This window comes from Engraulis encrasicolus, chromosome 14, assembly GCF_034702125.1.
Source record: "Engraulis encrasicolus isolate BLACKSEA-1 chromosome 14, IST_EnEncr_1.0, whole genome shotgun sequence".
Lineage (NCBI taxonomy): Eukaryota > Metazoa > Chordata > Actinopteri > Clupeiformes > Engraulidae > Engraulis > Engraulis encrasicolus.
Window position 1 is genome coordinate 33,384,427 of NC_085870.1, and position 72,089 is coordinate 33,456,515.

At 41.8% G+C, this 72,089-nt stretch overlaps 3 protein-coding genes across 3 annotated transcripts; all 3 read right to left on the minus strand.

Moving 5' to 3' along the window:
* Nucleotides 1–19,191: 19,191 nt before the first annotated feature.
* Nucleotides 19,192–24,052, minus strand: LOC134462443 (green-sensitive opsin-like). The gene is made up of 5 exons (XM_063215477.1): nucleotides 23,692–24,052; nucleotides 23,343–23,511; nucleotides 21,575–21,740; nucleotides 19,466–19,705; nucleotides 19,192–19,335 (listed from the first exon to the last, which is right to left on the minus strand). The coding sequence occupies exons 1-5, from the start codon at nucleotides 24,050–24,052 to the stop codon at nucleotides 19,234–19,236; spliced, it is 1,038 nt and encodes a 345-aa protein (XP_063071547.1). The 3' UTR covers nucleotides 19,192–19,233.
* A 2,808-nt stretch (nucleotides 24,053–26,860) lies between these two features.
* LOC134462444 (green-sensitive opsin-3-like) lies at nucleotides 26,861–31,894 on the minus strand. Its single transcript, XM_063215479.1, has 6 exons — nucleotides 31,883–31,894; nucleotides 30,389–30,749; nucleotides 29,858–30,026; nucleotides 29,026–29,191; nucleotides 27,288–27,527; nucleotides 26,861–26,962 (listed from the first exon to the last, which is right to left on the minus strand). The coding sequence occupies exons 1-6, from the start codon at nucleotides 31,892–31,894 to the stop codon at nucleotides 26,861–26,863; spliced, it is 1,050 nt and encodes a 349-aa protein (XP_063071549.1).
* Nucleotides 31,895–33,710: 1,816 nt separating this feature from the next.
* LOC134462445 (green-sensitive opsin-3-like) lies at nucleotides 33,711–39,450 on the minus strand. The gene is made up of 5 exons (XM_063215480.1): nucleotides 39,090–39,450; nucleotides 38,737–38,905; nucleotides 35,699–35,864; nucleotides 34,129–34,368; nucleotides 33,711–33,818 (listed from the first exon to the last, which is right to left on the minus strand). The coding sequence occupies exons 1-5, from the start codon at nucleotides 39,448–39,450 to the stop codon at nucleotides 33,711–33,713; spliced, it is 1,044 nt and encodes a 347-aa protein (XP_063071550.1).
* Between the last annotated feature and the right edge of the window lie 32,639 nt (nucleotides 39,451–72,089).

A 72,089-nucleotide genomic window follows, 5' to 3' on the forward strand; every position in this document is an offset into this window, starting at 1 on the left:
GCAGGATTAGGACCCTGTACACCCCCCCCCCCCCCCCCCAAAACACACACACACACAAACACCCTCCTCCCTCTCTCACTCTCCCCCCTCGCATGCACACGCACACGCACACGCACACGCACACACACACACACACACACAAACACACACACACACACACACACACACACACACACTGTGGAACTGCACCTTCACCTGCACAAGAACTGTCTGGGGCCCTGCAACACACACACACACACACACACACACACACACACACACACACACACACACACACACACACACACACACACACACACACACACACACACACACACACACACACACACACACACACACACACACACACAACACAACACAGCACAGCACAAAACACACAGTGTTACTTGTCCTGTCTTGCACTTTGATGTCAGTCTGTAAATGTCAGTCCTGCGAATGTCTGTCCTTCATGGTAGAGAGAGAGACGTCATTTCAATTTCCTTGTATGACCTGTAAATGAAGAAACTGGCAAAAAAAGCTGACTTGACTTGACTTGTATATTGACTGCAACAGCCAAAATGCTTCATTTACATCTCACAGTAAAAACACTGAAAAAACATGCACTGCCAAAACCGCCTCCGGAGCCATTGATTTGAGGGGTCCAAAAAAGGCAAGTTCGCGGAGGGGTTTCCTCTCATTTTCACGAGCGAGCTTTTCTGAAAATTCTTGACCCTGGATCTCTTCCTTGGACTCTGCACAGTGACTTTAGCATCTAGACACTTCTTCTGTATTTATGTATGCATGTATGGTACTCGACACCTTAATTTCCCTCGGGATCAATAAATGATACTCTACTCTACTTTTCGGTACGAAAAAAATTCTCTCTGTGGATGCCACGCTCCTACCGAGTATAATGTATGACATGGCCGATCAAGAGGACACTTTTTCGGCCTGCCGGTCCGCGGAGGTCCGGTCCTCATCCTGGAGGTCAGTAGAACTGGAGGTTTTGAGGTTTTCACCGAGCTGTTGTGGTGGGCAAGCCCGGGGAAAGTGGCTCTCGGTCGGGCAGGCGCCCTTACTTAGTGACTCCCCCTGGAGGTCCGAAAATTGTCTGTTCCTATATATCTGGATGTCCACCGCTTTCACCGACGTGTTCCTAAGACTACTCGGGTTTGAGGTCTCCTAGGCCGGGGGCCCCCAACGGGTGTTTCTCCTGCCGGCGGGTGCCAGTGTGTACACTGATACCTGCAGCGGCAAACCCCAGCTGCACCTGGCAATTAGCTGGAACTGCAAACTCATTGGGTTGGGCAGGGCAGCCTGCATCTATTTATTTCATATATATATATTATTATATATATATTTTTTTTCTTTTAAAACATTATTATAGTTATTGTGCCAAGTGCCACAACTATGTGTGGGCCTGGTAGTATGGGGTGTCTATTGAGGTCTAGTGCCCCAGGGCTAGTGACCCTTGGGCGGGCTGGGTTGTGTCAGCTCAGCCCTGGTGTCTGGAAGTGTAGCCCCTGGTGGAGAGAGGGGGGCCTCGGGTGCCCCAGGCCAACCCAGGCAGGGGCGCCCCGGGCCAGCTAGCCTGGCGTCGAGGTTGCCAGGTGGTGCCCTGCGGCCTGGTAGTGGAGCTCAAGGCGGAGAGAGCTCACTGGGTTGGGACAAACCCCCGCCGGCGGGGGTTGAACGTTGACTGGTTAAAGTAGGCCGATGGTTGTCCTTCATACGGAAGTGGCCATATGTCAGGATTAGCTGCCGGTAAGTAAGTGTGTCAACACCCTCAAGTAGGATTTGCTTGCTCAAGTAGCTTATGGCCATCCTATTAGGCGTTCCAATAGGCACTGCCCAAGCTGTTAAAGAGTTTGTAGAGGGTTTTGTACCCCTGTAATGCGTCACCGCATCTTCATTGGATTCACACCTCGTATATAATGTGGTCACACCTTCAGCTCCACCCTCTCCCCTTTTTCATTTCATGTTTAGGTATGCCTCGATAACACTTCAAATTGTAATAGTATTTCTCTGTTTCTATAACACTGATAAGAACATACTCGTGTGTGTTAATAATTAAAGAAACACTGAAAGAGAAATATCGTTTGACAGAAGAGGGTAAATCTTACTGTAGATATGGACAACAAGGAATATCTGTCAATATCTGCTGCAAATAAAAAGCTGTTGTTTTATTGGTCTCTGGTCTGGATGTGCCTGATGGGTTTGATTTCAATGCTGAACGTTGATATCTAATTTTGGTATACTGTACATTGTACATAGGTGTGTGTGCCCTATGAAGTCGTTTGACTTGATGGAAATGGCTTGAAAGATTGACGTCAGCCGTGGCTAGAGCCAAGGACAGAGCATTGAGTGGTAAGTCAGAAGCGCGGTGCCAAAGAACAGGGTAAAGAGAACGTGAGCATGCGCCTTCTCACACCTCGGAGAATCAGAATTAGAACATGTAACAGTGTACTTAGCGCACACAGACCTCTCAGCAACAAAGACAAAAACGTGTGGTAGGTAAAGGTTGGGATTTTATTACTGTGCGACTTTACACACGCTTACAACTATGCGCAAATCGAATGTTCATATACGTGCTCATACACACATACTGTGTATACACTATGCAGCAAACTGATTTCAGCCTTAAAGGAACAGTCCACTTCTTTTAAAAACATTTCTCATATGTAGTGAAGTCCAGGTAAAATATGAGAATACATATCCACATGCACATGCAACCAAAATGCAGAGTCACACAAATGTACAGTCAAAACTGCACCACTCGTCAAGAAGCTTAGTCAGTACAGCAGGAAGCTTAGTGAGTGTGTAGTGAGGCTGCATGGGCCCTATAGTCTCTCACCATACTTGTTCCATTGGCTTAGTCAGTGGTTCCCAAACGTTTTTAGCAGGGACACCTGAAAAGGTGATATTTGAACCTGCAACACACTTAAACCCATATCCTTAACCATCACTGCCCCACAGTAGTTTTGGTTCCTTAAAATTGCTAAATTTCAATGTGAAATTCATGGTAAGTAAACACCTATTAACTGTTCAACTGTTACTGCTACTCATCAAATTATGGAATGGTTTGTATTATATGAAAGCATATTTTCAAGGTGTTTTTTTTTTTAAAAATGCAAATAGTTCCTTCTGTCTGCAAACCCCCCGCAGTACCTCTGTGCCCACTAGGGGTGCTGGACCATTGCTGTAAAGTGGCATGTTAAAGAAAGGTTATATACACCCCTCTAGTGGAGCAAAGAGACACTGTAGTGGATGCAGTTGCGAAACGACCTTACAGTACAGGCCATCTACACAAGCCTGACTTAGCTTTACTCAGTGCTTAATTTGAGGGGGAGCAAGGGGGAGCTAGCTCCGGAACCTCAGACGAGAGCTCCGGAACCTTGGACAGAGAGGGAAAGACATCACAGATCTCCCCTCCTGGGGGAGCCACCCATCCTCTGCGCTCCAGGACCTCCCACTTGACAAATTAAGCACTGGCTTTACTCTAGCTTTAGCTTGAACTGCTCTCTACCCCAGTTTGGATTATGGTAGCCTGGGAAATCCCATGCTGCTTTGCACAATTGTTACGATCTGAAAGACAGCATGGATTCTACACAAAAGGAAACTGGGTCGAAACTGGGTCACCTTAATGAGATTAACAGAGCATCTTAGTGCACTTGAGGACAGCTCACCTTTGCCAAAAGTCAAAAAGATACATCATATCAGAGATGAGTAAGATGAGTGGAACACAGAAAAAGTGGCATTGAGAACTAGAATGCACTAAGAGAGTGCAGACCTCTGCCAAGGAAGCTGTTTAATTTTTTTTAATTCCAGGATCCGGATCGTGAAATGTGACCACTTCTTCCTTTTGTTTTGTCCAACAACTCCACAAAATGTCATCATAATCCGTTCCTAACTTTTCGAGTTATTCTGCTGACAGTCAGACAGACAGACAAACCAACACGACCAAAACATAACTCCCCTTGGTGGGAGCCCAGTCTTGCGAAAAAAGCAACTATATGCTTCGTGGTGCCGTCACGATATAGCCTCGTTTTTCGTGGCAACGCTCGCTGTCGTCTGTAGGCTACGAGAGTGAGAGAGAGGGCGAGAGAGAAAGCGAGTGAGAGAGAGAGCACCCAAGCAGCGTGCATTCCGGGAGGGGAGCCCTGTCGTCGTGTCAGCTTCATGTCATCTCTCCCTTCCTCCAACGTTGTCCCTAACCTTAACCCTAAACCAGCGCTAACACTAACCCTAAATCTAAACCTAAATCGCTTGTTTGAAATGTTTGATTACCGTATGAAACTAGTGAGTCCCGTTTCCAGTTACCCTTCACTCACGGTTGATTGCTGACATCCGACCCCATTATTCTTCCCCCCAGAACCAAACTACCCCAATTGTCAATTCCCCCTTTCGTCACCCAACCACGACAAACGAGGCTATATAGTGACGGCACTATGAAGCTTATAGTTGATTTGTTCTGTTTTTTTCGTAAGGATTCACGAATGGCACGAGATGTGGTTGTTGGTGGAGGCAAAACCAAAAAAAGAACATAAAAGATTAAATCATGCTAACTTCTCATGTCATTGAGTTAAGGAGGAGGACTGGGCGCATCCCTAGTCAAGGGTGCTCATCCCAAGAGAAAGGCTGATTCAGGGTTTTTTGAGTGAGAGGTCCACACACATTTCACCCAAATCCTTTTTTTCATTTGTCCATGGCTATTGATGGCCGAAATGTAGTTCTGCCATGGAGTAAAAGAAAAGAAAACAAAACAAAAACAAAACAAAGGCAAGTGTGTAGGCCTCTCACTCGAAACACTTCTCATGTTGCCTAATCCATTTAGAATTTGCATTAACCTTTAAACGGTCTAAACGACTGCATGCTAAAGCTGTGTTCAAGTGTTTCTAAGAAGCTTAAAGGGCCCTTGATCTCATTTATCTCGACACTTCAATTGGGCTTAATGCCAAACAAGGTTTGACCTGATAATCGTGTTTGTGGAGAGCAGAGCAATCCTTTTTCTTGCTGGCATACAGTAGCAATAATCACATTGTGTTAATACTTGTTAAATAAACTAACAGGGTTTTCCCTAACATCGCCGGGTTAATCATTTAGTGGATTGCACTGATAGGTTTAAAGCAGCACCATTCTCCTATAGGCAATGGCTGTTTCTCAGTGTGCAGTGTGCTTGCCCTGGTAGTGCTTCAGCCTTGAAATCGCACACTCGCAAGACGAGGCTCAAAGCTTCACAAGCATCTCAAACGATTATGAATGGGAACATGCTAAGAAGCGTGGAAGTAAACGTCACAGCAGTTCTGTTTTGGCCACTAAACACTTGTTTTCAACTGATTTTAAACTGTAAGCATGATTGATTGGCTGTATTTATGTAGTGGGGATATTCGAAAAGTACAACAGAACTCAGAGAATGTTGATATCAATTCATAACAGTGCACAAATTGGCCGTAGCCAAAAGCTGTGAACCGCAAAACAAACGCAATGGGCACAAACACTTACCAAGTTGTGGTGTTACTTGAAGCTATTCACATCTCGGAAACAACATACCAATATATTCTGCTTAAACATGCATGGCTTTCCCACACATATAATAGAAAAAAGCCTAGCGCAGGCTTGGAGACGTGAAGTATTCTGGGTATTTTAACACAGCAAGGATGCATCAAGTGTAGCCTTGGAAATGCTCTGAATCAATTGTGTGGTACTTTGTAGATTTTGAAGCATGCTTCACTTTGGGAAAGTATTTGACGAGTCGCAATGTCGATGCAAAAATGTCAAAAATCTGCAAGGTTTGTCTGTAAACATCGTCCTCACAGCTTTAAGGCAGTCATGGGTAAGCGGTTAAAGGGCGTCTCAGACTTGTAGCCGAAAGGTTGTCGGTTTGACTCCCAACCCGCCAGGTTGGTGGGACTAGTAATCAACCAGTGCTCTCCCCCATTCTCCTCCATGACTGAGGTACCCCGAGCATGGTACCGTCCCGCCGCACTGCTCCCTAGGGGTGCCATTGAGGGCTGCCCCCTTACACGGGTGAGGCATAAATGCAATTTTGTTGTGTGCAGTGTGCACTTGCATGCTGTGGAGTGCTGTGTCACAATGACAATGGGAGTTGGAGTTTCCCAATGGGCTTTCACTTCACTTTCACTATTTGTGTCATCTAACACAATTTATAACCATCTTGTTCAAACCTACAAATGGCGGGAAATGTCATATCAGTCACATCTGGAGGCTGGATAGTTTGATACTGTAAGAAAAGCATCAGACTTTTAGGGGCATGTCATAGGCAAGTGGTTAGCGCAGTGATTTGTGTGTACTTTGTTGTGGCGAGATGTATCACTAAGGCAGTGGAACTTTCACTTTCACAGACAAACCTTTAATGACAGGCTAGACAGAGAGCGGTGACAGTTTTATAACCCTATTGTGATACAAATTAACGCAAATATATGTCAAATCATGTCTGTGGGGGGTCTCATTCATCCATTATATAGTATTCAACACTGTGAAGTTGTAAGCAGGGCTTTGCATTAACACCAGACAACCGGCCAAATGCTGGTGAAATTTGAGTCTGGCTGGTAGAAAACACCAATTGCTAGCTACTTTGACCCATTAGGGAGTGTTTGTTTGGCTATTAAGATTAATATCTAGTAGCGATTTTGGCTGGTGATGATAAAAGTTCATTTACAGGTAGAGCCCAGGTTGTAAGCAACTGGACTTATTCAAGCTGATGGTCAAAAGCATCCAGGTGTAGCATATGGGGCACCTAAGTCACACCCTTCTACTTCCAATCCATGGGACTGTAGCTCGCAAAATTTTGAATAGGAGTGAATGAAGTGACTCAAGGTAAATCCTGATTCCGTTTGGCATTTGCTCTGGATTTCACATATGATAGCAATGAATTTTAAAGGTTCGGGTTGGTGTTGTAAGACCACTCATTTTCGGCAGGCAAGAAAGGTTATTTTAGTTTTTGTGCCAAACTGGGTAAGAGACTACAATGTGTGCCTCACGTATTTGACGTGAACCGAGGCTGATGGTGCACAGCGAGCCTACCGCTGCATTGCGACTTCTGTTGTATTGTCCAGATAATTGCATATTTTTGAAGGCATACAACTCACAAATTGCTTGACAAGTGACAGCCCAGTCATTTTTTTTACTTTCTCAGCCCCATGAGCTGCCCAGAAGGGGTGGAGACTTAAGGGCTCTGCATACTTCACGTGCGCACTTTGGCGCGAGAACCATTAATGACGTCATCACTTGCGCCAGACTATTCATACTTCAAAAGCGCTTTCGCTCGCATTGTCGGAAGTGCCCTCTGCTGTTCATGAGAGAAACGGCAGTATCTTTCGCAACTCGCAGCGTGAGTTCTATGGATGTATAAAATAGAAAGCCAAACACGGCTGCTGTAGGGCTACTGAACGTCTGACTTGTGACTTACCACATTGAAACATATATTTTTTGTTGTAGCCTACATTGCCAGATCATTCCAAGACCATGTGAGAGCATTGTTCTGGCGGCAGAATTTATAAATAGATCGCCGAACACAACGTGCTTCTGAACAAAGTAAACAATTGTTTCACTGAACAACATTTAAGAGAGAAGATAAAATAACTCTCTAGGACATTTTATTATCCTCAAAATGATGCAGGATCCATTCTGTAGTAGCCTACAGTAGTTGTAGCCTTTCTTCGCAACTCCTGCTTTGTCTGCCTACCTGCATGGTCGCTGGTGGCGCACAACAAGTTACAAAAAATGTGGGGTGCACGACGTCGCGCCACGGCAGCTCGCGCCACGGCGTGTGACGTCATTTTGGGTCACGTGAGGTCGCGAGTGAAGTATGAAGGAGGGTAACGCCAGTCACGACAAGTATGAATCCCCCTTAAGGTACCCCATTGTGCGCCTGTCCCTTAAAGCCACAGTAGCAATCTACTGGGACTACGTAGCTGCGGACTGTTGTGCTAATGATATCTAACTTTTCCATGTCCATATCTGCCATTTTCACTTCAAAATCGGCAGCCATTAATTGTGACATTAGATGAACCTCGCTATGCAAAAATGCATTGAAGTTTATCTGGTAGTTCAGTAGATACTTAAAGGACAATTACGGGCATTTTACAAACATATTCCATCTGTTGGAGGCCAAGGAAAGTTGGCCGAAGGGAAAACCTCAAGACTTTTCTTTTTGTCCACCAAATATGACTCACGAACCAAATTGAGCACTGTCATATTTGTTATTGTATCACAACACACATACCAGCTGAACACCCATTCCCAAACAAGGTGCTAGCTCAAATAATTGTCTCGTAAAAGCTCATGGGAGAGAAAGTTGGCAGCAGGCAAGAGGCTTTATGTTGAGATACAATTAGTATGACAGCGGCAGGTGGCAAGTGTCAATAGCAGGAAAAGGACATTTAAGGCTGCGGGAGGTGTGTAACTGAGGGTCAGCTGCGTGAGAGAGAGCCTTGATGAGATTAACAGGTCACATACTTAGCCCCAACTTGCTCCTGTACGGTTTTCAGGCTGACCAGAATGGAGCCGGTGCCCGCACCAGTTACGTTTGGCACTAAAGTGCTTACCTACGGACCACCCATGTTCATACCGGATTCTGAAGTTTTTCCATACATGATTGTTACCTAGATGAATCAGCTGACTATTCACATTGCTAACCAACTTTCTGGTTTGCGAACGCTAAGATCTTTGGCGTGAGCATGACGACCGGTTCGCGATTAGGTGTTGGAACGGGCACCGGCATGTTTCTCAGTTGGCCTGAAAGCGCCCCTGGTGGCAGGCACTGCCACTGGTGTGTGAATATGAGTGTGAATGGGTGAATGTGAGGCATACAGTGTAAAGCACTTTTAGTGCTGGGCGGAATGGAAAGGCGCTACATAAATGCAGTCCATTTACATAAATCCCTCTTTCTGTGCAGTGTGTAGCCCAACCACAAAACTTAAAGTAAACTCAAGAGTATTTGATTGCTGACCACAGAGATTCAAACCACCTCTTGAGTTATGAATGTCTCTGAAAATCTATCATGTGGCATCTGAAATACCAGAATCATATAACAAGCCTACAATCATCTAGAACACATTTACTGGCATGTGTCACAGGCGGGGGCGCCTTTTCGACCTTTTGTGTACTCGAGGGAGACCCAGGGAGATCACTGCACACTTCGAACATGCTCAGACAACAAGTTGAGTCAAAGAAGGATTTATTTGTACTCTTATAGAGAAAGGAAACAAGAGGATTAAAAGAGTTCACTCCAGCTCACAGAGTTCACTCCAGTCTCTACTTATTTGGTAATGTAATTCCATGTTCCGAGGTCAAGGTTCCGAGCTTCGTATTCCAGGTTCTAGGTTCTGGATTCCGGGTTCTAGGTTCTAGGTTCTGGATTCCGGGTTCTAGGTTCAAGGTCCCAGTAGCGTGTGTGTGTGTGTGTGTGTGTGTGTGTTGACAGCTACCACGCCCGCTCCAGCTGGGGTGTCTCTGTATATCACCCCGATGGTATGGGCTCAGGACACGAGGAACAGATGGCCAGGGTTAAATAGAGTACCCAATAGCCTACCAAATCTTAGTGTAGCAGGTTACATGCAATACACACAGTACAGCACTATATAACAGCATGACATATAGCACAGCAATGCAGAGTTCTCAGTCCGGGAAAAGGGGGGCCACACAGTCCTATTTTGTATACACAAACACTAGTTAGAGCAACTATGAGAAAGGCTAGGTCATTGGTGGGCTTGCACCACCTTAGAGGATGAGGAGCAGGACGGCGGCCAGGGCCTGGAGGGCAGGGGGCCTGTGGTGACCTGGTAGCAGTGGGAGGAATGGGCACAGGACAATACAGTTGTTAATAACTTTGTGATACAGGAAAAAAAGATCGCCAGCCTGGCAACTAAAAGTGCCCATGTTACGATTGCTAGAGTCCAGGGGCCTAGCAAATCTTAGATTAGCAGGATTATATGTGGGACACAGCAGAAAAACACAGAAGAGCACACACTGCACAGCAATACAGTTTCCAGTCTGCCTCTAGTGGGGTCACAGTACACAGACACAATCTTTTGCACAAAATGTGATTAATGCTGCTACAAGTGGGGTTTACTGCTACACCGTTTGGGCTAGGGAAAGTTAGGAAATGTGGGCCTTGGATCAATACTGTTAGGTTAGTCCAGGAGCAATGTCAAAAATGTACTGTACTTGCAGCGTCAACATTTTGTTCAGGTCAGTTAGAAAATGAGGGTACTGGCCAACATAGTTAGTCCAGGACTCTCCTCAACAAGAGTAGGAGAAGGATAATAGCCCCAGCCGAACTGGCGCTTGTGGCAGGAAGCGTGTATGCCACCGAGCTGCCGCTTGTGGCAACCCGGCACGCTTAACGGCTGATGGGCGACTAGCCCATAGAGGTAGAAAATAACACTAGAGGTGACCCCGCCCCCCTTTTTACGGCAATCTGTAGCGGCCATTATCTGTAGGTAGATCAGAGAAATGGAAATTAACGGAGAAGGCTCACCTCTGTCAAAAATGGCTTAATCATGTGAAAATGTCCATCAACACACTATACAAGGACAATAGTTGAAGTGTGTTGCTAACTATGTTCATAAAATATCTAATTTGATTTATCGACTCGTATGATTTAAGTAGATATGTAGCCTTGACATTTCAAATATGGTCTTGATTAATGTGTTACTTCATATTCACACAGTTTTAGTCAATTTTTTGACAGGGGTGGGCGTGTTCTCCATTGACTTGCATTGACTGAAGGTGCCTACACTACCTACGGAAGTTGGGAAGCTCCATGTGCCATTTCCCAGTGCTGTCACAAATTGCAGTGTCTGTAAAAATATATAGTGCTGTGTGCACCCGAAAAAGGACTGTATGATAGGGGAGCTGGATCAGGTATACAACAAACACCACAGGCTGTCCGGCCAGAACAGTATGAAGATGTCCAATGAAGTCAGACACACACAGATGGGAAGTGAAACCGTGAAACCGTGAACCGTGGTAAACCGTGGTTTTACTAGAAAAGTAGAACATACAAAACAAGACATAAGATACATATACATAATAATAATAATGCAACAAGCAAAATACATATACAGATTATATACAATATAATATACAATATATACAATGAGGAGATGAGGATAGCTGCCTACAGCTGCTATCTTACCAAGGGGGAGGGGGAACATGAAGGTGACTGCCTACAAGCAGCCACTTAAGCAGGGGGGAATGAGAAGGGGAACATGACACAGCTACCTACAATAGCTGTGCAGACTGGGGCATGGATATGTGCCTGCCTAAAGCAGACACACAGAGCATGCATTAAACAAACATAGAGATGTAATCGCTACTCCACCACAGTAGCACATCACTGAGCCAATGTACTCTCTGGCAGAACCACGACATGGAAAATGAGCAAAATACTATGCAGCTACAAGACAATGCAAACTGTACAGTAAACACAATACAATTAGACAGACATAACATAGTAACAACACAGTAGCAACTCACTCTCAAAGACGCACGGAATGCACAGAATACACGAGTGGACGCTGGGATCCTGAAACATGCATGGAGTTCCCGTCCGATGAGTGGTCTGTGGTGACCTCTTGTCCTGGCCCTATATGCTCCCAGCAGCACAGCAGGGTGCCGAGCCAGGGGTGTTACCAGCAAGCCAGGACCCACCTCTGGAGCCGGAAGGTCTGCTTACTGGGCCAATCACTGCCTACCCACACACTCGGTGCATGACGGAAAAGTACAAGGTCTGTAGGTCAGTGAAAGGGGTCTGTATGTCAGTAGCAGGGGGAGCGTCTGTTGCCGAGGGCCCCTAGCAACCCACTATAGGGCCACGAACGGAAAATCACCGAGTGCACAGGTCAGGCAGAGGAGAGCAGTAGAAGGAGGGGGGACACAGGTAGCCCACCAGCAACGGGGGATGGGCAACCTGCTAAGAGCAGTGAGGAGATGCCTGGCTGTTGAGGGCTCAGGGGACTCAGGGCTCACAATTCTTAACAGTGTCATTTTCTAGTGTTATTTTCTACCTCTATGGACTAGCCATATTTAAGAAATGTTCCCAGTTGCATGACGCGAGAGCATGGTGATGTGAGCCATGGTGTCACATGGCAACAACGACCCATAAAGAAGCCAGCAATCCACTACAGATGCCTAGGTTGGTGTGGAGGACTGCGGTGGTGTTGGTATGGGAGGCTGCAGTGGTGATTGTGTGTCCTCATCACTCCAAAGGATACGCAAAACATCAGTGGGCAAGTCCACAATATCGACTAGGTTGCAACGAGCATTTGCGAAATCTGGGTCTTCGTATTGGATACAGAATTCACCCTTAATGTTGAGTTTTAGCCGCAGTTCATTATAAAGCTCATCCAAACTTTCAGGTGCTTTGTTCATGCAAACCTTTCTGATGAGTTTGGTGCTTACATGATCTAGCAAAAGTAGAGCCTGTAAACACAAAATAAGAAAATAAAGTTGCATGTCTGGTCTTTGAACTGTGGTCATAAGTCCAGAAAAATGTGGCAAGTCAAAACACATAGAGAAAAATAATGAAATAACAAAAACATACATACCATTTAATTTACAGCAGCCAAGCTCTGGGTGTCACCATCACTGTTACAGCGACCTGGTATGCAGCTAATGGATGCTAGTCATTCAAAGTCTCTGGATCCAGAATCTCCAAAACTGGGTAATGATTGTCAATAATTTGCCATGTTCCATGCACCAAGATGATAGCCTTGTAGTTACAAAACACACTAGATCAAAGTCCACCAATATGTGCAGGATTCTAAAGAACTCTGGAAATCCACTGCATTCACCTGCAGACACTATCATGCCTTCCATAGTGAGTCCCATACAAATGTATTTGGCAAGAGACACATAATCTTCAATGTGGTACCTCTTTTCAACGTCTATTCTCAATTTTTCATCCAAAGATGATATTTTCACTTCGTCAATACAATTAACATGCAATTGTGGTTTGAGCAGCTGCTGTTTGTAAAGAAGGTATGCCATAAACTCTTGATGTTTGGTGGAAACGGTAAGCAGCAGATTTTTAAAACAGCGAGCATCATTGATTGCACGTTTGAAAAAAAGTGTGCTTTGACTCAAACCAAAATGTCCACAGGTCCACTAACGGTCCGGAGCAGCGTATGAGATGAACATAGTGGTCAATATAATGATGCTTAGGAAATGCTTGAAATCTGGAAATGTGTCAGAGAGCAACTGTCTATGCTCAGAGAGCTCATTTGCCAAGTAGGACAAGGGTTTCCTCTGATATAATTTAGAGCAGTGGTCGGCAAATAGGCCCGCCATCTATTCTGCCTGGCCTTTTTTTTAAGGGAATGCATACAGCAATTCCATACATTCATACATTTCGAAACATTTATTGAGGTATAGATGATAGTCCTAAAGTGACAAAATGTCCGGTGGAACATCCCTGCACTTATCCATGACGCACAGGTCAGAACGGTATTGGCACGCCAGTGCGTAATCTCGTGCAAAAAAAAGTCCTCCCTCCCCCAGTGGGCAAGGTAAAAAAAATAGTCTAGGTTTCGTTAAATTAACAATATAACAATGTCTGCTCAAATGTGAAATGGACCAATTAAAATAAATCATAAAGAAAGAAGTGAAATCCCAAATAGGCTAACCCACACTGCGGCGAGACACTTTCGATTCTGTTAATTCCACGAAGCGTCAGAAAGTCAAAAGGCCGTTCGTTACAATGTCCTCTCTGACAGCTCAAATTTTGCGTGGCAGCTCTTGACTTGCGCTTTGTAATGAATCTGCTGTTCATAAATTCAACACGCTTTTCTATACATGTGGAAACACAGCGCGGGAACAACAGAAATTCCAGAGCCGGACAGAACTTTCCAGTATCACGCAAAATTTGTGAAAGGACTGTCATGTTGGGGACACTTGGACAAGTACAAGGGATAGAGATTCAGTAACCAGAACTATTTTGAGTAGCCCAACAGCTGAACACCTATTTCTAACTACTAAAACGTGATGATATTAGGACACAGAAGACGTCGCCAAATCAGCTGGGAACCGTAACCGGTTGGTAATTTCTCTCTTTTCAAATAGCCCACTGCAAAGGGTGTTACCATCACAGGCTGTGTTACTGTCTTGTTCTTAATGAATCTCCCCCCTACAACAAAAACACGAGGTGTGATCATTGCGTTATGACAGAGTTGCGTTTGAGGGAAAAGACGCACACTAGTACCGGTAGTCTATTTGATAACTAGCGGTTCCGCCCAATGGTGCGAAACTGAAAGTTGAGAGCAGCATTTGTTTCACTGAGGCTATCTATCACTCCATCCATTGACTTATCGACCAGCTCCTCCAAAACAGCCATCACTTCCTTAAATACCTCTGCGTCCGAAAATGTTTTTTTGTGACGGATAAGAACCCTTGCTGCTGTAGCCCCTTAATGCACGCCGTACCTCCAGTGGCATGCTGTAATAGACATTGAAATGTAACTACCATAGCACTACAATACTATGACAAAACACAGGCCCCTTAGCAATGCACCACGACTTGGTCATTACCATACTGGTAACAACAAATTTATATAGCCGTGTCTTAAGGGGTTAAGGGACAGGACACACTCGTAACCCTCTGATGCTCAGTGACGAGTGTTGCTGTGTGCATACCCAGCCTCCCGTGCTTTGATTTTATTTGTTCGCACCTCTGTCCCAGGAGGATACGCGTTTTTGAACTGGCCATTTTTGTCTCATGGTGTCTTCTGATGTTATATTCTTTGCAAACGGCAACAGCCCCCCTCTCCTCCCCTCAAAAAAAAGAGCTATGGCCCGCGATGCCTTTGTCTGAAAAAAAAATTGCCCGCGTCCAAACTTAATTGCCGACCCCTGATTTAGAGGATACCACAATCTCAACACGCTCTTTCAGACACATTAATATCTCCGGCTATTGTTCGAGTATGTTATATCTGATCAAAAGAGGTAGTAAATGCAATGACGTCCACTTTTCGTCTCCATTTCCTCTTACTGTATTCAGCCTGACACAAAGTTTGTCTTTGTAATTTGCTGGTTCCTACTGACCAAATCTGAGAATTTGTAGGGAAATGTTTTGATGCAGTTATTAAGCCCATCAAATGTGATATAGCCTTTTCTACTAAGTTCTTTCAAGCACAAACACAGTTCCACTGGGACAACACCCTCAAATAAATCGTGCAATAGATCTGGGAGAAATCCAGTCACTGGGTGGAAGTATGACAATGTACAGGGTGATTTAACCCCATTTATAGATCTATCATCACTGAATTTGAGCTCTTCCACAAGTACAGTAAGTCATGCTGAGGTATAGTTTCAGTGCCTGAAAGTCCCTTGGCTCAACATTTGCAATTTCAGTTTGGCTAATGCAGCAGTACAGTATCTGTACAACTTATCAACATGAAACGATTCCTGAAACCCTGCTAAATTATGAGTGCCAAGATTGTCTGCACACACGCAGAACACGGTTCCCCTCAGAAAGGAATCCGGAGCATGTACATACTGTATACCCCTTCCCTTTCAATAGATCCAAGATCCCTAATCAAAGGGTGAAGAAAGGCATCATATTCAAATTGTTTGACATCATTAGTTTTTTCCAAGGCAAGCTACTTGAATGAATGATAGGCTTGAAAGAAACTTCCTTGATATATCCAATAAACTGTGATTTTATGTTTTTTTCTTGAGGTTCCCAAAGGATTTCATAGTTCAAAGTCATCTATATACAGTCCTATAGATACAGTCCCATAGATATAGTTGGGTGTCATGAGCGAAGTTAGTTAAACTGATGCTTTTGACACAGTGTAGGATGCAACTGTGCACTTGTATTTATACTGGACACAAAAATGCAAGTAAATTGAACAATTTTGATTTGTAGTTTTTACAGTGTGCAGGATTGGAAATGTATAATATAAACATTGGATAAAGAATAAAGTGCATGTCTGAAGAGCAGGCAAACATTAAATGCAGGCAAACATCCACAATCAGCAATGGTGTGAACAGAGTGGAGTAAAATGGCCAAAGCATCTCGTAGCCTCTTTACACAGATGGGCACGTCGGTGGGCTCTTTCACTGATTGCTAGGTTGCCACCTCTGTCTTCGAAGACTTCGAAAACTGTACTGGAATTTCAAACTCAATTGACCTTTTTGCTTGTATGCAATGGCATCCTTCATTCAGTGTCCAGGAAGATTTTTTTAGGGACAGGCCATTAAAAACCAGGACAATCAGGAAAAACTGGAGCAGGTGGCAGCACTAACTGACAATTGTATCCATATAACAATCCTGAATAAACTTGCATTTCATGATACATACCCTGTGTCTCATATCTTGTACTTGTGTCAGTGCACTGGCGGTTAGTGCATAGTTCTATCACAGTGCACTGAGGTCTTTAGTGCATAATGTTGTGGAAAAGTTTGAGCACTATGCACTGTGCCCTCTCTGGAAGTGACGGGTGAGCATAGCATTAGCTGTCCAAAATATCGGTTGGCCACTTTTTACATTGCACAGCTTCTCGTGCTTGTGTCTACATTTCCTTCACCCCAACGGCCAACTGGATTTTTCTTGAGGTTCCCAAAGTTCAAAGTCATCTATATACAGTCCTATAGATACAGTCCCATAGATATAGTTGGATGTCATAAGTGAAGTCAGTTAAACTGGTGCTTTTGACACAGTGTAGGATGCAACTGTGCAATTGTATAGTGTACACAAAAATGAGCATAGCATTAGCTGTCCAAAATATCGGTTGGCCACTGTTTACATTGCACAGTGCCTCGTGCTTGTGTCTACATTTCCTTCACCCCAACAGCCAACTATCACCCATACTGGGCTTGGCTTGGCATTAAAAAGGTTGGTGTCTCAACAACATTGCTCAACAACATTACTGTTCTGCTGAACGGAATGCCACAATTCTTCCGTTTCATTAACAACATAGTGCACTGAATTTAACTGGACATAACACATTTAATACCAGCCGTTTTTTATTTTATTTTAGCTGTAGACTCCCAGCCAATTTCATCATTTTTTGTAATTTTTTGAACAGCCACCGAATATTTTGTCTTCAACCTACAGACACATGTTAGGGCTTGTTCGAAAGCTGTCTGTATGTTTATACAGTTTTTTCCTAGCGTATTCCATTCCGAAGTTATTCAAGTCTAAGTGAGCAGTGGTTTAGGTAGAAATAGCATTTTTCACTATTCGAACGGAGATAAAGCCTTTTTTGTCACATGTGCACTCTTTGACTCTCCGAGTTTAAATTGCGGGTCTAAATGCATTTTCACGCCCGAAGAACAACTCCAGTAGCTTCCAACTAAACTATTTCGATGCAAAAATCACCTGGTCAGGCTATTGTACAGAGCCACATCATCCGAAATGCTAGCTAGCTAATGTCACTTGACTGGCAGTTTTCGTTCTGTAGATAAAAGTAGACGTGCCAAAGTACTCACCCAAAACTAGGTTACTTCCTGCTGTGTTGCATGCTGTTTTTCATTACAACCTTCCATTTTACACCTATCTTGATGACAGCAAAACTCCTTATTCTTCCATCATATGTTTAGGAACAGGCTAGCTAGCAAGGCACTGACAAGACATGTTTTGATTCTCTAGGAAGAAACTTGAGACGTGACGTGACGTGATCAGTAAGTGGTTTGATTCGCTTTAATAAAATTCAAATACTGTGTGTAATAAAATGCACAGATGATGAAATATCCATATCCTGACTTAGTAGGAGTTTTGACAGTTCTGTTCATCACATTATTACGAAAATCACACAGAATGTGCATTAGAATGTGTAGATTCAGAATCCATTAAAAAAAAAAAACGTAATTTTACGTTTTGGGAGCCAATGTGTTAAGTGTACACACAGGCTACTGAACACAAAGCTATTTTCATGGAGGAAACAGCTAAGTCATGTAGTCAGCAAAAACATTGTTGAACATTCAATCAAAGGTGCTGCACAGACTTATCTAACCTTGTGACCATGCTTCACACACCGTAATGAGGAGAAAGTAAGTCAAGAAGACAGTATAAAGCTGGGCTTACACTGCGACTTTTGCCCCGATTTTGCCCCGATTTGGGAGTCAGGCCCATTTCTTGCTCAATCGCAGGTCTATCGTGAGTCTCGCGTCCTGCAGTGTACATGGGGTAAAGACAAGCGATTTCGCCTCACAATTGTGCAATCGCAGGGTCGCAAGAAAATCAAAACTGTTTGAAATCCTGGTCGTGGCTCGTGCGTAAATCGCACAGTTAAAGCAGTGCTACGACCTGATTTGACACTTCACATGCACAAATTAATAGGGCCGTGCGATTTGCTGTTGAGCGCGACCTCATCTCCACCTCAGGTGCGCATGTTCCCTCCTCTGCAGACCGGGGAAACATGCCTGTCGCGTCGCGCAGTGGAAGCATTTGGCTCGCATCCGACTGCCGGCTCGTATAGTGTGAGGACGTGAGTCGTGAGATGTGAACTTTTAAATAGTGACATTCCATTGTGCAGTGTGAGCAGGAGCTTAATACCCATGAGCGAAAATATCGCACAGTGTATGCCCGGCTTTAGTAGCAGTGAAGACTTTTGAAAGTACCATACTTTTGGCGTACCACAGGAATAGAATGGTTTTAAGAAACAGATGTATTTTAAATTGAAGAAACTTTGTAGCTCAATGCTAACTTAGGAGGTAGTTCAAGAAACGCAGCCCAGATTTGCTGACTATGAACACATCAAACAGTTTGAAAAAAGAGACACACCAAAGACGCTGATTCATTTTCAAATGCATGCATTTACTTCAGCACTATATTCTCGGTTCTTTTTTTTTTTTTTACATTTTTTCTTTGCTTTACAAAATAATGTACAGACAAAAATACCAACATAACTGTACAGAAAAAATAACAAAACAAAAAAATCTCCAGTCAGTTTTAAATGTCAAAGTTGTTAAAATGCCAAGACGGATATAAAGATGACATCCAGATAGTCACAAATTTGAGCTTGTTTTTGCTGGTTAACATTTGTAGGAGTTCTAATTATCATAATGTAATCAGTTCCACTTGGTTAGGGTACTGCTGTGCACTCATGCAAGTTTCAAATATTCGAATAGAGTAAGATGCATAATAGATTCTTAAACGTTGATTTTTTTTTCCTTATACGTTGAATTTTTAACATTTTAATTATGTTTCAGTCCATGGATTGTTTGACACATCATTCATGTTCATCCAGTAATACAATAGTGAGGAGATCAATTTGGTCCAATGTGACACTTAAGCTGGAGATACCGAGGAGACTTCTGTCTTGCTTGTGGACACTGACATCTCATCTTCTGGAGCTTTGCCAAAGACTGTCTGCATCATGCACCCACGGAACTGGAAGACAGAGAGAGAGAGAGGGGGGGGGGGGGTTGGGGGATTAAATGCTTGAAGAGACTGGAATACCTGACCAACTTTCAACTAAACTAAATAGTAGGTGCTAAGTGATACATGGGAGAACACTTACTTGTTTGTTTAGCAGAATATAGATAAAGGGATTGAACAAGGCTGATGATTTTGAGAAAAAAGCAGGAACAGCCATGGACTGAGCCGAAAAAGCTGCTCCCTTGTTGAAGAAAATCCAGGCAGCATAGCTGGCATAGGGAACCCAGGCGATGAGAAAACCGACGACCATCAGGACACACATGCGTGTCACTTCCTTCTCGGCCTTCTGGGTGGAGGCTGAGTCTTGCTGCTGAGCTGCAGCCTGTTGGGAACAGTAGGACAGGTGACTGGTTGCAAGAAGATGTAAGCATTCCAACCTGTCAAACCAGTGCATCTAAGTCATTTTGCAAGTTAATTAGTGAAATTGACAAATACAGCACATGAAAATGCCTTATTACCCCTAACTTTTAACTTCAACCAATTACCTTTTGTACATCAGCACACAATTACCTTTTAGGCTACACATTGTAAAGTAAAAAAATATTTTACTCTGAAAAACACACACATATATATATATGCTGCCCGATTTTCCAAATGTCAGATTCAGTCTTCATATGAACATGTAAAAGCGTTTTTTTGTTGTTGTTGTTGTTCACACTTGTACTTATTATAATATGACAAAAGTGTTTAAAAGCCAATTATCTTGTACATTATACATTATATTGGTAATACTGTGTGCGTCTGAGAAAACTGTGTCAACCATGTTACCCACTGAACCCCCATCCATACATCAGCAATGGTTTATTCCTATCGGTTTAATCATAGGACCACCATCAAAAGATATCACATCCTCTTTGGAGGGAAATGTGAAGACATTTTGGTAAGGTAGGAGTTTGACTCTTCCATATTTTAATCAAAACTTTGATATGGTCTTAGAGAGGGTTAATTGTTTGTCAACTGTGTTACTAAAATATTCATAATAACCTGATTTAGAAACTATATTTACAAACATACAAATACAGCTTATACAAATATTAAATATTAAAATATAAAATATTAAAATATGAAATAAAGAAAGATTAAAGGAGCACTTCGGCCAATTTCAATATGCTGCTGTATTGCTCACTCTACCCTTGACTTGTCAGTACCCGGTGATGCTGCAATTTTTTGCTCAGCCCTTTCCGAGATATGAGCTATTCTAATGGGGGCAGGTTTTGTTTACATTTTTAAAAAATCTTAACATAGGCCTTCTCCAAATATGTTCCCAAAAGGTATCACTGTTTACTAGTTGTCTGCTGATGTTGCATAACCTTTTGAATGTTTTTAGGAATATTTTTTTTTTTCAAATTGAAATGTAAACAAACACCTGCCCCCATTACAATGACCAGGATCTCGGAAAAGGCTGAAGAAAGAAAGAAAAAAATCTCAGGCACTGACAAGTCCAGGGTAGTGTGAGCATTACAACTGCATGTTGAAATTGGCTGGAGTTATCCTGTAGCCCCTTAATGCACGCCGTACCTCCTGTGGCACGCTGTAATAGACATTGAAAGTTAACTACTATAGTACTACACTACTATGGCAGTGCACGGGGCCTTTAGTAATACATTACGACTTGGTCATTGCCATTCTGGTAACAGCTAATTTATAATGCCGTGTCTTAAGGGGTTTTAAGTTCTTGTGGTGTACGCTCTGAGGTCTGCAGCTAGAACAATACTTTACAAATGGCAGAAAAGTCAATGTGTTTTACTGTCATCTGTGGTACTCATCAGCTGTGACAGTTGTTACGGACCCATGGGGCTCCTCCCCTTTTGTTGTATTAAATTACATTAAATTAATAAATAAATAAATAAATGTGTATCAACCTGGTCATGGCAATAGCCAAATGACAGTTAATGTCAACAGTCAAACTATTTATGACACTGACATAATGCATATAACACTCATGACTGTGTTTTGACAGTGTCATCTCATGCGTATAATGGTACAGACAAATAAAGTGTTACCAAATATGGGTCTAGCTGTACTGTCTCTGCAACTGGTTCACTGACAGCTATGTTATGTAATAAAACTGAAAGATCAATCCATTCCAACCCTACTCCATATCCAATCAAATTAAATGTCGGAAAGCTTGATTTAAAATAATCTGGCACCAGAAGATAGTCTCCAAGTCACCAAAGGAAAGAAAACGTACCGCTTTTACAGTGAGGACCAGGCTTCCATAAGTGAAGAAGATGGTGGAGACGGGGACCAAGAAGTGGCATGAGAACAAGTACATGACATAGGACTCATTATTGAAGGTCGGGTTCAGGGTGTAGTAATCAGGCCCACAGGAGACCTGCATTCCCTCAGGGATGTACCTGCGATAGACATAATGATGTAAACTGAGCGACATAACAAAATGGCAATAATGATGTAAACAAAATGACACAAATCACAAAAACACACAGGGTCAAGTATTAGCAGTTGATGTGCCATGGATTCAGAGATTCTCTTATACATACCTTAGTTGTAACGAGTAGTTATTTGACTTAAAGTGATACTGTCCCATTTTTGGAAATAAGCTTATATTACACCTCCCCTTGAGTTAAATAATTGAGTTTTACCTTTCTCTTGTACTTTCAATCGCTCTCTGAGTACGACAGTGTAAATTTTACCTCCAAGCTAGCAGTTAACATTGAGTCCTATGAGACCAGTTAGCCGCCAGCTGGTCGCATAGGACTCAATGTTAACTGCTAGCATGGAGGTAAAATGTGCACTGCTATACTCGGAGAACGAATGAAAGTACAGCAGAAAGGTAAAGCTCAATTATTTAACTCAAGGAGAGGTGTAAAATGAGCTTATCTAAAACAATGGGACAGTATCACTTTAATGTTGTGATTTGACTTTGTATCAGCTCAAACCCCTCTGGCCATTGTCCTCTGACCTCTAGCATCAACAAGGCATTTTGGCCTTAGTGTATATTTTCGTTTCTTTTTCAAACCATTCTCTGTAAACCCTACAGACGGTTGTGTGTGAATATCCCAGTAGATCAGTACTTTCTGAAATATTCAAACCAAGCCCTTCTCCCCTAATAGCTACGGAAATCGACCATGGTTTTAATTTAGTAACCATGGTTCTCTCATGATTACTCCAAGTCAGGGATGGGCAACTTGAGGCCCGGGGGCCACATGCAGCCCGTCTTCTCACCTTACCTTATGTAAATAAAAACAGAACTTACAAAAAAAGAATAATGACCAGATTTTTTAAAAACCCACTACTGAATTTATATGTTGTAATTATACTGTGGGCCGGTACATAACATTCCTTCCGAACAATATCGACAGTCAGCACCCAACTGCACCTCGAACTCTGTGAATAGCACTCATATCCCTTGTCATGTGGCCCGCCGATGGTGGCGCTAAAAAAATGTGGCCCTCCTTATCATGAAAGATGCCCATCTCTGCTCTACTCTAAACCAACCATTGTATTACTATGACGTATCCACACTTTTTGGGGGGTTTTACCATCATTTTACTATGAAAACTAACCATGGATCATGGTTATTCAACCAATATGCACGTTGGATAAAAAAGTGTCAGCTAAGTCTAATTTAATGAATAACTGTAAACCGTGGTAAAAACCATGGTTATTTTTTTTTTAGAGTAAAACCATGGTTAATTTTCGTAAGGGTGTAGTTAAACCATAGTCAAACCATGATTGAACCATGGTAAAAAAGGGCTGGCACCAACAGCCATGCCATGTTCAAATTCATTTTAAAAACCTTTCTTCCCCATCCTGATGCTCGGATTGAACAGCATCAGATCATCTCGACCATGTTTACATGCCTAAATCCATTGAGTTGCCGCCATGAGATTGGCTGATCAGAAGTTGGGTCAATGAACAGTTGGAAAGGTGTGCATAATAAAGTGACCGGTGAGTGTATATATAGTCATATATTGACGTTTGAGACATAGGCCTACCTGGACCAGCCAAGAAGGGGTGGTGTAGCACAGCTCAAAGCCATGATCCATGTGAATGCCACGCCAGCTCCAGCATGGGAGGTTCCAAACTTGAAGCTGCCAATGGGCTTGCAGACAACAATGTACCTCTCAACAGCCAACACGACGAGTGACCACAGAGATACTTGGCCTAAATATATGGGCAAGAAAGAGGTAATGTAACGTAATGTAATGTCTTCAGTACACAAAAGGTTTTATACGCGACAAATGTGTCTTCAAATACATTTAATACTTGATATCTTTTGCGCAGCACTGACATAATGTCAACAATGACTAGAAATACCTGCATCTGAGAAAAATAATCACTTACCTCCGAGAGTAGCCATGAAACCTTCAATGGCACAACCCAGGGGTCCAAAGACAAAGTAGCCATACATGCATGAAGTAAATGCGACGGTGAAGCCAAAGCAGACCATGATCATGCCAGCCACGGCCAGGTTGACCAAAATAAAGTTGAGAGGCTGACGAAGCTTTTTATGAAGCACTGTCACAGCGAGTGTCATCCCGTTGATTGGAAATCCCACCATGATCAAGAGAAACATGTAAAAACCAAGAGCTTTGAACTGCCATGGATCGGCCAGGTAGTACTGCTCATATTCGTAAGGATTCCTGACCAGCCCCGTCCTGTTGGACATGGGGATGTAGAAGTTGGATCCCTCTGTGCCGTTCATTTTTTGTTGTTGTTGATTCCAGAAACAGGAGAAAGTATAGCCACGAGGCAAACTGACAGATGCCGATCTGCTGCCCCCTTGCCCATCCGTGTACGGATGGTGGTTATATACTCTCTCAAGGAGACTTAAAAGAGATTACCGAAAGTGTCCAAAGGAAGACGGGCAAGATTAAGGTCTCCTCATTATCCAAGAGCCTGGATTTCCCTACATAATTACCCCTGAGTGTCAACATACATTTGCAGACACTGAACAGTCTACTGACAATATAACATTGTAAAATGTTGTTTTTTGTTCACACTTTTTTTCAGCACTAATATGCTCTCTTCCTCCTTAAAATCATACCGTAAATGTATACTTGGCAATAGTAACATCATTTTTGCATCGACATTGTCTTAATTTGTACTGAAATTCATACAGTACAAAGGATGTACTTCAAAGTGTGTGGCAATACTAACAAGCAACATGGGTATTGCGTGGTCTCATCAGTTCATGTGGAGTCATTTATTTGTCCCTGAAGAGGAAAATAATTTGCTGCATGGTGGCGTTTTGACTCGTCCAAGTCAGGGTCAGATAGGGCTTATAGATCAAGCACCACATTCACTCTGAAGTTTATGTAGGTGAAGGGGAGGCGGGTTTATGTTGACCGCCAGATCCTAAGCTCTTTACTTTGCATGAAAGATGAATACTTAGAGGGGCTTGTATAGCAGAGGAAAGGGAGAAGAGATTGTCCGCTTATAATACTGATGTGAGACTACAGTAATGTTTCCCAACCTTTTTTGGCTCGAGTACCCCCTGAGCCTTCTTGTCACACCACGAGTACCCCCTCACACATACACGTTGATGATTCTCCAAAGGTAGAGCATAACAGAATGGGTATTGGGCTCTAGACGAAAAACATTTTATTTAATCTTTTCAACTTGAACATAAAATTCTCAGTCTCTCGCTCTCTCTCTTTTTGACCTCAATTTAATTCAACATGAGAATAAAGAATGTTTTCTTGGAATATAAATAAATTAAACCAAAATGTATTTGACCAAATATATATTTATATAATATTTAGAAATGCATTTAACCAAAATGTAAATAAATCAAAATAACCCTCTTTTTGTTATATCTAATTTCAACAAATAGGCTAATATTTCTCTCTTTAAAAACAAAATTGTCTGACATTAACATAACTCACGTAATACCTTTTAATCACAAACCTGCAGTGTCCTTCATAAACAGGTAAATAAACAGGCTTTTGTATAGTTAATATCCAAAACAAAACCTGAAATACTCACTACTAGTAAGTATAAATCTGGTCTTTAGTGAGACACTTTAGATTGCTTGTCTTTTATAAACTTTGCTAGATCTGGGGACAATTATATAGTCACGACACAGCCAGCAGACGTCTGAGAAGCAGTAGCTGGTCGTGTTGTGCACCGCTCTCCTTAAGAATTTCTAACAGTCTGTGATTCAGTGGCCGGGATTGGGTGAAGCTCATCATCTTCACCGGCGTCATCCATAACCGCATTTAGATCAGGGCTAGTTCTCTTACTAGTCAGTGCTTCTCGAGGGATAACACAATGTATCCTCAGGGTTTACCTTTTTCACTTATCTGAAAAGGCTAGTCCCTTCATGCTGCTCGTCATTGCAGCCACGCCATCAGATGCATTGTTTCCACTGTATATCACGCTGAAAAAAACTATCAATAACCTGGAAAATGTATCCCCGGTTATCTTCCCTGGCAGTCTTTTGCAAAACAGTTCAATAAAGACGCTTTTGCACACCTCTGTAGTTGGGCAGGTGCGTAGGATATTATCCCAGCGGGGTTGTCAGTCAAGTGCAAAGAAATCCTGCACACTGTCCATTCCACCAACAAACTTTAAAATTTACCTGAAGAAGGTCGGATGACCGAAACTTTGTATTAAAGTTTGTTGGTGGAATGGACAGTGTGCGGGATTTCTTTGCACTAGTCTTTTGCAAAACAAAATATGCTCGTCTATGCCCATCACATCTTTGTAAAGAACGAAGGGCAAGAGCTGCTCTTCTCCAGTCAAATCTGTCATTTCATCCAGCTGCAAAGCGAACTGACCAGCTCGTTTCATTTTGTCCACGACTTGTCCTGCAATATTAAGAGCTATCGGCGGGCCACAGTGTTTGACTGGGGAACTTACTTGAATGTCTCAGCTGCTTTTTGTCTATCACGATTGCAGAAATGTGAGTCGCTGCAGAGAGAGCGGCCTAGTTTGTCTCAATGAGGTGTTTTAGTTTGTGCAACAAACAGCGATACAGATCTCCAGGGTTTTGCTTGACACATTAGTGGCTTTCGTCATTGTATTCTGAATCTGACCTGACTGAAGTTATGACAGATTTCGTTGGCAGCCTAGTATTCTAAGTTTTCTGTACTTTTGCAGGGTGCTTAGTGCTCTAGTGTCGTTGCAAATTGGCTGGCTTCATTGCGCTGTTAGCAAAAAAAAGTGTGTCGCGTACCTCCTGCTGCACCTTTGTATGTGTACCTTCGGTTGGGAAACACAACTACAGTACCAGACATCACACACGAAACAAGCTTCATATGCAAGAATTTATTACTTCTGCTATACTCTTAACATTTTTTTTCTTTTTTGAAATTGCAGGCATGTATCTAAAACAGACAAAAAATATACAGTAAGAAATATGGTTGCATTGCTTTGTTTCATTGGCCTGTCCCAATCTTGAAATCATAACATTCCCCTCTAGCTGTGGTTTACCATTTTCCATTTACATTCACAAAAATATATAATGTTTTTTTTTCTTAATCCAGAAGTGCAGCAGATTGTAAGGTGTCTATGCAGGGGCCACTGAGGACACTTCAGTTTTACTTCCTGAAACTGAAGTTTCATCTTCTGGATTCTTGCCAAAGACTGTCTGCATCATGCACCCACGGAACTAAAGAGGAGGGGGATGAAAAAGAAACAGAACAGAAAGAAAGACAATTGTTACTTGGACAACAACAGCTCAAGGGTGTGTAACGTGTGTATACTCTGTAACAGTTTTAGGTGAACAATTTTTCTTTTGTATAAGAGGGGGTCCACCTTCTTGTTTTTCCCCAGTATGCCATGATGGACTAAAAACAACTATATGTATTATATTGTCTATTCCCAGCCCTGACAAGTTTAAATAAGGAATGATATCTTATACAGTGGATCTTTAAATATCTTTAAATACATTCTTTCCACACTCTTGTGAGTGATAGAAGTTTAATCTGACTTGCCTGTTTATTCATTCCTATATAGATGACGGGGTTGAATAAAGCTGAAGACTTGGAGAAAAAGGCAGGAATAGCCATAGCTACTGCAGAGAAAGCTGCCCCTCTGTTGAAGAAGATCCAGGCAGCAAAGCTGGCATAAGGAACCCAGGCCAGCAGGAAGCCCAACACCATCAGGACACACATGCGTGTCACCTCCCTCTCGGCCTTCTGGGTGGATTCTGAGTCCTGCTGCTGAGCTGCCGCCTAAGAGAAGATTAACACTGGAGTTGGTTAAAGGGTGTGAAAGGCAGAGGAAAGAAAGTCTGTCCAAGGAGACTGTCCTCATAACCTAAAATAAAGATGACAATATCAAAATAGTGTAGAAAACAAAATAGTATTTGTATAGCCCATTTTGTCATGCTTGAGAAAGAAAGAAGAAAGAAGAACACTACTAAAGACCATATAGAGAGTAGATAAATAACCTTAATCAAAGGCTGATGAAAATAAAACTTTGAGGATGAATTTACAATGAGTCACATTGTTTTGTGTCATATCCTTTCAGTTTTTGCTGCACAGAAACCTCCAGACATACCGGTATTTACATATTTCCTGGCTCATGGTGTTGAGGTGTAGACTGGGTCAGACGGATGATTTCTCAGAGGAAGGATTCACCTTAGTCTATCAAATCGCTGTAACTTACAGTATGAGGTAATCAGACCACCCATTTGATAACGTGTGCCTTGTCATTCAAAGTGGAAACCCATGAATTGAAGTTCCTTGCTCAAGTCAATGCGTGGCACCCAATGGGTATGTACCTTGTACGTGCCTGGGGTAAAATAATTGTTCATAATATATTACCTTAAAGGGGCTCCACGTAGGATTTAAAGTTTAATTAATCACTTTCCCGAGTCAGCCGATGCTTATTTGAGCCATTAGTAAGTGAACAATGACTCTTGGGCAGCAACCCTAGCACTGCTGTGTCCTGACCATTATTATCGATCCTGCTACAGGCAGAGCTCTGTGCGCCAGATGGTTGGGTGGAGGAGGCAACTTCGATCTAGCCTACAGTAGCCTACACCCTTAAGGAAACTGTCCACGAACTCCTCACTCGTAAAAAATAAAAATAAAATAAAAATACTATTGTTAATAATAAAAGATGTCACGACAGTGGATAGTGACAGTTTGCTTTGTTGGAACGGCAACACTCGGACATCAGAGGGGAGGAATGTTGATGGGCTACCATTCGGCCTTATTTGTAATGTTATTATTAGCATCGTCAGGATGAGACATAACTGTTAAAATGAATCGCTGAATGAGACTTCTAGTGTTGTTGTAATTCGTCTCCAGGCGTTTGGGAAGTGGCTGGTTACCGGAGCATCAGTGGGCTACCAGCAGCGTGCATTAATCTCGCTGCTGCCACACTGCTTTAAAAATCAGAAGGCAAGACATATCAGTGAAGATATGACCGATCTACTTGCGGAGTAATCTCTGAAGTGACCAAACTCGTTGCCATTGGCAGCGGGCATTATTAGTGGGCATTACAGAAAAATAGTGACCACCGAACGTTGGGGCCGCCCATTGAAAGTGAATGGGAGCTCTTCCAACATTCTAGAGGGCCGTATAATAACATTATTATACGTACCTTTTCAACAATTGTATTATCGTCATGTCTTTTTTTATATAAATTTCAGTGGTCACAAAAATAATGACATTTGAGGAGATATGTTAACAAATTAAGAACAAAATGAAATGCAGGTCATACCGCTTTCACAGTGCAGACAAGGCTTCCATAAGTGAAGAAGATGAGGCACACAGGAGTGACGAAATGACAGGAGAACAGGTACATGACATAGGACTCGTTGTTATATGTGGGGTTGAGGGTGTAGTAGTCAGGACCACAGGAGCACTGCAATCCCTCTGGTATATACCTGTTTGGGGAGTAATTGTTAATATTGAAAGACTTGGTGACCAATTAAAAACAACACATCTGAACACAACTGTACAGTAGTCCATACCTAGTACTATATTACTGCCAATATCAATGCCACAAGGACTGTCAAGGATTGACGAAAAATGCTTACTCCATAATGCTATCATTAAATGTATTCTATTTCTTTTTCCATTCTCTTTTTTCTGAATGTGTGAAAGAATCACTGACAAACTCACTGTAAAGACAGACAGACAGACAGACAGACAGACAGACAGACAGAGTAAATAAGTGGTCAGTTAAGCCCTTAACTACATCAAGCTTATCCTTAGTGAAACCCAGGACTTTTTCATGCCTTTTAAATTGTGTCTTACGAGACGATACGATACGATATGATTTGACTTTATTGTCAGTTTGCACTGAAATTCTTTTAGCGTCCCTGAGCAACACTCGCTTAAGACAGGACATACACATAACATCACATCACATCACAAGACCACCTGGGGGTGTATGGGGTAAAATAGAGGTGCATTCATGATGTCAGCACAACACTAGTAAATTATATCACAGCATTTACACCAGTTATTCCACTGCACCTAATGGGTCAATGAGTTTTTTCTCTTAATTTTTGTTTTATTATTTCTATTTTATACACCATCAGTCTCACCTGGACCAGCCAACAAGGGGTGGGGCAGCACAGCTCATAGCCATGATCCACGTAAATGCCACTCCAGCTCCAGCGTGACCGGTTCCAAACTTGAAGCTTCCCATGGGCTTGCAGACGACAATGTACCTCTCAATAGCTAGCACGACCAGTGACCACAGAGAAACTTGGCCTAAATATGGGCAGAGAAGATCTTAGTGCATGTACATACAGTTAGTAGTTTCTAGCAGTTTCTATAGTTTTCCATGAGAAGGTGCCACCAAAATTCAGCCTTTGCATAATATTAACATTCTGTAATAATGTGAACATCACTGTATCAATCAGTTTCAATCATGAATCAATCAATCAGTTTCAAACTTTCAATCAAATTTTCAGTCACGATTTTAAATGCTTTCAGGAAAAAAATAAAAAAATGTATCAATAAAACAAATACACAGCAGTTAAAAGCCACGCTGCATTACTGGTATCTCTCAAGGACAGCTAGTTTGGTTTTCCTTTGTGGTACTAGCACAGTATGCATGGTCTGGTTCTCACCTCCCAGAGTGGCAGCGAAGCCCTCAATGGCACAGCCCAGTGGCCCAAACACAAAATAACCCTGTAGGGCCGTGACAAAAGCGACAGTAAATCCAAAAAAGCACATGATGGTTCCAGCCACAGCCAAGTTGACCAGGATGAAGTTGAGTGGTTGCCTCAGTTTCTTGTGCATGGCTGTGACGGCCAGCGTCAGGACATTGATGGGCAGCCCCGTGCAGATCAGGAAAAACATGTATAGAGCCAGAAACCTGAAATGCCACACACTACCTAGGTAGTACTGGGGGTACTCATAAGGACTCCTGACCACCCCTGTCCTGTTGGACAAGGGAATGTAAAAGTTCTCTCCCTCCGTTCCATTCATCTTTAGCCAGTGGTCTCTCTCAAATCAAGAATACGTAGGTGGAGTGTGTGCGTCTTGTACTGCTGCAAGTTGACTGAATGTTGACTTCTTCTTTGGCTGAGAAGGTGTGTTGTGCGTTTGATTATATACTGCTATCCGCTTCATAAGCTGGATTGTCAGACGGTGGGGGTTGTAAATCAGAGGTGAGTTACAGTATTATGTTTTGGATTTGGGGGGAATTAACCGTTTAATCAAGGGATTAACCATGAGGTGTTACATTCGGAGATTGCTTTAATATGGAAACTCTAGAAGACGTCTCTATAGAAGTCTATATAACGCTGTGGGTGTGTGTGTGGGGTGGTGACTATAGCCACTATGCCACTTGGGGAATTGTGACCCAAGATTTCAAGAGTAAAAACATCAAAAGTTAAAAAAAATAGAAGTTAAAACAAATCTTCCACAGCTTTCTTCCAAGACAGGTGACTTCACTGAGTACCTGTTAGTAACACTGTTTTAAGAGGCCATTGTTACAGCATCTATCTCATAAGGTACACTGGACTAACTGGCGTAATTATATGTAGAATCAAATACAAGATTTTTATTTGTCACATGCTTTCTTGTGCTGGTACAATTGGCAGTAAAATGAAGGTTGCAACTGCTCTCTGTTGTGTAGAATAATGAATAAAAAATATGAAAAGAAGGGGAATAATAATAATACAAGAAAAAGTGAATGGCTTGTGGGAAGAAACTCTGGCACGGTATCTGTCCTGCATTTTATCAAACAGTCATTTCCCTGAGGGCCGCCTTTCAAACATGGGATGACTGGAGTGGAAGGTGTCTTTAATAATCCTTTTTGCTTGTGTCTTTGCCCTTCTAGAATATCTTGCAGCCCTGGAAGGATGGTCCCAGTTTGTTTCCGTATAGTGCACTACTCTATGCAGGGCTATCTTATCCTGAGCAGTGCAGTTACCAAACCACATTGTTATGCTTCCAGTAATCACTGATTCAATTGTGGCAGTGTAGAAGGATTTCTGCATCTCGGAGGGAATTTTTAACTTTCTTAGCCTCTTGAGGTGGTATTGACGCTGCATAGCCTTTTTCACGATGGATGTGATGTGAGGTGACCCAAGACAGATCTTCAGAGATGTTCACACCTGGAGCCTCATGTATGAAGCTCACTTACGGACAAAATAACTACTTAAGTTGTTCTCCACGGCCACGTCCAGATGTACTAAAACTGACAAGACGTGGAAAACTGCGGATCTCCACACAATTTTTTTAGCTGCCGTGGAAGTTGCCATAAGCACATTTCAGTCGCTCATGAGTCATGGCAGCAAAGGGTTGGCTTATACGTGTGACTGTTCAAAATCAATGGAATGTAGCATCGGCAAAATGTGGTGTTACATGCACTCCAGAACATAGCCTATCCTAACTTATTATATGAGTATATGAGTCAGCAGTCCATAGGCTATGTCACACAATAAGCAGCGAACCAAGGGATTGACTAACATGGCAGGCATTTGCATATTTGCTTGCCAATTACGCCCTCACAATAACAATGACCCAATCACTGACATGAAACCAAATAAATGGCACTGTAAATACATGCGCAATACGGAACAAATGCCAACTGCTACACTATGTCATGGTTGGCCTTATTAGAGGACATTGCTAACGGCAGGATTAGGAGGGACCAGGTGTTCCATGACTATACAGATTTCTTTGCCCAGGATGATGACTGGCTTATTAGCCGATTCAGACTTCCAAGAGCCATTCTCTTGGATCTCTGTGCTGAGCTGGGCCCAGGGTTGGAGAGGGAGACTGCCAGGAGTCACACATTGCCAGTGCCAATACAACTCCTTACCACCAGGCTTGGTTTCTTAGAGACAGGTGCCTTTCAGAGGGAATTGGCGGCCCGGTCGGGAATGAGCCAGCCATCCTTGAGCTGCGCAATACCAGCTGTGCTAAAGGAGCTCATCCGACTGTTTTCAGGTACAGTTTCCCTATGACGTGGCAGACCAAGCACACATAAAAGCGCAATTTGCAGCGATTGATGGTTTTCCCAATGTAATCGGAGCGATCAACTGCATATTGCTATAAAGGCGCCATCTGAAGGGGAGTATTTGTACGTGAATAGGAAACATTTCCATTCATTAAATGTACAAGTAGTTTGTGATGCCCAAATGCGTCTTAAATATAGTGGCAAGGTGGCCTGGCGCTACCCACGACTCCTTCATCTTCATCAACAGCTCGGTGGGGATTAGGCTTCATGGTGGCAGAGTGCTTCATAACATCGCTCAGCGGCATGGCATTCCCTTAGGGCAAGGGTATCAAATTCAAATTGACTGAGGGCCAAAATTAAAATGTGGAACGAAGTCGCGGGCCGAACTGAACAATTACTTTTAAAAATGGACTAATATTGTGCATGCATGCACTTCATACCCATAGCTAGATTTCACACACACTCTTTCCAATCATATTTGTCAGTTCAAATGTATCTGGACATCTTGTGACAAAGCAAATTTCATGTTCAAGTTGTGTTACGCTAAACATTAATGGGGTTTGTGGCTCTGCGGGCCAAATCTGGGCCTAAGTTTGACCTCCCTGCCTTAGGGGAAAACATTGATGTCGAAGAGGAGCCCGACCCAGGACCACTACAAGACCTGCCAAACCGTGATGCGTACGTACCCCCAGTTGGGAAACATTGGACTACAGTACTAGACATCACACTAAACAAGCTTCATTTTCAAGAATTTATTACTTCTGCTATACATTTTTTCTTTTTTTTTTTATAATTGCAGGCATGTATCTAAAACAGACACAAAATATACAGTAAGAAATATTTTTGCATTGATTTGTTTCATTGGCATGTCACAATCTTGAAATCATAACACGTGGTTTAACATTTTCAATGTACATTCAAAATAAAGTCACAAAAATATATAATGTGTTTTTCCAGAAGTGCAGCAGGTTGTAAGGTGTCTATGCAGGGGCCACTGAGGACACTTCAGTTTTACTTGCTGTAGCTGAAACTGAGGTTTCATCCTCTGGATTCTTGCCAAAGACTGTCTGCATCATGCACCCACGGAACTAAAGAGGAGGGAGATGAAAAAGAAACAGAACAGAAAGAAAGACAATTGTTACTTGGACAACAACAGCTCAAGGGTAATGGGTGTATACTGTGTAACAGTTTTAGGTGAACAATTTTTCTTTCGTATATGAGGGGGTCCACCTTCTTGCTTTTCCCCAGTATGCCATGATGGACTTAAAAGCAACTATGCATCATATTTTCTATTCCCAGCCCTGACAAGTTTAAACAAGGAATGATATCTTACACAGTGGATCTTCAAATAGATTCTTTCCACACTCTTGTGAGTGATAGAAGTTTAATGTGACTTGCCTGTTTATTCATTACTATATAGATGATGGGGTTGAATAAGGCTGAAGACTTGGAGAAAAAGGAAGGAATGGCCATAGCTGCGCCAGAGAAAGCTGCCCCTCTGTTGAAGAAGATCCAGGCAGCAAAGCTGGCATAAGGAACCCAGGCCACCAGGAAGCCCAGTACCATCAGGACACACATGCGTGTCACCTCCCTCTCGGCCTTCTGGGTGGATTCTGAGTCCTGCTGCTGAGCTGCCGCCTAAGATAAGATTAACACTGGAGTTGGTTAAAGGGTGTGAAAGGCAGAGGAAAGAAAGTCTGTTCAAGAAGACTGTCCTCAGAACCTAAAATAATGATGACCATAGCAAAATAGTGCAAAAAAGAAAATAGTATTTGTGTAGCACATTTTTATACACAATTGTCATGCTTGATAAAGAAAGAAGAACACTACTAAACTATGAGTATGAATTTACAATGATTCACATAGATCAATTTACAATGATTCATTGTTTTGCGTCATATCCTTTCAGTTTTTGCTGTACAGAAATCTCAAGACATATTTACATATTTCCTGGCTCATGGTGTTGAGGTGTAGACTGGGTCAGATGGAGGAGGGATTCACCTTAAGGCGGGCATAAACTGTGCGATATTTTCACTCATGGGTATTAAGCTCCTGCTCACACTGCACAAGGGAATTTCACGATTTAAAAGTTCACATCTCACGACTCACGTCCTCACACTATACGAGCCGACAGTCGGATGCGAGCCGAATGCTCCCAAGACAGGCATGTTTCCCAATTCGGCTTAAGTCTATCAAATCGCTGTAACTTACAGTATGAGGTAATCAGACCACCCATTTGATAACGTGTGCCTTGTCATTCAAAGTGGAAACTTCCTTGCTCAAGTCAATGCGTGGCACCCAATGGGTATGTATCTTCTACGTGCTTGGGGTAAAAAAATGGTTTGGAATTTATTACCTTAAAGTGGGGCTCTATGTAGGATTAAAAGTTTAATTAATCACTGTCCTGAGTCAGCCGATGCTTATTTGAGTCATCAGTAAGTGAACGATGACTCTCGCGACCACTTTCACGGTCGGTCCGCTGAGAACACCAAATGTAACTTTTTTGACAGAGCGGTCCGCTGTGTCATTGGGAAACGCTTCTCATACATTTTTTTTTTTTTTTTAAATCGCTTTACATATCGTGTTCAGATTTGTACTGACTGCTGGCATTCTGTGATGAAAAACACAGCAAGCTTAGTTAAACAGCATTTTTTTTCATGAAGGTGTAGACTTTGACTCGGACATGACGCGGGCACCAAGCTATCTACTTAATCCTACATTGTGCCCCTTTAAAAGGAAGAGATAGTCAATTTGGCCAGATAGATTTGGTTGTTTTTTTTGGAAGAAGGGCCTATGGAAGAATATTGGGCCCAGGCAATTGCAACTATTAATGTATTACCGCCATTATACCTTTTCAGCAATTGTGTTATCGTCATGTCTTTTTTTAAACATTTCAGTGGTCACAAAAATAATGACATTTGAAGTGATATGTTAACCAAACCAGAACAAAATGAAATGCAGGTCATACCGCTTTCACAGTGCAGACAAGGCTTCCATAAGTGAAGAAGATGAGGAACATAGGAGTGAGGAAATGGCAGGAGAACAGGTACATGACATAGGACTCGTTGTCATATTTGGGGTTGAGGGTGTAGTAGTCAGGACCACAGGAGCACTGCAATGCCTCTGGTATATACCTGTTTGGGGTGTAATTGTTAATATTGAAAGGTGACCAATTAAAGCATCTTAACACAACTGTACAGTAGTATCACTGCCAATATCAATGCCACAAGGACTGTCAAGGATTGACAAAAAATGCTTATTCCATAACATAATCATTAAATGTATTTTTCCATTTTCTCTTTTTTCTGAATGTGTGAAAGAATAACTGACAAACTCATTGTAAAGACAGACAGACAGAGTAAATAAGTGGTCAGCTAAGCCCTTAACTACATCAAGCTTATCCTTAGTGAAACCCAGGACTCCCATGCCTTTTCAATTACGTCTTACCTGGGGGTGTACAGGGTAAAAAAATAGAGGTAAGCACAACACTAGTAAATGATATCACAGCATTTACACCACTGCACCTAATGGTTCAATGAGTTTTTTCTCTTAATTTTTGTTTTATTATTATTACTTAATTGTCAGGAAAACGCGGGTTGGTGCCCAAGTGCAGCACACAGCGAAAGGTCCGGGGTAACTCAAAGATATACTTCTTAAACACAAAAGACTACAACACACTAAATGCAGAGACACTGCAACCCACCAGGAGGAAAACAAAACACAGAAAACTAAAGACAATGAGTTAGAGGTTTACTACACTCAAAACACTAGGGTTAGACTAGAGACAATGGCTCAATTCGAAACGGAAGGCAGTGACTCGATGACTCCCCTCCTACATAAACAGGTCTCTGATTACAGTAGATAGGTGAAGTTAGCTGGTGAGGCGGTCGTTACGAACGGCACTATTGAGTGCGCTACCCTGCACATTCGATGCTACAGCGATTCTATGGCTCGTTACGTTCATCACGTTAGCGCTTAGCTTACAGGTGAGATAAACATCAGAGATACTTCTGCTACAAGCAGGAACTGCTTGGGCTATAAGAAGGATGATGCTTCCTATGCTGGTGTTTACTAATGAGGATGGTCTGCGATCCCACCATGTTGAGAACCCTCCTACATCGTCAGCAGGTTGTTCAAGCTCTATTTGAATGGTGAATGACTGCCAGACGGCAGAATCATAAAATAGGCTATAAATAGATCTAGTGATGGCATATTTAGATACTACAATGTTGATTTATCGCTTCAATACTCAATATCTACGTACAGAAGTGTCAGAATAAAGAGCATTATAAGGTAGTAGCTGGGGGGGTTCACTCACGGAACGAGCTACTAGCCACCACAGGCGGGAGCGTACCCATGTTCCCCGGGTCCTATGTTCCCCTGTCTTTGTATGGGAGCGGGGAACATAGGACCCCTTTTCTAAAAAAGGGTTCTATGTTCCCCACATTGTATGTTTCCAAGTTTTCAAATTATGCCCTTCCCAAAACATCCCTAAACCTAACCTGTCAGTAAGGCAATGTTTCTGAGTTTTCAATTTGTGCCCTGACCAAAACTATCCCTAAACCTAACCTGTCACAGTTGCAACAGCAACCTGCACTTTGCCATGTGGCAGCAGTCTACTTTGAAGCAGTGGGGAGCATAGAACCCTTTTTTGAAAAAAGGGTCCTATTGAGGCAGTCGGTTCATATGCAAAATAGGGAGGCGGACCACTCGGAGGGTCACAGGCAGCCTCAAAATGAATGGCATTGAACGAGAAGCCAGCGTATTGAAGGATAAAACTCGCGGTTTTGAACTTGTAATCGTCCGGGGAAACTTCCTTCAAAGTTCACAGCCTGCCTCGTGAATTCAGGGAAATGACAAAAAAGTGGGACAAGCATACGTACATCCAGATGACCACGAGCACTTGTAGAATCCACAGTCCCCCCAATCAGCTCAGTTTGACAGCTGTCAAAACGCTCTCGGAGAAGTTCTATTACGAGAGGTTCCACTCGCCAGGTACTACACTGTAGGGGCGCCAACGGAGGACTGCAGACTACATTCAGAATGAATGGCCTGCGATCTCGTCTCGACAGCGCCCCTAACTGCAGGCATTGGTTAAATAGCGAGAAGGCTGTAAATAGTGTACCCTCCGAATGCTCCGCTCGCTGGGTGCGTTCTGACAGCTGTCAAACTGAGCTGATAGAAATAATAATCAGGAGACTAGAGACAGGTGAAAACACTCAATGCAGGAGTCAGAAAACTAACTAAGCAAACACAATAGGCACGGGCGCAACCAAGCATAAAAATGCTTGATCACCACGAGATCTGCTTAGTCTAATAAAGGTGGAGTTGAATGCTTGGCAAACAAGTTGGACAGTTTTCCTAACGTGATTTCCCAAGACATAAAAAACGCTGCTTCCTTCTTGAAGCATGGAGTGAACTGCCTCACAAGCATGTGGGCTACACCTGCAATCCACGTCAGATTGATGAATACCAATCACTGCAGATTACCGACGGCATGGAGGAGGTCTTAGGCCCAGCACTTGCTCTTATGGTACTGCATGGCTGCTTGACAAAACTTTTGTTCCCCCGATGGTTTAACGCCATGTGACACGACTGCGGCGCAGAGGTCACTCCCTTATGCTGCGTCGTGAATGGAAATTCTAACCAGGATGCTTCATGCGGACACAGTGAGCATGCTCGCTGCCTAGCAAATTTGCTGCCTGGCCTAAAAAACGCCATCATGAAGGACCTTATTGAAAACTAGGAACAGGTGGAGCAAACGAGGGGCGGGGCAGACACATGACAGGAAAACCAGGAAGCAAACAAAAGCACATGGAGTCAAAGACACAGAAAGTAAACAAAGGTCCAGGACAAGAAGGAAAAACACAAGACACTGGAGACTAGGAACTAAAACCAGAACATGGCTAACAGGGTAAACAGAGGGAAATCTACAAAACTAGCAATAACAAAGTCCAAATCAAACACAAGTCCAAAACCCTAACATTTATACACTATTAGTCTCACCTGGACCAGCCAAAAAGGGGCGGGGCAGTAGAGCTCATAGCCATGAACCAGGTAAATACCACTCCAGCTGTAGCGTGAGTGGTTCCGAACTTGAAGCTTCCCATGGGCTTGCAGACGACAATGTACCTCTCAATTGCTAGCACGACCAGTGACCACAGAGAAACTTGGCCTAAACATGGGCAAAGAAGATCTTAGTGCATGCACATAGTTTTCAGGAAAAAAATACATTTGTTTTGTATTAATAAAACAATTACACAGCAGTTAAAAGCCATGCTGCATTACTGGTATCTCTCAGGAACAGCTCCTTCAGTTTTTTTGGTGCTATAGCACAGTATGCATGGTTTGGTTCTCACCTCCCAGAGTGGCAGCGAAGCCCTCAATGTTACAGCCTACTGGCCCAAACACAAAATAACCCTGCAGGGCCGTGGCAAAAGCGACCGTATTTCCAAACAAGGTCATGATGGTTCCAGCCACAGCCAAGTTGACCAGGATGAAGTTGAGTGGTTGCCTCAGTTTCTTGTGCATGGCTGTGACGGCCAGCGTCAGCAGATTGATGGGCAGCCCGGTGCAGATGAGAAATAGCATGTAGAGAGCCAGAAACCTGAATTGCCATACACTACCAAGGTAGTACTGGGGGTACTCATAAGGACTTCTAACCACCCCTGTCCTGTTGGACATGGGAATGTATAAGTTCTCTCCCTCTGTCCCGTTCATCTTTAGCCAATGGTCTTGTACTGCTCCTAACTGACTGAATGTTGACTTCTTGTTTGACTGGGAAAGTGTGTTCTGCGTTTGAATATCTTTCTCTTTCTCTTTTGAAAGTCGCTTTGGTTATAAAGCGTCTGCCAAATGCAATATAATGTAATGTAATAAATATATACTGCAGGCTGTCCGCTTCATAATCTTTGGAGGATTGCCAGACGGTGGGGTTATAAATCAGAGTTGAGTTACAGTATCATGTTTTGGATATGGGTGGGAATTATCAGGAGGTTAATCTAACAAGGGATTATCCATGAACTGGTAGGCCTACATTTGAAGATTGCTTTAATAGATTCCTAGAAGTCTCTGTGTGTGTGTGTGTGTGTGTGTGTGTGTGTGTGTGTGTGTGTGTGTGTGTGTGTGTGTGTGTGTGTGTGTGTGTGTGTGTGTGTGTGTACACAGTAACACACTTAAATAGTGCACACATAATTTAATTACATTCAAGCAGATGTGTCAAAAGTAAAAAATAGAAGTTAAACAAAACTTCCACAGCTTCCTTCCAAGACAGGTGACTTCACTGAGTAGTACCTGTTAGTAACACTGTTTTAAGGGGTCATTGTTACAGCACTTTTATCTCATTAGGTACACTGGACTAACTGGCGTAATTATATGATGTGTTCATCTAAAATACTTTGTAACAGTAGCAAAACAATTAAATTAGAGATCTTGTTCTTGTTCTTTCACTGTAGATGTAAACACGCAAAACATTGAATAAAAAATCAACTAAACGAGTCAACCATTTTTTTCATACAGTATTAACCAATAGCACTGACTCACAGATTATTGTTTTGAAAGGGTGTGCACTGGGGGAAAAAGTGTGGCACGGCCCATGTAAGGAGGGTCATGGCTGGATTCTGTCATGATGAAGTTAGTATGGACCTTTGGGGAACCCCCAATTGACAGCCCAAGGTGGACCTGGAGCCGTAAAGCACAAGGGGTACCACAAGTAAGTTATTTGGGCCAATTAATGTTTTCCATCTTCACCAATTACCTTCCATTTACTGTAAAAGATGCAAAGGTTGCAATGTATGCAGATGACATAAGTGTATGTTTCTGCCAAGTCCACATCAGGTCTTGCAGAGGCATTAACCCCTTAAGACACAGCATTATAAATTTGCTGTTAACAGGATGGCAATGACGTATGTCATAATGCATTACTAAAGGCCCTCTGTTAGGTGATTTACTATGCAGGGCCTTTTCTGAACGGGGACATAGGGGCGCTCCACCCTCAAACCTCCGCGGGTGCACCCTCATACTTCTTTTTTTTTTAAATATATAAATTACTTTTTTGAGTGCCACTAGTAAATTACCCCCTTCACCCCCCGCAACCTGCCATGATGCTCTCCAACAATTCCTAGAAAAGCCCTGCTATGGTAATTAACCTTTTAATTACCATAGTATTTACTATGGCAATTAACCTTTTAATGACATTAACCTTTTAATAACTCTGCGTGCAGTAGGGGGCTACATGATGTGTTACAAAAAGTTGAAGGTTGGGTGAAACAGAACAAACGTGTCCTAAAATAACCCAGTGAATCCCCAAACAACGATTGAACAAGTAAAGGAAACAAAGTTACTGGGTGTAATATTAGACAGTAGATTGACGTGATCAAAACAAATAGAGAAAATAGTGAATAACATTGTTGTGTTGAGTTGTGCTCTGGCATTAGTCAGAAGGTACAGGAATTTCATCACACAAGAATTAATGAAAAGAGTGATTAGTGCCTTGGTTCTGAGTCAGATGGAGTACTGTAACATAGTATGGTCTAATGCATCTAGAACACAATTTAGCAAAACTTCAGGTAGTCCATAACAAGGCAGCCAGGCTGATCCTCAAATGCACGCAGTACACCAGCATCACTCATATGTACTTTTCTTTACACTGGCTAAAAGTTCAGGATAAATGTATGGCCTCTTTATTGACCTCAACATGAGCGATTATAAATAATAAAACCCCTCTGAAACAATATAGCAGATTCTGTAACATTTCTAACACCCATATTTATAATCCAAGGTCTGCAACTAGAGGGGCATTTGTAGTATCCCGTGCTAATACTAATACCATACAGCGAACAGTGGGACGTACGTTTATCATGGAAATAAGTTATAAAGCCAATTTTAAGAAACAAGATATTTTTAGGAAAGAGTTATTTTTAAGATGGTTGATATTTGTTAACAGGTTGTATTAATTGTAAATATATAATTATTAGGGGTGGGCATAGATTAATTTTTTTAATCTAGATTAATCTCACTGTAATTATGAAATTAATCTAGATTAATCTAGATTAATCTATATCAAAATGGCTCATTCAGAATAGGCACGATAGCGAAATAATGCAGAAAAAAACCTTGGGGTTTCTTAAGACAGATGGCGCATTAGACCAGAGCTCATATTTTTTTTTCCAAAATGCATCTCATCTTCAAAAAATGGTCATGTTGATACTTGGTGATGAAAAAAGCAATATGTGTAAAGTGTGTTCAATATGTTAGGAAGCATTTACAATTATAAGATACTGAAATTTCAAAATGAACAGCGCTATAAGTTATAGAGGCAAATACAGATAAATCTAACAATTCAGCATTTCTAATGGGCAAAGAGAGAGAGAGAGAGAGAGAGAGAGAGAGAGAGAGAGAGAGAGAGAGAGAGAGAGAGAATTGAGAATCTGCCACTGACTGTTAAAAGGAGCAGCCGCTCCTTTAAGAGAGGGAGGAGCTCTGCGCGTTGTAGGCACAGCAGCCCTCATCTAGCACCTACAGCACTGGCACACGGCGATTTGACAGTTGTTCTCAGAGTTAGAATGCCAGATGAGTTACAACTCGACATGAATTCAGTTTGCAACAACAAAAAAGTCAAGCGCGACAACCGCGAGGTTTATTACCGTCGGACATGAGAATATCTCACTGAATCGCAAATGTGCGCGATTGCAACTCAAACATTCAGCGAGAGTAGGCCTAGGCCTAGATATTGACAGTTTCAGTTTGACAATCTTCAAAATGCATAGGACTATCACACGGAATGTTGTGCAATTATAGCACAGGCAAGATTTCTGGAAGTTGTTTATGTATTCTTTCTGTGCAATGCGTGAGGAAATGTAGGCTGTGTCGGGCTGGTAGCTACTCACACACAATAATGTCTCTCTATGCTTCTCCTCAAACAATAACGTCTCTTTAGTCTACCACTTATGAAAAAGCACTCAAACAACAACTATCACGGCAGAGGGATTAATGTTTTCAGCATGCAAACACTTCATATTTAGTAGGTCTGCTGAAACAACAGGTGGAGAGAGGAGAAGCGACTGGAGCGCAGTCTGAAAGCGTCTGTCAATTAAACGCTATGGTGACGTGCATACCCAAACTCCAAACCTATATTTTGAGAATAGATTAACGTGCGATATTTTCTTTATCGCGCGACAAGAGTCTCACATTATCGCAGCACGTTAACGCCGATAACGGCCCACCACTAGTAAATATATACTGTAATATGTTGTTGAATTGATTCTTTGTTTAATCTTCAGTTGTAATTTTTAAAGCACATTGTTGTCTCGACTCTCTTTGACCGGTATGACTGAAGCCAAGTTAGGTTTAGAAAAAATGGGTGAGTTTTTTTTAACAGTAGGCCCTACTACGTTATAGCAAAAGAAAACAGCACAATCACAGCCATTTCTATCACATTTATTTTTTCCCAAAAAAATGTCCAGTGTAATTTCAGTAGAATAATGTGGACAAAACCCAAATTGCATGAAGTGAGGTGTTTGGCTATTCATTTTGCTTCTAAACCCTTTTTTTTCAATATATCTGTCTGCATGTGTGATGCTGAAATCCGCAGCGGATGCTCCAATTGAGGCATGTTACCCAGGTGAATGTTCTTCTACTTGTAACTTAATGAGAGGATAAGATTTGAGCAAAAATCAAAATACAGTAACATGCTGCAATTGGAACAGCCGCAATGGACTTCAGCACCACATACACGGACAGCTCCCCTTGAGAGCAACTTTTAAGTGTTGTGCATGCTATATCACGTATGTGAAATTTCGCGAATCACAAATGTGAAATTTTGTATAATGTAATCATTTATTACAAGATGAGAAAAAATGGGTTACAATATGCATTCAAGAAATGTATTACAAAATGCAGAAATTGTCACCTCATTATGTAATAATTTATTACATTATTACATAAAGCGGTGTTATTACATAATGCGGTGTTACATGGTCCCAGGGTTTTTTCCTGTATAGTGCACTACTCTATGCAGGGCTATCTTATCCTGAGTAGTGCAGTTGCCAAACCACATTCTTATACTTCCAGTAATCACTGATTCAGTTGTGGCTGTGTAGAAGGATGGAATTTTGAACTTAAGGTGGTATTGACGCTGCCTATCCTTTTTCACTATGGATGTGATATGAAGTGACCAAGACAAGATCTTCAGAGATGTTAACTCCTAGATACTTAAAGCAGCTCACTCTTTCCACAGGGGCACCAAAGATTAGCAATTGAACGTAGTTCAGATCTTTCCCTCATCTGTAGTACACCACATGTTCTTTGGGTCTGGTGACAGAGCACTAAGCTGTTCTTTATGCACCAGGATGACAGCATCCCAATCTCATTTAGGTAGGCTCTTTCATTGTTGTAGGAAATGAGTCCTACCACCATATTAGCCTGATTATCATCAACGTTCAAATCTCTTTGAGACTTGGTCTGACCAATAGCATAACAATTAACATTTCCCAAACGGCATGGTTGAGCCGCCTCCCTTGGTTTGCTTATGGTTGTTTGCTTCCCGACAAAGTGAAAGGAGTTCCCGTATATGCGGGAACTCAGAAAGTACTTGCATTGCTCTTGACCTGACTTAAGCTGGGCTTACACTGTGCGACTTTTGCCCCTATTTTGCCCCGATTTGGCACTCGCACGACTTTTTGAGAGTCGGGCCGATTTCTTGCTCAATCGCAGGTCAATCGTGAGTCTCGCATCGTGCAGTGTACATGAGGTAACGACAAGCGATTTCGCCTCACGCTCATGCAATCGCAGGGTTGCAAGAAAATCAAAACGGTTTGAAATTCTGGTCGTGGCTCGTGCGTAAATCGCACAGTTAAAGCAGTGCTACGACCCGATTTGACACTTCACATGCACAAATTAATAGGACCGTGCGATTCGCTGTTGAGCGCGACCTCATCTCCACCTCAGGTGCGCATGTTCCCTCCTCTGCAGATCGGGGAAACATGCCTGTCGCATCGTACAGTGGAAGCATTTTACTCGCATCCGACTGTCGGCTGGTGTTGTGTGAGGACGTGAGTCGTGAGTTGTGAACTTTTAAACAGTGAAATTCCATCGTGCAGTGTGAGCAGAAGCTTAAGACCCACGAGTGAAAATATCGCACAGTGTATGCCCGGCTTTAGTTGCAACGCCAAAGGTGTTGCGTCACTTGGAGGGCCCGGCCTGGCTACCACCACATACACTTTTTTATTTATTATTTTTTGCATTTACATGCCTACATTAATTTTGTAGGTCTATTAAATGATGAAGCAGAGGCTACTGTGACCTGTTCCCCAGGTGTTGACATCAAAACACAACACAGTGAAATAAAGGATATTAGTTCACCAAGGGAAGATAGGCTATTAATAGGCATAGATCATATGACGAGATGCTGATCGTGTGACAGACAGAGATAGAGAAAGGCCAGAGTGCCAGTAGGTAGCCTATTGACAACTGTCTCACATTATCAAACAAACATTTTTATAAACATTACCTCAAAACAACACTCGTCATATGTCATCAGGAAACATGTCGTATGAAATATGGTTACTTAATCATTAAATCAACGCTTAATTTTGATGTTAAATATTTTCTTAATATTATTCTAATCGTGCAGCAACACACACCCATAACATGTACCTGTAGGCTACAATCAAAACTCGAAATGAACCTTTATATTCTCACTGCAACGCCACGCGCACTTTGTCCTTTTTTTGGCTTTGTGATTTGACATTTTGTCAAGAGGGAGAATGAATGCAGAGGCTGAAGTGGAGCACGTTTTCGCTAGGCAGACGGTAATTTTACAATCACAAGTAACATATTTGGGCGGGAAAAGTAATGCTGCCTAATATTTTGCTAATCGACCTCAACGTTTGTCTGACTTCGAGCAGCTCCCTTACTACTAGCACTTTCAGGCTGGTTTATGAATTTGGGCAGACAGAGCATTTCGCTCTCTCTCTCCCTCTCTCCGCTCCAACGTCAATCACTCACCACACATCGGCACATCCATAAATCAAAAACTCTTGACAAGTTTTTAAAAGCCTTCTTCTGTAGTTCATTTCTGTGCTTCACCTTCTGATGTTTGCCCAAGTTTTTCGTCTCGCGGAGGTTGCTCAGGCAATAGATAACAATGCACGTGCTGGTTGGACGCAGCATTTCGTAAGAGAAAGGCGTGAATGGAAGTGTTACTCACACGTGTGCGCCCTTTTTCTTTCTTTCTTTCTTTTTTTTTTTTTTTTAAAGCGCATATGCAAACTCTTTCCTACATGTAGCCTGCTGTTTTCTATAGACTGAGGTAACAACTTTGAAAGGGCGCATCGCGGTTCTGCGAGGATCTGCATATCGTGGTCCCTCAGTTCGGTGCAATATCGTTACAGCCTTAGTATAAAGGGAGTACAACAAGTGGATTGAGAACACATCCTTGGGGCACACCGATGTTGAGGGAGATCATGCTTGAGGAGCAGTTGCCAATCTTCACTGCCAAAGTTCTGTTGGATGGGAAGTTAAATATGTATTCACACAGAGAATGACTATCTTGTCTTGTGCTGACATACTTGTGTTGTACTACTTCTACAAATAATATATGTATTTGTATAGCAGCTCAATGTGCTTAACAGTTACATTAGCAACAATGTTAAAATGAAAAAATGAAATAAAGTAAAATAAATTAAAAATAAATAAATAGATAGATAATAAAATAAAATAGCATAAAATGGAGCTTAAATAAAGAATACAATAGCAATAATAAAACATCAATATGTCATAAAATCTGCAAGAATCAGAAGGTTTAGACAAAAAAAAAACAAGTGGCATAGTCAACCGGGCACTCAGATGTGGCCCCTGGTGGCAAAAGGGGTGAGGGAAAACCCCCTTTTCACTTGATTTAAGAATTTTATTTAGGAAAAATAGCAGGTGTAGTCTGAGGAAAAACCCATGTAGTGACGGAGAATCCTCAGGCAGAGGCCAACAGCCACCTAGGAGTGTCCCCTGCCAGGGCTAGTCACAAACAGATTAAAGGAAGAGGGAAGAATAGGGATTATGCCGATCCGGAAGCAGTGTTGTGGAGAGGTTATGAGGTAAGGGAGGTGCAGCAGGGTGAGGGTGAGGAGGGCAGATGGTCGCTGTGTGGTCTTGGCAGCTAAGAATAGGCAAGGGTGAAGGGGTCTGTCTTTAGCTGCTTCTTTAAGGAGTCGATGGAGGTAGCCTCTCTGATGTGAAGAGGAGGGTGGAGGACATCTCTGATGTGAAGAGGAGGGTGGAGGACATCTCTGATGTGTGTAGAGTAGAGTAGAGTAACTTTATTGATCCCAGGGGGAAGTTCAGGTGTCCAGTAGCTTATACAAATACACACATTCACAAATGCCCACATGGACATTTCAAGACACATATAAACACAGGAATAGTCTGGGAGGGGAAAATAAAAATTGAAGTAAAAATAAAAATAAAATGGTAATTGTGCAAAAAACGTTCTGTGAGTTGGCATAGACAATGTGCAAAAAACATACTCTGATGGTTGAGGTAGACAAGCTGAAGATGATATAGTATAGTGATGTAGAAGTAAGAGAAATAAATATTTCAAGAAAAACAAGGTAGAACATTTATCCTGGTAAGGTGCATGAAGACAATGGTTTAAATGATCATAAAGCAGGCAGTGTACAGAGTATGATAGGGGTGAACATTTCTCACAATGTCACAGTCAATACAAGTTAGTGTATCATCAACATCAGTGGCGTTTCTAAGATGGAAGTAAGCAGATTTTGTTATGTTATTGCTGTGTAACTCAAAGCACAAATTAGTGTGCTTGTTTAGGTCACTCGGGCTTGAGTGCAGAGCTAAGCGTTTGTCTTTCGGGCCAATAAGTAGAACTTCAGTATTATCCTCATGTAGTTTTAGGAAGTTAGTACTGATCCATTCAGTGATGGTAGACAGGCAGGTGGTTAAGGCGTGAATGGTGGATTGGTTAGGCTCAATAGAGATAGGCCTAGTTGTGTATCATCTGGATTGCTATGAAAATCAATGTTGTGCTCTCTAATGACAAAGCCCAGAGGCAGGATACATGTCCTGGCCATATTAGAATTGAATGAAAACATTGATTAATTTCCATAGTTCCATCAATAATGTTTAGATTTCATGGCTTCTGCATTGCCCACATTTTGAAGTGTCTCAACCCTCTTGTTGGCGCTACCTAGATTGTTGTTAATGTAACCAAGTGGAAAGGACAGGAGTTTTGAACTCTAAATTTCACAGTTTTTCTTACTAAATAGACTACGCCACCCTGGGATAAGAATGGGAACTACAGCCCAGGGACTGTATGAAAACCTTAGATTTGACCCCCACACAAGTTCTGTTGCATTAACGAGGAAACGTGGATTCCGTAACAAAATAATCTCTTTATTAACAATTTCGCATATAAATATAAAAATCCGGACAGTTAAAATATTTCCCACCACAATGCACACACACACTCACACTCACATACACACTCACACAAATCTGTACAAAAGGGAGGGTTCTCAAATACAGGGCAGGTGCACCCAAGAGGGGGGAATTATACTAAGCCCCCTGTCTAGGTCTTGGATAAGTACACACAAACACTCGTGCCCATGCACACACTAAGTGAAGGTGAATTATTGCACTCACACACAGGTAACACTGCACTGCACTGCAATTCACTGCACACCACGTGACCGGACCCACCACCAGGGGGGAAGAGGACCTCCCTCTGGGGTTACCTGCACCTGTTAACAGAAAAGAAAAGGGTAAATAAGGGGGTAATCAAGGGCCTGCCACTTGCCCAGCAAATAAAGACAAACAAAATGAAATAAACTGAATTGCAGGGCCCACCAGCAAAATCTAACTCGCCACAGAAAAAGGTTGCTACAGGCGAGAGCAGGACTGATGAGAATTAGTAACAACAATCAGGCCAGGGGCATTGGTTTAGGCTATAAGCCGTGCACACTCAGTAGTTACAGAAACAAAACAAAATAATTCAAGTTGAAGTTACCAACTCAAGTCAAAAGAAAATAAATCAAACAGAAGAAAGAAACATCCCTCAAAGAAAATGTACAAAATAAACAAATGAATCGTGCTCTCACCACGACATAACAGGACACTCACTCACACAGACTACATTCACGCACACACTGAACTCGGCCACATGCGCCACCTGCGCAAGTTAACTTATGCTGGGCTGCTGAATGCTTTCGGAGTGATAGCCCTCGGATGACCGGACACTGCGACGCGTCAGTCCGAAGCACGTATCGAGGGGGGACAAAACAGCAGCAATTCAGAGCGAACCGGGAGTCTGCAGCTACACCCAGGCGCCTACAAATACAGAGGATAATGCGATGTAACTGGGCTATTGTACCAATTTTACAACGTGATGAAAAGTTGAAGCGGTATACTCACGTTCCACAACAGCAGAGGAGGAGAGGAGGGAGACAATAAAGGCAGACGAGTCAGAGGAAACTCAAACCCACGCTACAACAAAATACATCATCGGTTAGACCCGAGTCAAACAAATCAAAACTTTAGCGAACGTGTGGCGTCATTTGGGTGGCCTACCTGAGCCAGAAGGAGAGAGCTCTCGGAGCTTTGGTAGATGAACAGGGTAGCCAACAAACAGCTGATGGCACCGGTAGATACACTTGTACGAGGCGGAGAGCGTGTCACGCCAAGTTGAATTTGGCAACCGATCGGAGTGCAAAGAGTAGACCAGAATGCACGTTTGGATGGACAAAGGAAAGCACGTTGACCGACAGCTATTCCTCCGAGCTTGCGAAAAGCCGGCGTCTCAGCTGGAGTGAAATCAGCTGTGAGATCAGCTGATAGGTCGGTGTGACGTGATGACGCACGCACCGCAAATGAAAAAGGAACGTCAAAGCCCACTTTGCTACATAAGCATTAACTAGATCTTTGCAGCCGTAAGTCTGGGTGGCCACACTTAAGGTTGCGGTTGCAGCAGATATTTTGGCAAGTTTGGCAAGCTTATACGGTGCTTGAAGTTGACTATGAGGTGAGACTAAACTACAATAGGCAGTAGGATCGTCAGATTGACCGGTGTGGGAGTTTTGTGTTTGATGTGGTTGTAACAGTTCAGAAAAACAAAATCCCTTAGTCGTTAAACTTTGTGAGTATACAGCTGTCTCAGGGCATTTTCACACCTAGTCCTCTTTAAGTGAACCGAACTCAGTCCTCTTTAAGTGGACCAAAAAGTGAACCGACAGCAAAATAACTCAGTTCTTTTTCTGATCATATTGTGAGTGGATTACAAAAAGTACTGGATGATCTTTCTGGTCCTTTTAAGCTTTTTATGGTGTGTCAGTTCTCTTTTTGATCACACCTGATCGTCTAGAACGCTCCTCAAGTGATTACACCTAGTCACAAGTGTAACTTGTCAGAACTCATAAGTGAACCGCGATTGACTTCCAAGGGATCTGGGCACACTTTGAAGTGTTCACCTATGCACAGAAAATGCTGAGTCACAGGTCTGAGTTCACTTAAATGGCTGAAAGAGACTAGGTGTGAAAAAACCCTGTCATACTTGCCTAACAGCAAGCCATGTCCCTTCTAACAGTCACTCTCTCAGGGGGCGCATGCAGGCCAACTGAGAACTGTGCCGGTTCTAATTCCCACATCTTATCACGAACTGGCCGTCGTGTTCACGCAAAAAAACTTTGCATTCGCGAACCAGAAAGTTGGTTCGGAATACGAACCTCAAAACAATTTTTTTCTCCGCGAACCATGATGTGCGTGGCCGTCAGCAGGTTCATCCGGGGAACACAGTCACGTGTGGGAAAAGTTCAGAGCCCGGTATGAACGCGGCCAGTTCGCAGGTAAGCACTTTTACATTAAATTACATTACATTGCATTTGGCAGATGTTTTACAACCAGAGTGACTTTCAAAAAGAGGACACAATCATAACCAACATCACTAGCAAATACAAAGTGCACAGGAAATATACAGAACAAGTGCAGATGCATATGAACTTTAGTGCCGAACGTAACTGATGTGGGCACGGGCACCGGCACCGGCTCCATTCTGGTCGGCCTGAAACCCCTAAGGGTGTCCCTGTCATAACACTCAGTATACGTACAATATTTCTTCCACAAAAATGTGCTCCTCTGTCCATCCCATCACTGGGGTCCATATCAGGCCAAGGTCAGCATTCTGCAGTCTTCTTGTTTGGAATTTTGGTTTGGCATTGGAATCGAATTCGAAATCACTCAGCTGGGATCATCTTCAATGGCTCTAGTCATCCCACTTCTGACACCATTTGTAGTGAAAAGGTGGAAAGGCAACTTCCAGCATCATTACTAACCATCACATCAGGACGACATGACAAGAGCACTACACTGCAGTTTTTGATACCCCTCTAAGAATAGCATTTAATTCAATTACTGTTCAAGTACTGTTCTGAGTATACTGCAAATTACATATTAGATGATAAATAGTTTTACCAAATTCATTTTTTTTACTTGATTTGCCTCTAGGATGCACCTGAAATTAATTACTCATATTTGAACACACTGGTTAAGCCCATTATTGCAACCAAAGCATGGCTCACTCTGTCTCTAGCACTATTCCGACGGGAGTAGTTTTATGTATGGACATGGGGAAATGTGATTTTTATCTCAGGACGTATCTCAGCATCTCAGTAAACCAGTGCTTATCAAAGTGTGGTCCGGGGACCACTGGTGGTCCGCATCAGAACTTAGGTGGTCCGCGAGGGGATTTCTACTTTTCCAAGACAAGCTAGCAGTAAGCTTTATTTGTGACATTATTTCAAAGCCATGCATAGCTGTCATATTTCCACCACAACAAGACAGGCTTGTAATGTGAATTAAAAGTAAGTGATCTGCATCGAAATCAGCTGTGTCCAATTACAAGCCGTCAACTGTTGATTCAGCTGACAGGTGGCCCCTGAACATTTTTGGGGAGGCAAAGTGGTCCTTGGCCTGAAAAAGTTTGAGGAACACTGCAGTAAACGAACAGAAAGTGGGTGGGGTTATTTATCATGCACCGTTGTGACTGCACTTGTCGTCATACGCATTCCAACTCTACAATATATTATAGATTTTTGAGCACATTACTGCAAATCCATGGAGACATTTGGTCCCGTCGAACAATTTTAATAATTGCCTGTTTGTTTACTAACCCATCAAAATCTATTCTAATGCGTCTGAATGCGTGTCCTTTCATTTGGAGAGTGCGTTTGACCATACCACCTGATTTTGACAGCGAACACAGCTTGGAACAATGCCATAAAACAAAACTAAAACAAAACTATAACGGTTTACCGCAAGGCTGTAATGTTTGCCAGCCCGAAGAGATTGGATATATTGTGCGTTTCGTGCACTTAACCAGACATCTTTACATAGGGTCGCATTTGGACTGGATTAGTATTACCAAGGGTAATTTCCCCAGACCGTTTTACAGGAGGTAAAACTCGCGGTGAAGTTTACCAACATACTCCGCTATCTTTACTTTGCATGGCGCATTCGGACGGGACTACATTTCCCGGTTTACATTACCCCAGGTCCCCCTATTAAACTAGTCCCGTCGGAATAGGGCTTAAGTCTGTAATTCATTCAGTGAAAAGAAACCTTTCCAGTTGAATGACTATACTAATGGACTTAAGCGTGATCAGCCCATTTGCCAATTAAACCTGCTGCTACTGTAACCTCCAAATGGCCTAATTGGCTAGACAGGACAATGTCACTAATTACTAATTACCAATTCAATTGCTTTAGTAAAAGAGCTCGCAAACCCTTTATGCCAAGCCTCTGTTATACTCTAATATGGTAATGACCAAATCTTAATCTGTTAGGCCTACTTAAGATGCTCACTAATGTAATATCACTGTTGTTATGATGTAGTTGAGCCTTTTCAGTAATGAGAGAGTGGGCGCTGGCGGGACATCCTCCATTAAGAGGTGACAGCAATCCTGCCATAACATGTCTTAACATGACACTTCAGTGTTTTGCAAGCTTGTTTTATGTGGCATTGACGAGCAGTCCATTGTTTCAGTCTGACATCACACACGGCCAGTGGAGAGTCAAATTGAAAGCCAATCAGCCTTGATGACTAAATTGGTTTTCCCACTGTCTTCTTAGAACACTGAGTAAGCCAACAATAAGCCTGTAGTCTGTGAATGGATAAGGCGTTGCAATTTGACCTGTTTGCACAATGCAAATTGAGCTATTTAAACAAACACCTCAACAAGTGCTTCTAAAACAAGTTCAACAAGCTTCTAAAACAATTCCTTAATGGGCTAAATCCATACCCTAGTAAAGCAAATGTATTTGTAGAAGAATGATTTTCCCCACACTCATCTTTAAGAGCAGCAAGTGGATGCAAATGTACATGATGTTGATGAACACATACAGCAGGAACAACAATATACAGTATTGTAGTGCTTTCTCAACTGACAACATAATTCACTTAATCATTTGTGTATTTGGTTATATGTTATGTTTGTCATCTCCATGGTTCTGTTCACTTTATAGTTGCGGCCCCTTTAAAGGGGTATGCCACTATTTTGAGGCTTAAAATCGTTGGCCGGGGTTTATAAAGGTGATATAGTGTCTTATTTTTCATGTTAGGCGTTGTCTTGCTTTAAGACAAGTTAAAACAGGGAGTATGTAGCTAAGCTAGTGAAAGTCAATGGATAACTGTAGCATGTGTGATCCATTGACTCTTACCAGCTTAGATACTTACTCCCTCCTTTAAACAAGACAACGCCTAACATAAAAAATATGACAATTTACCACCTTTATAAACCCAGGGCAATGTCATCATTTTAATAGTATTCAGCCCCAAAATAGTGCCATTCCCCTTTAAGAATTCCGGTGACGTTTACCATTGCCAGCTTTTTATGTCATGAGCAGCGCCATGTTGGTTTCAGTCAAATAAACGCTACTCACAGAGTCTCAATGTGAGAAGTTTTCGGCTCATTTTTCCGCCAAAAGGCAACTTCCACAGTATGCCTTCTCCAAATCATACTATTCAACATATATCTGTGTAACCACTTGAGAAGCTCTTTTCCAAAACGCTATATCCTCCATTTTTGACTTTTTGCATTTTAATATTGGAATTGACTGTTAAAAAGTCCTATCATCTATGTGTGAATTCTTGCCATTCAAATGTTTTCATAACATGCTTTTAAACCTCTATAAAAATGCATTTTGCAATGCAATTCAATGGAACGCCCAATACAAAAATGTCAATTTCCCAACATTCTATAAAATGGATATATCTCATTTTGGAAAAGAGCTCTTCAATTATAAATATTACTAATAACAATAGGCCTACATATGGTACCATACATTCTCACTAATTACTGATTATTGAATGGAAGCATACAGGGGGAAAAGGCCACTACAGGCCGCTACAGTACTGCTACTTCAACTACTACTACTATTGATGCTGCTGCTGGGGGTTGTGGTGATGACAATTGTTTTTCAACCCTTCAGAGAAAATCAGATTCGGTGGAGAAGGATTCAAGCATCCAGGCTGAATTGATATCCTGGCCTGTTCATTTAGGCCTGGGACATGGTTGCTGCAGGATACGCATGCGCATGTACTTTTAGTGCACAAATGGTTTGCCATTCGAGTATTACGTCAATTTTGCATGTGGAAAAGCACCAGACATAATTAGCACAGGCGTGTGTGTATGGTGTGTAAGGGGCGATCTTCCAAACGTTTACGTTGAGGTTGTGACAAAGTCAAACAATGGTGGAAAATACTATTGAGAGCCCAGTTGGGCATTTGCCCCCGACATGATACCTTCAGTATTGTGAGTTGTGGTCTGATTGTAGTTTAAGGCTCACAGCAAGCATGTCTTAGTCTACTTAAATGTTTTTGGGAAATGCAGCCCAGTTCCGTTTTGTTTTCTCAAGATAACAGTTTCTCAAGGTTTTCTCAAAATAACTTTTATTTTAAGATCTGGAATTAGTTCTATTGTTGTCTTGACATTCTGAATTAATAAAAATGTGTATACAAATATATACTATGAACAACCTCTCTCAGCTTCCATACACAACAGATAAAATTGAGCTTTCATCTATTGAGGACAAGTGCTGTCCTTCACACAGGAAGTGACCTCCAGCGCCATATGTCAGGATTAGTATGTCATCACCCTCAAGAAGGATTTCCTTGCCCAAGTAGCTTGTGGCCATCCTATTAGTCACACAAATAGAAATCGTGCAAGCTGTTAAAAGCCCGTTGAGGGTTTTGTCTCTGCCAATCCTTCCTGATTGGATCCACACCTCGTACACAGTCTATAAGGCACGTCAGCAACGGGGGCGGTGAGGTTCACACCAGTTCCTCCCTCCTGAAACCACTCCCTTTTTTCACTTTTAACCCTTGTAGGTGTTCGTGTTTGTGTTACATAGAAGGTGTTTGGGTCATTTTGACCCAGGCATATGGAAAATTATATTTAAAAGGAAACAAATATAGCTCATATTCACCCTCATGTTCCCTTGATTATGCCTGTGAATTAATGTGTATATATGTTTTTGAGAGTGAGAGATACAGAGAGAAAAGGACAAGGAGACAGTGAAGAAAGTGAGTAAACTCAATCCAAGCTCTCGGATTTAGCCACCAGTGCTCTTACCACGCAAGGTTGAAACATTCATGCACAATTGAGGGACCGAACAACATCTACACTCCTTTTTCCACATATTTCACCCTCTGCCTTGACTACTCAACATGTGATCCCTATTGTATCAGAGAGTTTAGAAATTATTGATGTATAAGCCCCTCAAAGGTGAATCTCATTGTGAAAGAATGGTACTGATACTATTTTTCTTAAGCTAAAAACTGAAAACAGGTCAAAATGATCCGAACACCTTACAAGGGTTAATTTCATTAATAGTTCATTTGAGTCATGTTCCAGGTCGCCCTGAGGTCCCTCTGGACACACAGGACTGTGAGGTCAAAGTTATGTTATCTACAGACGGAACTGCACACTGCAAAAACAAAAACGGTTCATGACCCTGCAGCTTGAGTCACCATAGAAAACACTGGTATTAGAAAGCCTGAAATGACAAAATGTCAACAACATTTTGCGTGGTTCATTTACATACATTCAAATTCAAATATAAAACAACATCTACAGGGTGTCCCAAAAATGTATTTCATTGTTAAGTAGAGGTTTAATCAAACTGATGAAAATCTCAAAGTGTAATAGACTGTACTGATATGAATTCACTTCCACTTCTGATGACCTGCTTCACTTCTAACCTTCCTTCTAATGCAGGTAACTTATCGGAGTACCACCGGTAAACTTGTCTTATGATCAGCTGACTTTGTCCAGGTTGAATCAAATTTGTGGTGGGTTCTTGTTAGTTTTTTTAACATTCTTTTTTATAAGCAACCAAAGGCACATGACCAAGGACAGTTGAAGGATCAGATACAAAGCAAAACAGATAGGATACAAAAAAGTTTAAAAAAATAAATAAATAAATAAAAACATTATATTAAAAAAAAAACACATACAAAATGACCACCTCAAAATATGTAATGTCTAATCACAATCTCTGCTACAGAGTACACTTTTTGCTCTAGCCTATTCTATGGTCTGTGTGGTGTGTGTCTTTATATAGTCCAGGAAAGCTCCCCATATTTTCCTATAAGTGTCTTTTGTTTCTTGTTAGTTTTTTTGCGTTTTTCAGTAATAACACAGTCTATCTACCTCATTAGGTACGCTGGAGTAAGTGGTGTAACAGCTATGTAATAGCATGTGTTGGTGTTGTACTATGAAGTTACTTTTACTTTTGTCACCTGTGTACTACAGATGAGGCATATTGTCAGCAAGTAGTGCGATTATTCTGACGACCGACAGCCATGTTCCAGTTGTCTACACCAGTGTTTCCCAACCTTTTTTGTCTCACGTACCCCCTAAACCTTTTACTTGTGCCATGAGTACCCCCTAATTCATGTTCTATATCACTTTCTCCGTCCTTATGTGACTGCTCCATTCATTTGATATAAAAATAAAAAAAATTCAAGTACCCCCTGTAGTGTGCTCGCGTACCCCTGGTTGGGAAACACTGGTCTACACAGGTATCTAGATCTGTCTGCCTCTCAATAGCTGCGTTCAAGTTACAATCCTGTTTGTCTGTGTATGTCTTCTCTAGTCAGAGGGAGAGCTGCGGATCACAAAAGGGGGTGGGTGTTCTGTCTGTAGCGCTGAAGATTAACACAAATCTGGAACACGAGGACCAAGGACGCAAGGGGGCGATGTTGCTTGACTTTCCTCAACATTTCTGGCCATATCAACGGACTAGGCCTATTTGAATATCCGTGCAAGAGTCCATCTATTAGAAAACCTCATTTTATTACTGTCATGTCAAAAGCACCTAACCCTCTAACTTTTACAATTATGTTGCATGTAGACCACTCAACTGATTGTGTACGGACAGGAAAAAGAGCTGTGTATCTGCCCCTGTCACTAGATGGCATTGTGTTACAACAGATGAAACAGTCCCTGATGCATTGCTTCAAACAAGTGGTGCCATATGGACCAACAATTCCCATGGCCAGTTCATCACCTCACAATTTTCTTATCAAACAAAACAAATATTATGGAAGGTGCTCAGATTCATATAAACACACATCTGTACAATATTTGGCATGCCACTGAGTATACTACACCATTAATGAGTACATCCCTTTTGAAGAGTAGCATTTTAAACAATATTTCAATAAGCACACATTATTTCCAAAACGTGCATAGAGTACAACATCAGTTGAGCGTGCAACAGAAAAATAAGGTTAATAATGTAACAAATTAACTTTTTTTCCAGTTTTGTGAAATCCAGTAAGTGAGTACACCCTTATTTTAAAATCCCATAGAGGGCATCAGGATCTGATTCAATAGTCATGGTACATGTTCACATGCATGTTTCTTTTGGACTTGAACTATGCTTGTCTTGTCATAGTTGAAGTCCCCCCACCAATACAAACAGTTTAAAGGGGACACTATTGTGGTTATGTCTTCTTCTTTGGTCCAGGACAACTGACCCCTTTGTCCCCCTCTGTTTGCTTCCCTGATCGAAGTAAAAAAAAAAAAAAAAAAGCATATACGTTTACAAAACGTTTACGACCATTATGTGTTGTAGGAAACTGTTCTACTCCAAAGGGTGCAAATTCCATTAAAAAGCATACCATGTACAGCGTGCTACCAGAGGTGTCAAGAGTAAAAGTACAAGTAGGCCTAAAAAAAGAAAGTTTCCTTCTAACGCAGGTCACTTATCGGAGTGACCACCTGTAAACTTGTCCTACGATCAGCTGATTTTGTGCTAGTTGAATCAAATTTGTGGTGGGTTCTTGTTAGGTTTTTTTTGTGTTTTTCAGTAACAACACAGTCCATCTACCTAATTACGTACGCTGGAGTAAGTGGTGTTACAGCTATTTAATAGCATGTGCTGGTGTTGTACTTACACCATAAAGTTACTTTTACTTTTGTCATCTGTGTACTACAGATGAGGCATATTGTCAGCAAGTAGTGCGATTATTCTGACGACCGACAGCCATGTTCCAGTTGTCTACACAGGTATCTAGATCTCTCTACCTCTCAATAGCTGCATTCAAGTTACAATCCTGTTTGTCTGTGTCTGTCTACTCTAGTCAGAGGGAGAGCTATGGTTCACTGGATGCACGCACGCACACACGCACACACACACACACACACACACACAAATACAACCACAAAGAGTGGGGGGGTGTTGCGTCTGTAGCGCTGAAGATTACCACAAATCTGGAACGCGAGGGCCAAGGACGCAAGGGGGCGATGTTGCTTGACTTTCCTCAAGATTTTAATCAGCAACATTTCTGGCCATATCGCCATAAAACCCAGTTTAATTGTTTAAAGGACTGTTCAATGGACTAGGCCAATTTGAATATCTGTGCAAGAGTGCGTCTATTACAAAACCTAATTTTATTACTGTCATGTCAAAAGCACCTAACCCTCTAACTTTTACAATTATGTTGCATGTAGACCACTCAACTGATTGTGTACAGACAGGAAAGAGAGCTGTGTATCTGCCCCTGTCACTAGATGGCATTGTGTTACAACAGATGAAACAGTCCCTGATGCATTGCTTCAAACAAGTGGTGCCATATGGACCAACAATTCCCATGGCCAGTTCATCACCTCACAATTTTCTTATCAAACAAAACAAATATTATGGAAGGTGCTCAGATTCATATAAACACACATCTGTACAATATTTGGCATGCCACTGAGTATACTACACCATTAATGAGTACATCCCTTTTGAAGAGTAGCATTTTAAACAATATTTCAATAAGCACACATTATTTCCAAAACGTGCATAGAGTACAACATCAGTTGAGCGTGCAACAGAAAAATAAGGTTAATAATGTAACAAATTAACTTTTTTTTTTTTTTACAGTTTTGTGAAATCCATTAAGTGAGTACGCCCTTATTTTAAAATCCCATAGAGGGCATCAGGATCTGTCATGGTACTTGTTCACATGCATGTTTCTTTTTGACTTGAACTATGCTTGTCTTGTCATAGTTGAAGTCCCCCCACCAATACAAATAGTTTAAAGGGGACACTATTTTGGTTATGTCTTCTTCTTTGGTCCAGGACAACTGACCCCTTTGTCCCCCTCTGTTTGCTTCCCTGATCGAAGTAAAAAAAAAAAAGCATATACGTTTACAAAACGTTTACGACCATTATGTGTTGTAGGAATCTGTTCTCCCCCAAAGGGTGCAAATTCCATTAAAAAGCATACCATGTACACCGTGCTACCAGAGGTGTCAAGAGTAAAAGTACAAGTTAAAAAAGAAAGTTTCCTTCTAACGCAGGTCACTTATCGGAGTAACCACCTGTAAACTTGTCCTACGATCAGCTGATTTTGTGCTAGTTGAATCAAATTTGTGGTGGGTTCTTGTTAGGTTTTTTTTGTGTTTTTCAGTAACAACACAGTCCATCTACCTAATTACGTACGCTGGAGTAAGTGGTGTTACAGCTATTTAATAGCATGTGCTGGTGTTGTACTTACACCATAAAGTTACTTTTACTTTTGTCATCTGTGTACTACAGATGAGGCATATTGTCAGCAAGTAGTGCGATTATTCTGACGACCGACAGCCATGTTCCAGTTGTCTACACAGGTATCTAGATCTCTCTACCTCTCAATAGCTGCATTCAAGTTACAATCCTGTTTGTCTGTGTCTGTCTACTCTAGTCAGAGGGAGAGCTATGGATCACTGGACACATGCATGTATGTGCGCATGTGCACGCACGCACGCACACACGCACACACACATACAACCACAAAGAGTGGGTGGGTATTGCTTCTGTAGCGCTGAAGATTAACACAAATCTGGAACGCAAGGACCGAAGACGCAGGGGGGCGATGTTGCTTGACTTTCCTCAAGATTGTCTTCAGCAACATTTCTGGTAAATATCGCCATAAAACCCAGTTTAATTGTTTAAAGGACTGTTCAATGGACTAGGCCAATTTGATTATCCGTGCAAGAGTCCGTCCATTAGAAAACCTCATTTTATTACTGTCATGTGAAAAGCACCTAACCCTCTAACTTTTACAATTATGTTGCATGTAGACCACTCAACTGATTGTGTACGGACAGGAAAAAGAGCTGTGTATCTGCCCCAGTCAGTCACTAGATGGCATTGTGTTACAACAGATGAAACAGTCCCTGACTCAGTGCTTCAAACAAGTGGTGCCATATGGACCAACAATTCCCAAGGCCAGTTCATCACCTCACACATTTCTTATCAAAGAAAACAAATATTATGGAAGGTGCTCAGATTCATATAAACACACATCTGTACAATATTTGGCCTGCCACTGAGTATACTACACCATTAATGAGTACACCCTTTTTGAAAAGTAACATTTTAAACAATATTTCAATAAGCACACATTATTTCCAAAACGTGCGTAGAGTGCAACATCAGTTGAGCGTGCAACAGAAAAATAAGGTTAATAATAACTTAAATTAACTTTTTGGTAACACTTCCAAATAAGGGGCCATAATTAACAGTAAAGTAGCTACAACCTAATACTTAAGTAAGGGTTAATAATCATTATTTAATGCCACATTAGACACATATTAATTGTTATTAATGCATATGTTGAACATTAGTAAGCAGTTACTTAACTATTAGATAACTATTACCTTGTGTTACAAGTTAATAGCATATTATTATTTAACTAATAGATAAGTGAGGGCACAGTTAATAGTTAAGTAGCTATCAGGTCATACTTAACTAAGGACCAAAATTAACACTTACTTAATACAAAATTAACTAATGGTTAATTAATACATAAATATTGGGTTTTGGGACCCTTATATTAGAGTTGGCTGAGGATAACTAATGGTTAATTAATAGATAGATATTGATATTTGGGACCCTTATATTAGAGTTGGCTGCGGATAACTAATGGTTAATTAATCGATAGATATTGGTGTTTGGGACCCTTATAATAGAGTTGGCTGAGCATACCTAATAGTAAAGTAATTAATCTACTGTGACATCTAGTTTTCACTCGTTCAAATCACTGTAACAGTGGCAACAGGAGCCATTATATAGCAAGGATTGGACGTACACTTCTCAATGATGGTGGGGTGATGTGATGTAATTTTTTCATGTACCTCTTATTAGTTTTAACGGTAAAAACGCTACAATAAATGCAGAACATTATGAAGAGTAATAGTTTTGAAGCGAAACTAAACCATTCCTTTGTGATAATTAGGTTAATGTTTGAGAATATTAGCTCCAAGAAGAGCAGTGCATGATGGGTACGCAATCTATAGACAACAATAATTCGGTATTATTTAATCATTAGATATGCCTTACTTTTGTATTGAGTAAGTGTTAATTAAGGTCCTTAGTTAAGTATGACCTAATAGCTACTTAACTATTAACTGTACCCTTACTTATCTATTATTTAAATAATTATATGCTATTAACTTGAGACACATGGTAAGGGGGCATATATATAATTATAATTAACATAATTAACAGCAAATTAACTATTACCTAATACTTTAGTAACAGTTCATAATCACTACTTAATGCCACATTAGACACATATAAATTGTTATTAATTCACATGTTAAACATTACATCTACAGCGCTAAGAGGACTTCATTGATTCTCAACCTCAGGACTCCGAAGGTCTCCTAACCCAAGGTCTCCTAAAGGGGCGTTCACCCGACATAAAGTGGATACCGGATAAGAAACAAAATGACACTTCTTGTTAGATCCACCTTCTTTGCCGAAGCATTGCAAACACTGCACTTCCTGCTTTTGAGGCGGTCTACATGAAGTAGCATTCTCAGTGACTCCTCTCACTTGGCCAATAACTACAATATCCTAATGTGTTACTATCAGAGGGCTAAATCTATCGCTATCTATGCCTGTTGCTTCTGTAATTATAAAAACCTCAACTTAGGTGCTGTTTCCACATAGCAGGATATTTTTATATGTGGGTATTTTTTTTTCTCCTGTTAAGGTGGAAACGCAACATGCAGAGAAAAATAAAAACTCCATTGTATCAGGTGCATTTTAGCCCCCAAACAGAGATATTTTTAAAGCAGGATTTTTGATATGTGGGTTTTAAAAATCTGCTTACGTGGAAATGGAAGGCCAAACCCAATGTAACCATGAGAAAAATATATCCACATTTAAAAATATCCTGCTATGTGGAAACAGCTCCTTAGAGTATCATGTAGGCCAAACGTAAATATAGGCTACATTCGTAGACCACTGGCCATAGAAAGATTTAATTTTACAAAAAGACCAAAAGCATTCTACCGGTAGTTGTATTTCCGAAAGGATATATACATTGTGTACATTGTGTAAACACACTATTTAAAAAATGACCCATTCTTCATTTAATGAAGGGCAATTACATGTTGTATTTGGCTCGGATTTTTGTCTGGTTTGAATTTTTTTCCTGAGGCCTAGAAAAAATAATGTTTTGGTTCCGGTTGCCGACCGACCCTATCATTTTTTGTGCGACCCTCAATTTTTTTTTTTGAGTTTTTGGAAAAATATCGATGTTGTGTGGATTGTTGTTCATATAGACAAGACACAACACGTTTCTTCATTCCCATAACTCTCTCACTTTCTACCTGCCTGCAAGTTACTGAATTTGCATCGCATGACTATCCACATAGGAGCAACACACACGCGCGCGCGCCATAAGGGCCGCCGGCTTGATATTAGAAAACCCCAAATGTCACTGCAGAGTTGCGCACCTACTCGGTGTAGGCTAATTATTATGCTACAAGATGCTAGTTGGTTGTCGTTGTAGCTCGTACGTTTTAAACAAATTGCCTCACAGCGTTCTTGCAGACTAATAGCCTACGATGTAGTTCGGGAACCTGGCGAAAATGCCTGTCAAATGATAAGTCAGTAGCCTTACCTCACCCGACACTGACACAGCCTGACCACCCGCCTCGAAATGCAACACACAGACAACATTATGAGTATCCACGATTTTCGAATGTATTGATATTGTCTCCTCGTGTTAGAAAAGGGCTTCCATTCAGTCGCGCTGCATGTTCGACGAGATGCATAACTCGTTATAACAATAGAGTTCTTCAGCGGAAGCGGAAGCATGTAGTAGATTGTAGTCTTTCATGTTAGCATTTAAGGACATCCTGGTTCCTATCGGCGTCCGGCCTCCATTGGGAATGAATAGGGGTACATTTCAAATAAGCTCCGAGTGCAAGCACGCGCTTAGCGAACCCCCGCAAACTGTCGAGGGTGTTAAAAATAGGCTGTAGGTATGACATGGTTGATCATTTTGTGTCAAACTTCGACATAAATACGATGTTGCGTCCACATGCTAAACCCGGAAGCTTTTGGCGACTACAGAAGCGGCGCCTGTATCTAACGGCATGTACGTGCGGAAGGTTGTACCCATGGCAACCAAAGGAAAGTATGTAGTTCGGAAGTTTTAATGATCAGAAAGGGGTTAGCAATATTGAATTATAATCGTCATGATTTAACATGTGAATACACCAACATGATGATACGATCCGTTCCACTAATGAGAAAGGGATGCGGGGACACGCTAATGTTCGTTGTTGCCGTGCAACTTATATTTTTGCCAAACCTGAATCTCTATGGCGTTTTGCAATGTAAAAAATCGCCATGGAACCGGTAGTCCAAACGCCGCATACAAGTTGACGTCAACGCTGAAGAGCTCTATACTAAAGTAGCACTGTATCAATACCTTGTAAAATAAGTTAATATGAGAGAAGGGAAATGCTTTGCCCGAGTTTTCCATCATTCTTTCATTTACCACAAGGCTTGGTTAAGTTAACCAAGAAGTCCGTTGGCCTGCGCCCGTTATTTTCTCGCTCTCTCTCTCTCTGCTTGTCCCTCCACCATTGCACAGGAGCAGGGCGCCTGTCACTGTCTGACTCTCCGCACCTCCTCCAAATAATGAAATAGAAATGAACGATGATGTCGCCACAATTACGACTGTTCGATGAAGACCTAGGGCTACTACAGTTTCCTACAATGATGATTTATGACATTGACGATGTTGCCCCTCAATCACCCGCCATTTAAACATCGCCTCAGGTGTCTACATCCTCGCGTAAAACAAAAAAAAGTGAGTAAATAGAATGTTTGCAAGCCAGAACCTTCATCCCAATGAAAATATGGTCTACAACGGATGATGGAAAGGAATCAAAAAAGTAAACGGGACATAGGCATACAGGAGTTAAAATAGCAGTGTCAGGCAACTGACAGCTGGACAAGTTTTGCCAGAAACGGTAGGCTATTACGCATCATATCCTCATTTCGGTGACGGTCAGTATAATTGGCTCATTAATGCTTATTGTAGGCTATTTCATTGTAGCTTTAGCAGGCCTCACTCCACCTTGGCATTGTTCCAACAACGTTTATGACGAAATCTGGCGCATGTGGGGGGTTGGGGGTGTCGGACATAAAAAAAAATAAAAAAAAAAAAAATAAATAAATAAAAAAAAATCCGACCGACCCATGACCAAAGCTGACAACCAACCGGAACCAAACTTTTAATTTTCTTAGGCCTGATCACTTCGGCAGGAAACATTACTATAAAGCCTTGCATGCTATCTAAAATATATTTAGCATTGTGGCACGTATGACAAATTTGCTTTGCACGACTACGCCACCTAGGGTGGGGAACTACCTAAGACATTTACCCCAATTACATTCAACCAGGACACAGGTTCGAGACACTCAGGCAGAGATATGTTCACATGGGTTGTCATTTATTCACAGGTGCATTGCATGTTACTTCTGTAGTAGCCCAGAAGGCTGCAAGGAGTTTAACAGTTTGAACACTGAGTTCAGTAATTGTCCATCACATTAAAGCACATGGAACATAAGTCATATTTCCAGATCCAAACATCACATCACATGGCGTCACACACAACTCATATCATAGGTGTGCATGCGCACACACACACTGCATGGTCCGTCGGAATGGACGGCCAAGCTGAGGCACAAATGGCGCACAAGGAGGTGAACTGCACAATAACCTGCTCTGTGGCTTAAAGTGAAAATTATCAACTAATGGGTCAGGCTGGAGAGGCTCTCCACTAGCAGCACGGGAAGAGACAGGAAAGATCAGGAAAACACCAAGAATTAATAAAACAAAATCCACAAAATTCAAAGTAACACTGCAAAATAATAATCACCAAACGTGTACACAGCAATGGAAGAGAAGTAGCTGGTTAGATTAGATTATTTTAGATTAGATTAGATTCAACTTTATTTATCCCCAAGGGGAAATTCTTTTTCCAGTTTGCTCTGTAGATTAAAAAGAGAAGTAAAAATTTAAATAATGTCAGCCACACAACAGATATTGAAAATAAAAATAAAACAAAAACAAACACAGATTCACAGAAAATCACCAGAAAACAATTGGATCTGGATCACCACCAGAGACTACCCTACTGGACCACACTACAAGCCTTCTCCACAGGCTCACTGAAGATGGTGGCTCCAGGGGAGGTGAATAAAAAACCCTCAAAATAACAAACACAAAACTAAGCATAAACCGACACAGGACCAGCAGCAGCAGAGCAGCAACTCTCCAGCGGCGAGAGGATGTGGGTGCACTAATCACTCCACGGCGGGAGATGAAGGGATGATCAACAAGTAACAAGCTGAACGCTCGACATGGCCACTCAGACAAAGCACTTCAGTGATAAGTCACCCATCTCAGCTAACCCCAGTCTTCACCACTCAACAGGACAATGGGGTGCAACAATCAGCATCAACCACGGAGCGAGCCATCAGCAACGGAGTGGGCTCAGGTTGCAGGGCCCTGACAAACTGAGCTCCAAGCCAACTGGAGCCCTGGTGCAGCGACCACACAGGTGCTTGGCCACAGCACCACAGCAGGAGGAAGAGGGGCAGTGTCTCACACAGTATCTACTTATATATCAAATTAAAAGTCCCAGCAGTAATAGGCCAGCCAATCATGGATTACGGACAGAATCACAGGTCAACTTGAGAGGTGGAGTTCAATCTGTTACATAGGCCTACAGTATATCTCCTGTTACATTGCATGGAATATGACAACACCTGTTCACCTCTTTTCCCCTAATGGTAATGCAATGGTGATGCAATAATGAGGAGGAGTAAGAGGGAGGGGAAATTACCCTCTTTAAGCCTGGCTCAAACTACACGACTATCGCGCCGATTCTCGGCTGAAAACCCCCCTTACGACAATCGCTGGAACGTTACCCCCCAGGACCATCGCAAGCGATTGTCGGGAAAGATTTCCTCGTCGTGAACGACGTTCTAAGATAGAACTTTGGCAGCTCAAAGAGTCGGCGATCACAAATCGTAGAAATAAAACACTGTTTGATATTTGTGACTGGAAATAGAACGTCAGCCATTGTCTCAGTGGCTGCGAGCAGCGATAAGATTGACAGTTGCGATTCTCGACGCCAAAATCGGACACACAATCGCTAGTCGTGTAGTTTGAGCCTGGCTTTAGCCTGTCACAAGACCTTTTTCTGGAGCCCAGTCATTCAGCAGGCTTTACTATGGCAGTGCTAACTGCTTGCAGGTGTCTGTCTATGCGTTTACATGAGACTCTTAAGTCCGATTTAACTCACTTTAAATCTGATTAAAACTTAATTTCACTCTAAAAATATCATGTAAACACTTACCGAACAGGATTTAAGTTTATTCCGATTTAAACTTAAGTCCGATTAAAGTGGGTGGTTTATTCCTCTTTTAAATCCGATTAAACACGTTCCTCTGTCATGTAACCTTTTATTCGGAATTACAATAAATCCAGTCGTTCCACGCATGCTCGTTGACCACATGATGGCGCCAAGAGACCGTGCTCTTTGCCAGTGAGAAAAACATGGCGGCACTTCCTGTTGATTTTCACATGAAAGTTTTGCTTAATTTAAAGTCTCTAAGCGACTATAAATGTTGTGGCTTCCATATATTGATGTAAAAGTGCCCCACGAAGTAATGAAGCACAACAAAGTTACTCCACATTACCATTTGACCACTCGTTTTTCTATGCTAACAGGGTAGCTAATGTAGCATTGTAAATGATCCAGGGAGAAAGGGGGAAATGGTGTGATTTCAGTCCGCCTGAGGCAACGATTTTCATGGGGAAGATGACCTGCATCTCTGTGGCATTGGACCACGCCCCCGTGCCTTATTTGGCTCACTCAGCACGTGCATCCTCAGTCCAATCGCAATGCTTTATTTTCCCCAGACATTTAATCAGATTTAAGTGAAAGTGCTATGTATACACATCGAAAAATAACTCTTAATCCGATCTATTTAAATCGCATTTTTTAAAATCGGACTTAAAAACATCATGTACACGTAGCCTGTGTTAACTGGTGTGACGCAAATTGCAGTTGTGTCGTAGGATCCAGCTCAATATAGTACCTCCCGTTATCTCCTTTTGCTTGTGACCTCTTGCTTTGCGGACGCCCCACCTCCGTGGAGCGTGGAGAAAACATTACGTTTTCCCACTGTCACCCCAGGCAGAGCAACTTGTCAAAATGGCCTTTGAATTTTGCTTTCGCGATTTTGCGAGATATTGAATAACACTTCAACGCATCATGAGGCCACAAATGAAAGGACAGGAGGCACGATATTGAGTTGGACCCTTAGAGTGCCAACAGCTAGGCCTACTTTTACGGTATTAATCGTACTTATAGGACACCAACAGGAGATTAAAGGTTATGTTGAGGGGTTGGATGCAGCCGTTAGTGAAAAACAAGCACTATAGAGATGGCACAGGAGGACCAATGTTGCATGTTTGAAATTAGAGCTTATATTCAGAGCACTTACTTATGTTATTGTTATTATTGCTATGGCAAGTTTTCCATAGGCTACTGTGCTGTAGTTTTAGATCAGAACAGAGGTGGTGTTGCAGGTTAACCATCACTGATGATTGATAGATACTCAGTCCATGTATTAACGTTTTAAGTACAGAATTTAGCGGTGACGTCACATTGGGTACTCCCCGTCACCAGAGAGGCAATAGAATATTGGGACTCAACGTGATGTCCCGAACGTGATGTCATGCATTGCGGAAAGAATAACTACCACTTTTAATTTTTGTTCGTGTGTCAGCAGGATAACTCAAAAAGCTGTGGACGGATTTTGATGAAATTTTGTGGAGTTGTTGGAAATGACAAACGGAACAAGTGAAAAAATGTTTTTAAAGCTGCTTCACCATTATAGGATATGGTGAATTTTGATATTCCAGTTTCTAACTCCACAAAAACAAGGCAGAAAGACTTGAAATAAAAAAAAATAGGGTGTGGCCTTGGAAGAGGTTTGCACTCTCTTCTTCTGGTTTTAAATTAGTTTTGCAATTTTGCTCCCAGGTCTGGAATACTTATTTCCTGATTTTGACGAGTAAACTCCATGCATGAATCAATCAACATCTCTATAACAGAACTGTGAACTGGAACATTTATACTGTTGTACTCAATGTTGCGACAATGTGAAGATGACAATTATTTTCAGGTACCAACAGAAATAAGGTTAGCACAGTACAGGCACAGGCAAAGGCACAGGCGCAGTATCACTTTAAACAAAAATGTAATCAAAACAATCAATAAATTGTGTGCCTCTGGTCTAAGTCTAAAACTCAAGAAAAGGAGCCGTCAACATGACAGCGTACAGAGACCTACCCATTACACCACACTTCAACTGACAAATTCTGTGCAGGTTTTTTTATTGCTCCAAGGTTATTTGTATCAAAGTGTTGGGTTTAGTTAATATTAACAATCATATTGCTGTTCACTTTAAAAGCACTGAAATGTGTTAAATGTGTGAATTATGAAATGTGCATAGGCCTACCATAACAAAAAATGTTAGTTTGCTAATTTGTTTTAATTTGTTTAATTTGTTTGGACATGGTTCCAGCAAACCATATTCTTGAATGTCATAGAAAATTTCCCAATGTTCACAGTCAAGAATGGTAGTGGGACTGGTTTGGGGTTGCATGAATACTGTGAACATTGGGAAGCTGAATTTCACCAAAAGAAACATGTATGTTAACGAGCGCTGTGATTACTGCAGCAGCGCATGATCCTCTCTTTGGGATTTTCACACAGGAGTGTACTCACATTTGCACCCCCATAACTTCACAAATCGGAACAATATGTCATTTCAGTTATATTACTTAGTTTTCTTTTGTAAGCTCAACTGATGTTGTATTGAATTTACTCTGTCCCCCTCTGTTTGCTCCCCTGAGTAAAAGTTGTAGCATAGAAGTTGACAAACGTTTACAACCATTATGTGTCAAAGGTTAGATGCCTTTCATCTTACAATCTGTTCTCACCCAAAGGATGCAAATCCCATTAAAAAGTGTACACTGGCCCTAAGACCCCACCCCAGCACACATACTTACACACATCTTCTCTTATACACCACACTGACCACAGTAAGCTGCTGTGTCTGAGTCCGTAATGGTCTTATTGCTGATCCAAAGGAGATGCCAAGACTGTCACACACAGATAAGATGTGCTATGCCCCATTTTGACACTACATTTCACAGTACCCATGCACAAAAAGACACAAATTGTCAAGGCAGCGTGGTTCGCTCTTGCGTCCTCACCTCCTGGCCTCCCCAAGTGCACGTTTCCCTTCCGAGTTTTTGTTATCCGCAGAAAACATGTCTGTCGTGCCATACAGTAGGGGTGAAATTAATAGTCGAAATGTATCGATATATTGTGATATAATCTGATGATTTAATCGAATCGCATTGTACCGTGGGCTGTATAATAAGATATCGATATTGAATCTTAGGCCTATCGTAATGGAGGCTGTCATTTACACCCCTACCATACAGTGAGTGCTCTGCTCGCATCCGACCCTTGGGTCATGCAGGGTGAAGACATGATTTCTTAGAAGTGAGAAGTGTGTAACTGAGGGTCAGCTGTGTGAGAGAGAGACTTGATGAGATTAACAGAGGGTTAAGTAAGGCCAGCGCAACCCGCCTTTGCCAGCAGTCATAGAGAGTTCTTGGAGAGAAAACTATGTAGTCCAACCACAAAACTAAAAGCAAAATCAACCTAGAATTACTGTATGCGTAAGGCTAAGAGTATTTGATTGCCCACCACAGAGATTCAAACCACCTTGTGAGTTATGAATGTCTAGCTACTAAGAAGGAACGTCTTTGTTGAAATGTGGATTATGGACCCAGAGCATAGAACAGTCTAGACTCATCCAACACATTTACATCTATGCATTTCAACAAACTTTGTCTGGATGCATGTCTATTTCTTTATTGTATGTTATTCCGTTTTGCAGGCCTTAAAACATTACACACCACGACACAAAAGACACAATACACTACAACACAACTGAAAGGAAAAAAGAAAAGCACAACACATGCAGAATTGGAAATAAATAATATATACATCAGAATTTAAATGGTATAGGAGAATAAAGAATAAAGTGCATGTTATAAGAGCAGTCAGGTAAGGGTTAAATGCAGGCAGGGACCAAAACATCCATGATCAGCAGCAATGGTGTGAACAGAATGGAGTGAAATGGCCATTGAAATTGAAAGTGTTACAATGGGCCGTTCACTCATTGCTAAAAAAAGACTCAATTAAATTAGTGGTGTGAATTGGCACTGCCCTCACGATCCGATTCGGGAGGTAGCGATTCGATTCTATGCGATTCGATCCGATCCGATTCAATTCTACAATGCATTGCAATGCATTTCATTTCTACTAAAAGCAAAGCAAATGTTTCATCAGTCATGATGAGGCAATACAAATAGTCAGATATTGAGCAACAATGTATTGGCTGTTTTCTGTATCAGTCTGGATCAGTCTGTATCAGTCTTGCAATGCTTTGAAGTACTTTCATTTAATTTAACATTCATTTGCTCCCGAAATATCCACGGAAGTAATTGAAACTTAAAAAAATTGCCACATCAATTGCCGAATCGATCATTGTTGACACCACTAAATTACATCATAACATAGCTGTTACAATACTGAAAGCCTCAGATAACGGATTAATGTTGCCTTCACCAGCTCGGGACCTCTCGAGACAGCTGACGACACTGCTCACATGACAATCGAGTTCTGGAGTTTGGCGCATGAACGCCACTGATCCCAGAACAATCGGGATTCATGCGTGTTTTGTTTTGGTTCTCTTTTCTTTTTTTCACCTCACCTTGAGCCTCCACACCCACGACATATCATTTTAGCTTAAGTAGACTAAATCAAACAGTCAGATACCAGCAGTAGGCTACTGACATACATCTGCAATTGAATGGCATCAATTGGTGTTGTTGATAGTGATTACAAGATGATATTTTAGCATTTATGATAGTGTTTACATGCTAGTTTTTTTGTTTTTTTGTTTACATGCTAGTTCCATGCATGGGCGCCATGTTGATGATGCGTGTGTCGTCATACAAAACATAAGCTCGGGAACTCGTTGTTCTATACTTCCGCCTGAGATCAACCTCGATAATTATCGATCTGACATTGCGTCACCAAATCTTCACGCCCACTTTCCCGAGGTTTTAGGTCGGCTTTCTTGGGATTCTCGACTTTTTGAACGAGGTATAAGGCTTGGTCATTACCATTTTGATGATACAGTTATTATACATGCTCTGTGCAAAGGGTTTAATGTCTTCTTTACTGAGAGGTGAATGTATCAAATCAAACTGCAACCTGTTTGCTCAAGGTCGCTGTTGATGGGTGTGAGAACAGTACAAATTTAATGCAGTTGAATCATGAACTGGTGATTTTCACGAAGTAGTTTGTATGTGTGTGTGTGTGTGTGTGTGTGTGTGTGTGGGAGGGGGG

Excerpts from the sequence above, each read along its gene's own strand:
- LOC134462443 (XM_063215477.1), bottom strand. The coding sequence starts at position 24,052 with ATGAACGGCACAGAGGGATCCAACTTCTACATCCCCATGTCCAACAGG. Across the intron at positions 19,706-21,574 it reads TGGTCCTCACTGTAAAAGCG|GCTGCAGCTCAGCAGCAAGA; the intron begins GTACGTTTTCTT and ends TGTTCCCAACAG. Across the intron at positions 19,336-19,465 it reads ATATTCTGCTAAACAAACAA|TTCCGTGGGTGCATGATGCA; the intron begins GTAAGTGTTCTC and ends TCTGTCTTCCAG.
- LOC134462444 (XM_063215479.1), bottom strand. Across the intron at positions 30,027-30,388 it reads CTTCGCTGCCACTCTGGGAG|GCCAAGTTTCTCTGTGGTCA; the intron begins GTGAGAACCAGA and ends GCCCATATTTAG. Across the intron at positions 27,528-29,025 it reads TTGTCTGCACTGTGAAAGCG|GCGGCAGCTCAGCAGCAGGA; the intron begins GTATGACCTGCA and ends ATCTTCTCTTAG.
- LOC134462445 (XM_063215480.1), bottom strand. The coding sequence starts at position 39,450 with ATGAACGGGACAGAGGGAGAGAACTTATACATTCCCATGTCCAACAGG. Across the intron at positions 34,369-35,698 it reads TTGTCTGCACTGTGAAAGCG|GCGGCAGCTCAGCAGCAGGA; the intron begins GTATGACCTGCA and ends ATCTTATCTTAG. Across the intron at positions 33,819-34,128 it reads ATATAGTAATGAATAAACAG|TTCCGTGGGTGCATGATGCA; the intron begins GCAAGTCACATT and ends CCTCCTCTTTAG.